The following is a 63,053-nucleotide window of genomic DNA, read 5'->3' on the forward strand; positions in this document are numbered from 1 at the left end:
GCAATTGAGAATAACAAAGGCACGATTAAACTGTGGGCCTTCAATGATATACTAAAAATGATAAATAATTATAGCAACGGTAATTCTAAATCATAATTTAGATTCAGTATCTCAGTTTAGAATACCTCGTATTATAAAATTAAACATTAGAACTCCAGATTCACAAATTAATATGGACTACAAACTTTAGCAACAGAGTATGAAACTTAATGTACAGTAATTTGAAACACAGAAACCAGTACACAAGTCAAATGAGAATCTATTGAACAACGTAGGGACATCATCCCAGGAAGCAAATTTGGAAAAACATAAAATGAATCTCTTAATGACTTGGTCAGATATTTCTTTTTATTGTCCTAATCAAGGTGCCACAATTCAGTAAAAATTTAGCCAAGATTATGCAGAATATGTATAAAGTAAAACGGCATCACACAATCCAATCTTACCAACAAGAATTGTCTGAATTGATTCACGAATGAAAATTTAGCCAAGGTAGCTAAGAAGAAATTGTTCTGGCTCAAGCAAGACTGATTTATACATAGAAAAGATGTCATGTCTTCTACAATTCACCATGTAATGAATATTCTAGTGTTCTTCTACCAAAGCTTCCACATGGCTGCAGTCACTTCTCCTCTGCACCATCTGTGATAGTGCACAGAAGAAAATAAGTGGTGGGAAAAGAGAAGTTTCTTCCATACGGCCAGGTCAGATATTCTTATTGTGAGTCTCTGTAGTAAAGCTTATGACTAGGTGGGAGAAGTGAAGGATGGGGAGATGATTTACAACTTGAATTTTCTTCAACTGCAGCACTGCTAAGGAGAGAAGTGTCATAAATTATACTAATTATTTATCTCCATGACATTTACTAACAACACAAATAACATTCAAAAAATCAAATATATATGAGGATATGAATCAATAAAGAAGGATTTCAGCATCAACTTAATCTAGAGTTCAGGATCCCAAAACACTGTAAACACATTCATCATAAGCTCTATTGGGGTAAAAATCTTTGAGATTCAATTTGATGATCTTGTACAAAGACTTTTACCAACTCAAGCTGAAAGTTAAATGCCAAGCATTCAAATTAATTAATGTAATTGGACAGCTACACAAGCAACCAAGCTAAGAAGCAAGATAAAGGTATTTGGAAAATATAATAGTTTCATGGGAAGAAAAGCAAAATGACTGCATAATTAAGCACTTTTTTGTAATTGGTTGTAAAAAATGAAATGCATAAGTCTGTGAAAGCCATCAATTCCAAACTATTGCATAGCACATCACCTGCAAGCAAAAGTACGGATGCCATTGTGCACTAAGTATTCACCAGATGTCCTCTCAATCTCTGGAGGAGAAACAAGATAGTGGCTTGGAAGCTTTAATTCACCATCATACTGAAGCATTCCAGCATAATGAATCTTTGGGAACTGTACACGATCAAATTTGTCAAAATTCTCATACTCTAGAGCTTTAGCAATCATAACCATACGATCTGCTCGGAAGTTGAATGTCATGACAGCATCACCATCCACAATAGGTCCAACCGCCTTGCCACTCTCATCAACTATAACAAAAGGGGGCAAGTACTGGTCATTGGCTTTGGGATCTTCCCTCAGCTTTTTCACTGCTTCAAGAGCACTTCGAAACTTGTATGGTGCTTCACCCAGAACCTGAGCATCCCAGCCGCGCTTAACAACCTCCCAGTCATTCTGCAAAATCATTTTATATGAAGTAAATAAAACATCCAGAAATTTCTTTAGTCACTATGCAAGTACAAAAAATTGATATCTGGCAATTAGCAGACAACCTCCATTGGCTGCTTAGCAGGTGCAGGGAAGTGGGTATTTAAAAACACTAGAAGCACTTAGGCAGCAGGTGCTATATCAAGTTTCTGAGGAGTTTACAACGCAAGTGCACTACCCTATATAGAAGTTTCTTGTCATTAAGACCAATTGCAAATGGAATCAAAATTTATACAGCCATAAGATGCCATTACAAGGTGATGTGACACAAGCAATGATTTAAATAAAGCATAGCAATTTAACATTAGAAACATATAGGACAAGAACACCATAGTTCAAACAAAGGCATTGAAGCAAAAGAAATGATTAAAAAGAATAAAAATTAGCTGGTGCGCCTTAAGCAAAAAGTAGCCACAGTTATCAACAATCAACATACTGTAGCTCCACATTGTAAATGACAAATGGACCAAAGTTCAACTCATTTGGATGCTTCCAGAACATAAAATGCATCAAACATCATTTCATTTTGAAAGCTGCTCTATTTTTGACAATTTGACTCACACATACAAAATTTCTGAAACTTCAAACTTTTCAGGCATTTTAGAAACAGATCATGATGATATCATGAATCATCATACAACAGTAGCACCAAATAATAATCTCTCTCTCTCTCTCTCTCTCTCTCTCTCTCACACACACACACACACACACTCACACTCACTCTGACTCTCTGGATGTGTGTGTATGAAGAGATCACAAGTCAAAAATGATATCAGACCTTTTTCCTTGCTACATATCCTACCACTGATGTTTTTCTTGAGACGTGAAGAATTGAAGACAAGACTGAACCAGAATTTAACAAACAATATTCTCATAACCACCAGCATATAATCATTCTAAAATAAAGAGTTTCACATATACCTCATAGCGGTCCATGGTAACATACATCCTACCCCCACCAGATGCAATTTGTGCATCAATACCTTCCTCCCATAACTTTGAAAGGTCATTCTCTAGCGTTTCTACAAAGCCTACACTGGTACCATCCAAAACGTCACGACCATCAGTAAGGATATGGACACGGATTCTTTTGGCACCATGCTCACTAGCTCCTTTAAGTAGCAACTGCAAGAAGAAAAAGTTATCAATTTTTGAAAATCATCAAAGCAGTTGTCAAACAATAACTGAGAATACCTAATATATACCTGCAGCTGATCAAGCCGTGAGTGGACACCCCCATCACTCAACAAACCAATGAGATGCAAAGTACCTTGATCAAAACATTCTTGAATGTATTTAAAGCCTTCTCCTTCATATATTTTTCCAGAGGCAAGTGCAAGATCAACTAGCTTAGCACTGTAGTTAAAAGAACATTCAACTCAGGAGTGTTGCATTTTTAAAAAAAAAATGTGTTTAAAAGAAATTCAACGGAAGCAGAATCAATGATGAAAAGCAGGAAAATGCCAGAAAAAAAAAAAATTTGACACAAACAGATGTTCAATATGACAATTCGCAGGAAGGAATATAATCCTTTTCAATTACCCAATTTGTTTTTTTTTTTAAAAAAAAACTGCTCAGTCAGATTTATCTCTTATAAATCTATGAAAAGTTCTGTCAGTACCAAGTGAGAAACACAGGTAAACACCCTTTACGAGAGAGAAATAAGAAACCAGAAAAAAAACTCAACAGACCGTTAGAAAACACTAGAGGAACATAAATTTATGAATTTAATAATAAGCATTTATGAATTTAAAAGCTGTAAAGTAGTTGACTACATCTAACTTTACCGACCACACTTTTCTTTTACATAGTGACAAAATTTAATAAGAATTCCTTTTTCTATATGTATCACTTGTTTGAGAGGGTTAAAAGACACATCTTTTTAAGTGATAAAAAACTATCAGATTTTTTATTGATATACTATTGTATTCTCGATACATTCGAACTGGTTATTTTTCAAAATATCAATGGTTCGTTCTAAGGCATGCCACAGCGATACCAACAAATAAATACAGTTAACAGGAAGAATGTATGCAATTTGAAAGTTAACTTAAAAAATTATAATCTGCTTTATAAATAATCGTGATGTTACAAATTAAAAGATGTCCACTGCATCTTAGGTACTACAAGCAGTAGAAAGAAGCAGAACCAGACACAAAGTCCACTTTATTAGAGTGCCCTCGTTTTCATATAGTTAGGTTCAAAAGAAAACATTTCAGGATTAAGTACAATAAATGCAACTAAAACAACTTAAAAAAATCCTCAAAATGAAATATAAAGGAAGTTCTGAAAATGGAGTGCATTGTGAGGTAAGCACCATACCCCTGGGCATAAATTCTCCCTGCACCTAGTGCATTGTGACCAACCTCACTGTTACCCATGTCATCATCCGTAGGCAGTCCCACTGCTGTGCCATGAGCCTTTAACAATCTCCATCTCTCTGGAGCACCCTACAAAAAGGTGGATTATGTTTATAATACTATCTTATCCATAGGCAAATGCCGAATGATTTTAGTTGTATCCTCTAGCAGCAGAAACGTGAATGGCAATTTAACTTGCACCCAAGCATTTTTGTTTTGTCAGATAATTGAGTCACTTAATTAATCAGCAGGAAAAAAAAAAATCTGAGTACATAATTGAATGACCAGTAAGGATTGATGCTACAACCACATCAAGAGAGGGATTTTCTCACAATAACACCACCTTTATCTAATCTTTCCCTAGCAAGTTGGTCAACTACTTCATCAGCAGCAGTATGCAAAAGAATAGAAGTAACACCACCCAAGGCACCAACATATCCTAGGTCCAGACATGAAAAGGAGAGGTTTCTGCAACCTAGGTTAACCTATTTTACCGACCAAGTTCATAAACCTCCTCAAGCCCCCTTGCACTGTCAACTCATCCTGGAGGTGTCTACATTAACAATTTGAAATTCTCCTACCACAAAAGGACCCACATCCTTCAAAGCCTTGAAGACAGCATGTCCAAAAAGCCACAAACAAAATATAAATGGCGGAGACAACGATTGATACTTGATAGCCTCTGAACCACGAGATAACTAAAGTTGCACATGTAATCTCAACTACTACACTGCTATAAAATGTAACGCAATAGACTGCAAATCCAATAAGAACATAGATTTGAGGTAACCCTTGTGTTGTATGATGAAAAGCCACATGAAAAATTGGACAAGCAGTCATAGTTTATTAAGAGTTGATTTTTTTTTTCCTTCTCTCTCTCTCTCTCTCTCTCAAACCACCAGAAAATAAAGCAAAGGTTATTCAGATGAAAAAGAAAGCCAGATAGATCAAACAGACTTGGGAGAACAGAATAAAAAATAAGGTAACCATACTAACATCAGCTGCACAAGGGCAAACGCCATCAATAATTCCATGGATGCTAACCATCTAGGCCAATAAAACCAAACAGGAGACAGACATCGGCTCAAAGAATTTATTACCTTCTTGAGCGAATCCATGGTCGGCGTCTCGGCGACATGAATGCAGTTATACTTGTCGGGGTTAGCTTCGCCCCATCCATCCAGAACCACGACGGCCACCGTCTTCCCTTTTGGAAGCTTCGGGTGGTCCGCCAATTTCCATGAGAATTCCGAGGTTCCCATCTCCTCCAAATCTCTAAAAAAACAACACTAAAATCCTTAACAAAGAAGGAAAAAGTACCACTACGCATTAAAATGGAAAGCTAAAAAAAACATAAGGACGAATTGAAAGTATAAAAAAGAAAGGAAGAAAATCTAAGAGCTTTCACATTAAAAAAAAAATGGAGGGATTAGAAAATCAAATTACAATTACGCATTCAGTGAATACAGTCTGATGTAATGGCCCGAGAAAACAGCGGGAAGAAACAAATTAAAATCGAAGGGAGATGGAATGATACCTTACGAGATTCCTTGAGTTGGATTCAGGTGAGAATAGTTTGGAAGGAGGAATAAGCGAGAAGGTCTCCACCCTCGATTCCCGAAAGCTGAAGGTATTTATTAGAGGCAGAAAAATTCGGCGGGGGATTTATGGGCCGTCGGTTTGGGAGGTGCTGTTAGTTTCAATAAAAGATGTATGGTGAAAGCGAGACGTGGCGTCTAGACGGTGCGTCTCACTCTAACACCACGACCTGCGTGGTCTCATATTATATTATTATTATTTTTATTATGCTCGATATTCGTTACAAGGTGGGACCGGTGGGTGCCTCACGAGCTTACAAGTCATGAGAATGCACTAGAGTCCGGCACGTATCCAGTGGGTGTTAATAGGCTTCTGGCTTTAGGAAAGAAGTCACGGACGTGGTGTGATTAATGGAGTATTCTTTTCCGGGTCTCATTTTGGACTCGTAGATAAATAGCTATTGCATGGTTAGTTTTTATGAAAAAAAAAAATTTTTCTTTTATTTTTTGGTTAAAATAATTCATCCATGTCCCCTGTGAATGCATCCAAAAATATCAAAAAAAAAAATACTAAAAGACTTAGGAGCCACTCCGATAGTGATCATAAGAAATCTCAATGTGCTCCGCAACATGGACTACCGTCCAATCAATTACAATATTCATCTTTCAAAAAATGTATAATTATAGCAAAATCGACATCTCCCGTGGAAGAGCATAGATAACAGCTTCCTGCACATAACTTTGAATCAGAACAGCACAACAGCTGAGTCGTCCTCGATGGTAATGTAATTCATTCTCAATATACATTGTTGCTTGTAAATCTACCAGTGTATTCCTTCATATATATTGTTGTTGCAAGTCTCCGAAAGTGAGATCAGCAATGAATCGAACTGGAGAGCTGAGAGTTACGCTGGCATGAACTACGAGCAAAATTGCAAAAAAAAAATCTCAAAACTGTGGGGTGCTCTCTGATTTAGGACCTTACAATACTTAAGTCAGCCAAAGCCTTGAGAATAGATAGTCAAAATGAAGAAATAGAAAGCAAGAAGAGAGAATTTGGGTGGAAAAAAGTGGTAAGAATTCTAATTTTCTTTAAGAAATGTGATAAGTTTTGTCTCTGTTCACTCATACTTGACTTACCTTCTGGAGAACACTTCATCCCCCTTTATATAGGGGAGCTTGCTTAGGTCATAAAGAAAAGTTGTTACGTCGTTAGAGATCTGTTATGTTGTTAAGCCGTTAGAGATCTGTTAGGCCGTTAGATTATTATAATAGAATGATCAGCCGTGCAAAGATCATAAGGCAGCTGCCCACGTGGTGATGAGCTGGGAGATAACTGGAATACAGTTACTATTGAGTTGGATGATAGCTGTCAGATAACCATTTATAGACACGGTGGTACGTCGATAACAGACCGATGTGGGATAGCTGACATCAGTAACTATCTAAATTGGACATCATGCCTTGGTGTCATAATCAGATCGGTCGACAATCGAAGTAAGATGAGGGAGATCGAAAGATAACTGAGATGAGTGTCCTACTTATTAGTAGTTCTGGACTAAGCCAACTTAGCAGATAATACTGAAGAGTCAGATCGGTCAGATGTCGATGTAACCTGAGAGTGTCATTAACTCAAATAATGATTTGCAGTCAAGTGTTCAGATGATGATGAGGTCGGACTTATAATGAGGTCGGTTTTCAGGTGAGCTCAACTGTCAGCCTGCTGATGAAATCGGTCTCCTGATGGGGTCGGCCTTTTGATGAGCTCAGTTGTCAGCCTCCTAATAAGGTCGATCTCATTAGGTCGGCCTCCCGATGAGATCGATCTCCTGGTGAAGTCAACTTTCTGATTCTTGATGAGGTTGGCTTCTTGATGAGCTCCACAGTCGAGCCTTACATCGGTATTCTTGTCAGTCCAAGAACTACTGAGTATGAGTCCCGAGGATATTAGCTGAAATAGTATGAACTCTGCAACATTTGCCCCCCACTTCTGAATCCGAAGAAGTTACTTCGAATGAAAGAAGTAATCCATGAAAAAAGTTTTCAACTTGTCCGAGCTGACGAATCCATGCTGTTTGGTTGTTCAAGTGAACCACTGCATCTTTGCACTTGAGCTCGGAGTGGGCAGGTCGGATCTCTTATATATCTGATAGGATTTCAATCTTTGGTGCCTCATTTTCTTTCCTTTTAAGGGCATATTGTCTAAGAATATGACTTAGAGCATAAATCTCCTTAAGCTAATGTTGCGAAGTCTAATATGTAAATCCAAATGCTTCACATCGAACATTCATGAAATTAAATACTAAGTTGTCATGATTTGGTTGGGATTTTAATAATCTTATCGTGGCTTTTTCCTACCTCATTTGGACAAATTTAGTCTTTTTTTATCTCATTTGATCGGAGATATTTGTTGCAGTCAAGGAGTCGGATGGCTTGGATGGTTGGATTAACTCCGCTCCTATATACATGAGGTATTGTTCACTTTGGTTCTGATCATTTTTGGGCTTTAGTAGGTCTTGATCATTTGGAGCCTTACGATTTTGCCCTTGAATATGATGAGAGAATGTTTCAATCTATATAAGCTATACTCCCTCTTGACTCACTATTGTGCAAAGTTCCAACGCATATTTGGTGAGACCCAGAGAGAGGTTGGTAGCTGAAGAAGACTCGGTGAGACTCTGGAAGAGAATGATAGCCAAGGAGGTTCGATGAGGTAGCCGAAGAGGACTCAGTGAGATTCTGAAAGAGGATGGTAGCTGAAGGGATTCGGTGAGACTCAAGCTGGGTTTAGTAGCCGAAGGTGGCTGATGTATTGACAATAATTATAGACGTCGACAAAGAGGATCGACTGATGCCTGGTTGATAAGATTAAATGGGTCTAACCACCCAGTCTGTTGATTGAGAGTGATCTAATTTGATGCGGATCAACTCAGATGTGAAGCTCCTGTGCCTAGTGGATAAAGGTTAATAAACCCCACTTCTCAATGGGCATTTGCTTTTTGAGAAGTTGGTTAGGGGCTACGATCCTAATATGTGATATCAGAGCGAGGTTGTAGGTTCGAAATCCGACAGACCCTAGAATGTTAAAAAAAAAATATCGCTGAGGAGAGGAATTGTTGTGCAAAGTTCCAGCGCACATTTGGTGAGACGCAGGGAGAGGTTGGGAGTCGAAGAGGATTTGGTGAGACTTTGGAAGAGGATGGTAGTAGAGGAGGTTCGGTGACGTAGCCGAAGAGGACTCGATGAGATTCTGAAAGAGGATGGTAGCCAAGGAGGTTCGATGAGACTCAGACTGAGGTTGGTAGCCGAAGGTGGCTGATGTATTGGTAATAATTATGGACGTCGACAAGAAGGATCGACTGGTGCCTGATTGGTAAGATTAAATGGATCTAACCGTTCAGCCTACTGATTGAGGGTGATCTAGCTTGATGTGGATCAACTCAGCTGTGAAGCTCCTATGCCTAGTGGATAAAGGCTAATAAACCATACCTCCCAATGGATATTTGCCTTTTGAAAAGTTGGTTAGGGGCTACGGTCCTAACACTCACAACCAATGTAAGACTAAGAAAGCCATCTCTGCCTTTTCGGAAGACTCTCAACTGCCCTTCGATTTCTTCTATGATCTCTTATTGCTACTCTATGGTACGTTGGAGTTGTTGTACGGCAACAGTAAGAATTTGAACTTGCTGGACTAGAAGATTAAATTATTGTAGATCTACCGCAACTGGTAGTTGAGTGACCTCCTAGGCATTTTTAAGAGAAGATGAGGCAGGTGGAGGATAAATCGGTGCTTTCTTATTCACCATTTTTCACTAAAAATTTTTAAATGCCCTTCCTCTAGCATCGATCTGTTGCTGCAAGGCTCTGGAGGTAAGATCGGCAATGAATCGAGCTGGAGAGCTGAGAATTGCACCAATGTGAACTGCAAACCGAACCTATAAAAGAAGTCCCAAATGGGGGGTGCTCTTCGATTTAAAATTCTCTGATACTTAAGTCAGTTGAAGCCTTGAGAACAGATAGTGCAAATAGAGAAGTAGAAAGCAAGAAATGAGAGTTTGAGCAAAGAAAAATGGAGAAAGCTTTAATTTTCTTTAAGAAATTGATAAAGTTTTGTCTCTGTTCACTCATATTTGATTTACCTCCTAGAGAGCACTTTGTCCCCCTTTATATAAAGGGAGCTTGCTTAGGTCTTAAATAAAGATTGTTAGACCGTTAGAGATCTGTTAGACTGTTAGACCGTTAGAGATTTGTTAGGCCATTGGAGATCTGTTAGGCCGTTAGATTGTTGCAACAGAATAGCCAACTGTGCAAAAATCGTGGGCGACTGCCCACGTGGCAAATGAGCTGGAATACAATTAAAAGACAGTTAAAGCTGAGCTGGATGACAGCTGTCAGATAACCGTCTATACTTCTAATGGCACGTTAGTAAAAGATCGATGTGGAATAACTTATATCGATAAATATCTGAACTGGATGCCACGCCTTGAGTGTCAGTAATCAGGTCGGCTAGAAACTGACGCAAGGTGATGGAGATCGGAATCAAACTGAGGTAAGTGTTCCACTCATTAGCAGTTCTGAATTAAGTCGATTTTGCAAATAATATTAGAGAGGCAGATCGGTTAGAGGCCGATGTAACTCGAGAGTATCATTAACTCAGATAATGATTTGCTGTCATGTGTCTAGATGATGATGAGGTCAAACTTATGGAGAGATCGATCTTCTGGTGAGCTTAGCTGTCAGCCTACTGATGAGGTCGGACTTATGATGAGGTCGGCCTCCTGATGAGCTCAGCTGCCAGCTTTCTGATGAGGTCCGCCTCCTGATGAGGTCGGCCTTCTAATTCTTGATGAGGTCGGCCTTCTGATGAGGTCAGCCTCCTGATGATCTTAGTCTTTCGATGGAGTTGGTTTTCTGATGAGGTCGACCTTCTGATGAGCCCCACAGTCGAGCCTTACATCGATATTCTTGTCAGTCCGAGAACTCCGAGTATAAGTCCTGAAGACATTAGCTGAGATGATATAACCCCTACAACATGATTCTACCCCTTAAGATTGGTTAGTGAGATCCAGAGCACGATTGTGAAAAAAATTTTGAGGAGCTGGTTGCTGGGAATGATGAGATTGACCCACTTGAGGGATTGCTTCTCGTTGCTGCTGCTCAATGGTACGCTGAAGCTGTTGTACTATAACAGTGAGGGCTTGAACTTACTGTACCAAGAGACTGAATTGCTAAGAATCAACAGCAACTAGCGGTTGGACGACCTCCTGAACATCTCCAGGAGAGGATGAAGCAGGTAGAGGATGAATTGGTGCTATCTTATTTATCATTTTTCACTAAAAATTTTCAGCAAGCCTTTCCTCTAGCGCTAATCTATTGCTGCAAGGCTTCAAAGGTGAGGTCAGTAATGAATTAAGTTGGAGAGCTGAGAATTGCATCGACGTGAATCGTGATATGATATCAAAAATCATACTTAGTCCGATGAGGCGGGCTAGATGAACAAGCTACTAGAGAAATTGGCATATGTTGCTGCAAGGCTCCGGAGGTGAGGACGGTGCTAAACCGAGCTGGAAAGCTGAAAGTTGAACCGATGTGAATCGCGAGCGAAACCAGCAAAAGAAGTCCCAAAACTATGGGGTGCCCTCCGATTTAGGACTCTCCGATGCTTATGTCAGCCGAAGCCTTGAAAATAGGTAGTGAAAATAGAGAAATAGAAAGCAAGAAGTGAGAGTTTGTGAGTGAAGAGAAGTAGAATAAACTCTAAATAGAGAGCATTCTGATTTTTCAATGAAAATTTTAGCAAAATTTTATCTCCGTGAGTTCAAACATAGTTTGGATTTGGCTTGGACTTTCCTTTCGGAGAACACCTTATCCCCCTTTATAGAGGGAGCTTGCTTAGGCCTTAAGAAAAGACTGTTAGGTCGTTAGAGATTTGTTAGGCCGTTAGACATCTGTTAGGCCATTGGATTGTTGTAACAGAATGACCAGTTGTGCAAAGATCATAGGGTGGCTGTCCATGCGGCAAATGAGTTGGAATATAACTGAAAGACGGTTACGACTGAGCTGGATGACAGCTGTCAGATAACAATCCATACTTCTGATGGCATATCAGTAATAGACTGATGTGGGATAGCTGACATCAATAACTATCTGAACTGGACATCATGCCTTTGGTGCCGATAATCAGATCGGCAAGAAATCGATATTAGTTCTAATTCGATTGTAGAAGATCGGCAGATAAGCGAGGTGAGTGTCCTGCTTACCAGTAGTTCTGGACAGTCGCTTAGCGGATAATACGAAAGAGTCAAGTCGACTAAAAGTTGATGTAGCCTGAGAGTATCATTAACTTAGATAATGATCTACTGCCACATGCCCAAATAATGATGATCTCAGCCTTCCGATAAGGTCTGCTTTCTGATGACCCTGGCTTTCTGATGAGATCGGCCTTCTTATGAGATCGGCCTCCTGATGAGGTCAGCCTCCTTATGAGATCGATCTTCAAGGCTCACATCGATATTCTTATCAATTCGATAGCTCCTGAGCATGAGTTTCGAGGATATTGACTAGGATGGTAAAATCCCACAACATTTGTTCCTCATTTTTGAGTCCAAAGAAATTACTTCGAATGAAAGAAGTAGTCCATGAAAAAAATTTTCAGCTTGTCCAAGGTGACGAATCCATGCTGTTTGGTTCAAGTGAACCACTGCATCTTTTCATTTGAGCTCGGAGTGGGTAGGTCGGATTTTCTGCATATCTGATAGGATTTTAATTTTTGGTATCTCATTTTGTGAGATTCAATATTTTTTGAGAAGATCCAATTTGAAGATCGGATATCTTACTTTTGATCTTGATTCTATCGGGACTCTTGGTCCAATTGGAACTTTGGATTTTTGTGAGGTCCAATCCGAAGATTGAATATCTCACTTGATCTTGATCCTATTGAGACTTTTGGTCCAATCGATACTTTGAATTTTTGTGAGGTCCAATCCAGAAATCGGATATGTCATTAGGTGCCTCACGTGAGAATGATAGTCCCTTTCTATATAAGTTAGATTATCCCTTGACTTCAGCCAATGTGGGATTAATGATGTCCTTTCTTCTACACCACAATATAACCCTCCAGTCAAAGATGAATCTGTGTACTCCATAGATCATGTCTGTGTACTCCCACAGAGTGATGTTTAGGCGAAAGGAGCCCCACAGTCCATTAAGAGTGATGCCCTCCTTTTGGTGCCAATATCGCAGTCAAGGGCTCATGACTCAGTATGTGAGATATTATCCACTTTGGCCTACAGCTTATAGTTCGAGGGTTATATAGGTCGTTTTTGAGCCTCATGATTTTATTCCTTAAAAGGCACCTCACGTGAAAAGGATGATCCATTCCTATATAAACTAGGTTCCTTTTTGACTCCAACCAACGTGAGACTAATAATGCTCTTTTTTTTACACGACAACATAGTCCTCTAATCAAAAGAGAATCTATGTACTCTACAGATCATGTCCGTGTACTCTCATAGAGTGATATTTAGGTGAAAGAAGTTCTCCAATTCATTAAAGGTGATGTCCTTCCTCTACAATATGGGCAAGCATCTTTCATCCTTGAGGACGAATTTCTAGTTGCTTGAAAAACTTTGACAGTAGCTGTCTATCCACTTTACTATTTTGAGACGAACACATCTTTTCATGTGTCCTTTGTCTAAGAAGCAAATGTTTTCTTCCTCCAAAATCCACTACTATTCATGATAGGTCCAACAAGCAACCACCAATCATGTCCTCTGAGACTTACTACTACCTTTATTTCTTCTCCTTTCCTTGCATCTTGGTTGAGAGACAAGGATGAAAGGAAAAAAAAAGAAGTTAAAAATTTTTTTATTAAAAAAATAAAAAAATAGAGAGAATATAAATCATTTTAAATCTATAATTTTTTTCTTTTCCAAATCAAATAGATTTGGAGAAAAAAAATTGAGAGTTTAATAATTTTTTTATAATTTTTATTTTATTCTTTAATAATTAAGAATAAAAGTAATATTATATTTCAACCTTACAGTTTATTTGAAGCCTCACATATGATTGAGGTTTTTGTAAATGAAAAAAAAAAAAAAAAAAGGCCGTTTGAAGCCTCCTACCCAATTGAGACTCCTATGGACGGAAAAAATTAATAAAAACATAAGGAAAGATAGAAAAAATCATTGAAAATGCAAAAAAAGATCGAAAAAATTAAAAGGTAAGATCTTTTTCCCAATCAGATTATTTTTTTTCTCATTTTCACTTCTCTTTTTTGGAGATATGAGGGGAAGAGAGCATTTGAGAAAGACGGAGGGGTTTTTTGGTTTTGGATGATGAAAAATAAAGGAAAAATAAGTAGAAAATATACAAAAAATAAAAAAATGAAAGAAAGATGGAAAAAAATCAAAAGTTGGGATTTTTTCTTATGTAGATTGTATTCTTTTCGCTTCTCTTTTTCAAAGATCTATGGAGAAGAAAAGCACTCGAGGGAGACAGAGAGGTTTCTTAGGTATAATAACAAAAAAATATTATAATATTTTTTTTCAATTAAAAAAAATTATTTTTTTTTTAAATTCAATCAAGAGGAAAGAAATATACTTCCTTTCTTTTCTTTTCTTTTCTCTCCTTACTAATATTTTTTTTTCATTTCTTTTTTTCTTCAACTCTCAACCAAGGTATCAAGGCACAATTATATACGCCCCCAGCTTTTTAAGTATCAAGGTTCTCTTTGTGGGCTACTGCATCATTCTCCTTCCTTACCTCTCGTAGATTGTATACCAATGCAGATGGTATATAAATATCGGTTTGCATGAGCATATCAGTATAGGTGACATGTCCTTAAAAACTCAACATAACTTTCATATGTCCTTTTCCTCTTACCCCAACCATTATTATATATGTCATTTTTTATTATAGATACGAATTATCATCCAACAAAATCAAAAAATAAAACATCCCTCAAATCAATAGAAGCAACCAATGCGTCAGTCCAAAATGCATCCACAGAATATTGTCGCCTCTTTGTCAGTCTCAACATCCTTTTTACCCACACCACCCACCACCGCCCCTGTACCCTTGTCCACCTTCTTCTTTTTCCGTCCACCAAGGTCTACCTTTCTACGAGCCATGAGAACACCATCTACCTCCCCTATATCCCATTCCCATCGTTTCAACTCCATCATGAATGCCATCATACTCTTTCGTAGACTCCTTGCCATCCACACTGAATCTTTAACTTCATCTCCCTTTTTTCTACTACCAGCTAGCTAGAATGTTGTCTTTGTCGTAAGGCCCACTTGAATGTTGCTGGCACCGCCTCCTCTCCTTCTCTAATGGTCTTCTCCGTCCTGTTATACTCGTCAAAGTGAGCATGATTTTTGCACCATATATCTTTCGAACTTTGTGTCAAGGGCGAGAAAATACATTGTTCGATGTATTAGGGGCGTTTTTGTTGAGAAGAGGCTAAACATGGCCAAAACGTCCAAAAAGAAAGAAGAAACTCTCAAAAAAAAAAAAATTATAAACCATGAAGTCGATTTTTATGATATCTATAAGAAAAAGGAAAAAGCTGGTGGGTTTCTACAAGCTCCTCCAATAAAAGAGCTCATAAATTATGGAAAAAAAAACATGGAGGAGGCCATGCTATTGCGGTTTTAGCTTGCCACGCGGTAAATATCTGATTTTTTTTTTTTTCAGAGTTACAAGTGCAGGTTGTTGGTTAAGATTAGGATCTCAATTTAAAAAGATTGATTAGGTAAAGTATCATCAGCGACAGTTGGAAGATTAAAATTTTTAAATTATATAAGATTTGATAATATAAAATATTTATTATTTATTGAAATCAATAATATTTATGGGATCTTGAGATAGTCATGAATTTTATGATCTTTCGTATTCTTTAGGGTCATAAAGAATATAGTCACGTGTCCTATCGGATGGTAGGTTCAAAGCATGACACCAATCAACTCTAATGAAATTTCATAGTGGATTACTACATTCAAATGGGAATGTTAGCAAAATAAATTATGATTTAAGAAAAACATTGATTGACAAGCCTAGTCCGTGCTTTGTTATTCTGTTTATATAATTTTAAAAATATTTTTTTATACACCGTTGATAGTGCAATTTTTATGCATCATTTGTGGTGGTTCGCTCATGCATGGGTCTGAAAGGAAAAAAAAAAAAAAAAAAATTTGAATGACGTGCTTCGTGCCCGTGCGTAAGTGAATCATCGCGGTGCACAAAGAATTATTCATAATTTTAATGGGCCAAGTCCAAAATAGATATTTTAGTGCACTCTATGGATCCTCCATTAAATACGATGCATTCATATTAATGACAGCTATCAGAAGAAGATGGACGTTCATCAAACAATGCATGCGGCCTGCGTCACAAGGTTCGCTCATGGGCGTATTATTTGATGAGTGCCCACACCGCAGTGCTGCGCCCTTAGAAGTCCGTGTCGTTGGTGTTAGTCATTGGCACGCATCGTGCAGCTACTGCTTCCGAAACGCACGAAGTCCGGTTCCCTACATGGGTCCTCTTGGCATCAACGCTAACCACATCCAGAAAATGGGACAAAAGCAAGGAAATAACTTACACAGCATTCTGAGATAATTTTGACCTGGACAAGTTGTTGGATATATTAAAAAGCAAAATATGAGAATATTAAATATATAATAAAGATGGAATCTTTACAGAACTCCTCCATTCGGTTTTGATGGAGCCGGACATTTAGGGCGTGTATTCATAGGCTACGAAGTAGCATTCTCTTTAAATCATTTGACAAAATTTAACTTGATCCAATTTATTGTAAATTAAGTTTGATTATCTATATAATAAATGATCAAATTAAGATTCAGATTTTTGATTGATTTAATAGATAGATCAATTTGAGTTAATACATTTTTGACCTATTCTATATTTGACCGAACCTGGTTATAGCTTAAACAGCTAAGCCTCAAAGATACCGGAACGATGAACATGAATGATAGATTTTTTTTTTTATTAGTAGTGATATATAAATATCTTTCCAATAAGACTGTAACATGATTTTGTATATAATTTTTTTTTTTAATTTCACTCGATGGCGAGAATCTTAAGAGGACATGGTAGAGAGAAGTTGAGAGAAAAGCTTTAATATGAAAATAAAAAAATATGAGAAGAATAAGAAAATGAGAGAGAGTAGGCTTTAAGGATGCAAAATGAACCGAGAAGCTTACAAGCTCAATCTCAACTTGAATCCAAACTTGACTTGATTCGATTATTACCGAACTCAAATAATTTGAATATTTTTTAAGTTGAGCTCAAATGAGAATACTTCATATAAAAACTTATGAACGTAGTTGACTTTATATATTTTTAATAATATTATAATTTGTTTACAATATATATTATTAATTTAATATTTTAAAATATAATATTATGTTATATTTGATTTTAGCTATATTTTTAAGCTATGATCAAAGCTCAAATTTGAGGTCGAATTTCAATTTGAATGTGGTTCGGTTGATATTTGAGTTGAATTGCTCTGGAGTTTTTTTTTTTTTTTTTTTTCTTTTAAATTGAGTCACGATCAAATTTGAATTGATCTTTAGTCAAGTTTAGAATCCGGATATTTTGAATCAAGTCGAAGTCGAACTCAAAGTCATGAACTATTCGGCTTGGAGTGATTGTATCCTTAGGCGTGACTGTGAAAATAGAATCATCTCTACAAAAATTGAATGTCAATAACGTCTCTCAGCTTATTCTCCAAAAACATGGAAAGATAGATAGACAGCTAACTTCCCACTAGAACAGCATCCGATTTGAAGGGACATACACACGTTCTTCCTCTAATTGGGTGTCTGAAGAACTAGCATACTGCTCATTATATTTGTCACGAATTTGGATTCAAGTGGTGACGTTTCTTTGAATTAATTCCTGCAACCAAATTTAAAATACTTTTATCGAAAGAAAAATAGTACATGGCTGTTTAAAGAGCTTCTTGATTCTGATTTTTGAGGCTGCAGTTGTCCTCATCGGATACGAATCTTCTTATATAGAGAGAGATAGAGATAGAGAGAGAGAGAGTTGGCCTTAAGAACTACCATCATCGACCCAACTTTGTTTCAACCAGGCCCGATTTTGATACGGACCTGCCCATGGCTTTATCCAATGGTGAGGGACGACGGGTGGACCAAAGTTCACCAATAGTCTTATGAGGACTGAGGAGAGAGTTGGAAGGACGAGAGGGATAGGAGAAGAAACAAGGGGGACCGAAACAACGGAAGTGGCTTGAGAGTATCGGAAATGGCTTGATGGCACCCTAGCTTGCAACCGCGTCATGACGAAATAGATGTCGCACGGAGAAAACCTCCTCATGTAGGGCATGATTCATGAGGCTATTAGATCTCCTTCAACTGCTTGTGCTCGTCTCCGTCACAAGGGGAATCTCGTGGGAACCAAGCCTTTTCTTCCATTCTTAGCTCTGTGCCGACTGCCACTGGTCTAACCATCACCAACCAGCTGCCAACAACAATCATCAGATATTTATCTCTTCCCTCAAAGTCCAAATTTTTTCGTCCCCAAATCTTTCTTACAAGCAATCATTGAGAGGTCCACCCCATTCGACCACGCAGTTTTCTCAGCAATTCACCTGTCCATGTTACACTAGACCCCAGAGGTCCCAGTCACGAATTAGACCGCGCCGGATCTTCTAAATAGACTTCAAGGGTATCAGATATGATAAATCATATCAAATTACCAACCATGAATTCTGGAGTCAGTGCTAGCTGACATTAGTTCATGAAGCACTCACGGCGTGTGGATTCAAACCATGGATCGCAAAATTTTATAGAAGACTACCATCCAAATCGTTCATTGTTAATTGAAGAGAAAAGCAGCAAAGTTTCTTTTCTTAATCAATTAACGTTACTACTTGGCCCTTTCCCTTTAATATTTATAGTTTTCGGAGAACAGATTGATAAGAAGGAAGAAAGAAAAGTGTTGAAATCCCAAAAAAAAGGAGAACACTGTTATTTACACCGTATAACTATTCATTATGTCCCTCATTAGTGCTCGGTTCATTATAAACAAAGACCTACACCACTAAAGGCACCATAGTTTCACAGTTCGTTCTGACGACACGCCCAAAGTTCTTCCTCGGCAAACCAGACAGCACCAAAGCATCAAAAAAAAGTTTCTTTTTTCCCTTTTTTTTGTCTTTTCCTTTTGTTTTCCTTCTCTGATCTCATCCCATCTCACCTAAGACCTATCTTTTTTCTTTTTCTTTTTCTTTTTGAAAACTTCATTCTACCATCTCTACAACAGCAGTAGCCACCATATAAACAGAGAGGATCAGAGCTTTAGAGACTGCTTTCAAGTTCCAATCCAGAAGCTTTTTTAGCCTCTGAGCAGTGAACCTCGAGAGCCGAACATTTGCTCGAGGAGGATTACGATGGCCATGGCGACGGAGGCGTCGAAGCCCGGCTCGACGATGAGGCGGAAGACGTCGACACCGAAGACGACGCCTCCGACGGCCTCCTTCCGCCTGATCTCCGCCAGCTGCCGCTGCCGCTCGTCGTAGACCGCGCAGCACCGCTGCGAGTAGGACCCCTCGATCTCGTAGCGGGTGCCGACGCAGCTCTTGGCGCCGCCGTGGCACGGGGTCACGTGCGCCAGAGCCTTGGAGTGGAGCAGGTTCACGTGCTTCCGCATCGAGAACCGCGGGTTCGCCGCCTCCTCGCCGTCGTAGATCAGCCAGTGATCGCCCAGGCTCAGCCTCTGCACGCGAGAACACCACCGAGTCAAGATCCAAAATAAGTCGCCGAGTTTTTTTATTACGTCTCTTTCTTCGTTTGAATCAAAACCCTGACATTTTTTCACTCATTCTCAGCCGTTTTGAATCCAATTGCAGACTTAAGAAAAATATAAATATCGGAGAAAATTTCTAGACGAAAACAAGTCTACGTTCCCCACAAATCTCCCTCCTTGTTTTTGGAAAAAAAATAGAATAATCAATAATTTGCTCAGAAATTAGAAAAATAAAGAAAATGGTTAGGAAACAGCGCTGTAAAGATAAAGAAAAAGTTGCTAAAAATAGAAACATTACGGACCAATTCGTTCGACCTTATCATTCTCTTAAATCACCGAAATCGATTTCTCATATTCAAATTAAGAAGAAAAATAAAATATATTTCTAATAAATATTCGAAAATAGAACCAGACCCATCAAGACTTCAACCATGTGAGATCTTTATTATCCTCGTTTAATGGTTTCTTCAGATCCGGAGATCGGCGACGGGATTTACCTTTCGCCGGATGGTGAGGAGCGGCTTGCCGGCGGCGTCCATGAGGACGATCTCCCCCTTATTCCCCGACGCGTAGTTATCGACTCGGAAGACGAGATTGCCCTTCGCGTCGAAGACCGTGAACCCGTTCCCGTTGAAGAGGAGCGACTTTCGCCACACCGTCAGCACCGCCGTCTCCGGCACCCCGCCGCCGCAGCATATGCCGGAGAAGTCCTCCCTGAGGGAGGCCTCGACGGAGGAGGCGTTCGGGTGTACCTTCGTCATTTCCACCGGATTTCGTTCGCCGGTCACCGGACACTGGAAGAAGAGGACGAGGACGAGAGCTTATTTTGTTTTACCGAGCTTTGGTGATGGAAGCGAGCAAGAGCTGTGCCGCTCGTATTTATACCCCAGGTGGACGAAAATGCCCTTGGAGAAGGTCAGAATTACTCTGCACGTGCACCGCAGCTGGGGGGTGGTGTCGAGAGGGGATTAAACTAATTACATTGGGAGTTTACGGGGGTTTAATAATGAGATTATTAGGTGTGGATTAGTATTTCTTTGCTTCAAAGGTAAGAGGGATTCGTGGCTCTTAGAGAGCCACGTGGCAGCTAGAAAGGGACTTATGGTGTATAATAGGGCGATGGGGATAGCCATAGGCCTTTGGGCGGCTTGGTGGGCGCGTCGTCACCATGATTACAGCTCCTATTGGAGGGCCTGGATCCATTTATAAAGACCATTAGAAGTTGGTTAAGAGTCCAAGTTAATTAAATATTGATAAGATATTGTTAAAAATTATAAAAAAATTAGGCGAGAAAGATAAGAAGTCAAAATTAATAGCTACATGCTAATGTTTGGTGATGAGATATTTTATTACTTTACTGAAACGATTGATTAGGCCTTTGGAATTTGAATTTTTTTCCTTTTTCAATATTAGCTTGATTGTATTCTAGAGTAGCTAGCTCTGCATCAGCTTTCACCCTAAGAAAGAAAAATTTAACAAAAAAGGAGCTATGTGCATCAACATGGCTGAATTATTCTAAAAAATAATAAATTGGGGGCACTTGTTGCATGTATCCAAAAATTCATTGCAAGTGATGGTTAATATTCTTAGATTTGATTTCTTTAAGTGGACCACTAGCTTGTCATTCAGCTGGAGTTTTATATGGTTGTTGCAAGGATGAATTTCTAAAGTAAAAATATAAAATGAGTTGCAAGAATCAATTCTTCACTCACAATGTTAGGGATATTTTAAAGCCAAATTTTAATTAATAATCAATATAATATAATTATATATATTTTATTTATATATTTTTTTTAAATTTTATCTGTAAAGATAAGGAATCAGTAGGGATGAAAGTGAATCAGATAATATTCGTTGAATCCATTTTCATATGTGGATATGGATAAAAATTTAGATATTCAATTAATATCAGTATCCGTATCTATATTTATTAAAAAAAATAGACATGGATATGGATAGGCAACTATCCAATCCATATCAAAATATCCAATTCTATTTATTACCTTATTTAATTTTATATAGCACCTGTGAAATTTTAAAAAATATATATAACCACGTTAATATGCTATTAATTTGATTTACCATTCATTTAGCTATATTTTTAATTATATGATTATAAAGTTTATTTGTCCAATTTATATTTATATTTATATCCATACTTTCAATATTCGACTTGTATCAATTTTTATTTAAAATAAATATAAATATAAATTTTTACGTCCGATTAATATTCGTATATGTAACTATATTTATCAAATAAAATAAATATAAATATAGATATACTAGTGTCCAATCGGTATCTAATTCAATTTGAGCCCTACGAATATGTATAAATGTGTTCACCCAAAGAGGAAAGAATATTTGTATATGATTTACTGCATTAGCTAACTCCACCCAAATATCTATAGATACACTTTGGATTCAACCCATCTGATATGGCATTACGAACTAATTGGAGCTTAACAAAGATCAGCCATGAAGACCTTCATCTCGATCAACTAGCTCCCCCCACATCGCCATTCGAGGGCATATGGAGAAATTCAAATTTTCTTTCACTCTGTGACAGCTAGCTTATAATGGTGTAGAACTGTTAATGGACCGGATCCAGATTCGAGACCCACGGATATTTACCTGACAGATCCAGGTCTAGTATTAGTATTGGACCCATTTATTCGGATCCGGATCCGATAAACCATCATGTAAACGGATAGGGTCTGGATATTCAATATCTAGACCCGACAGACTCGGGACCCGAATTATATTTATATATATATATATATTATAATTGTATGTTGTTATTATAATTATATATTGTTATGTTTTTGGATGCTTTAATTGGAGTTTTACTTGTTGAATTTGAATAATTTTTATACTTTTATTTGTATGATCATATGATTGTATAATTTTCAGATGTTTTCTTAGGTTATTGTATAATTTTTAAGTTTTTTTTTTCAGATTTTAAATATGAGTTTCGGATCCCGAAATCGGATCGAGATATCCGGTACCCATTAAGGTCCGAATCTGGTACTTCAAGACTAGACCCGTCGGATATTCGGATCCGGATCCGATACCAGTAACTAAGATCGGATCCAGATCTAGATATCTAGGTTCCGACCCGAATCCAATCCATTAACAAATCTATAATGATGGAATGGCCTAACCATGAGATCTGTATCTCATCAAATCATAACAAATTCCTAGATGTGCGAAATATTTATCACCAACCTCCCTCGGACATCCTAAGTGCAATGAACTCCGACCATCACTTCTACAAATTCTTCCCCAGAGGCCATCTAGATAGGTCTTTTTTAGTCAAACACGTCTTCCAAAGCCTAAGTTCTTGAAAGTCTTCCAATATCCTAACCAATCTCTAGAGAAATCCTCCAAGTCATTGAGTTCGTCGCTCATTATCTTGTATGTTCAAAAAACTTCTGTCAGTGGAGATCCACTCGAGAGTCTCTTGAAGTTCTGGCCAAGCAACATCTTAAAGGGACTAAAGCTCTCCTAAACTTATAGAGTTCTCTCGCTCTTCTCCCACACAAACTCCAACTTTCTACTTATTTTTTCACTATCTTCTTGATCTCTATCTTCATCTTCCTCTACTACCTCTTTTAGAACTTACTCTGTTCTACAAAGATAAACTGAGTTAAGCATTGGAAAATTCTAGTTGAAAAAATTATGATAAATAGATTTTCTCTGCATTTGGTATTTCAAAGAGCTCATAGAGATCAAAGCACTGATCTTATCCTCTTCAATGGTTCTCAGCTCTCTGACCAGCTTCCAAAGTTTCTAAGCTGCCATCCATTGTCTCTCGTTGTCAGCTCCAGATGGTCAGCTTGAGCCAAATCGATTCTTAACGGCAACACTTATCATTTCATAATAATTAAAATAAGACAATCAATTTTCGACATGAAAAAGGGATAACATTGACTCAACCATCCCTATTTGCCATTGCACATTAAAACAATTACTTAAACCCCGAACTTTCAAATTATCTCCAATTTTCATTCCTACTCACTGCACAACTACTTTTTGTGCCACTGCCAATCTAAGTTCTCGAAATTCAAGTCTAGCATTTTCAGTGTCCGTGTAATCTGTGGCCACATTATTCGGATGCGGTCGACCTCCAATGTACTGCTAAACCAAAAATCCTTTCTTGGCATGGTCTTTATTTCATTTCTACCATCCGCCGGATCATAGCCTAAAACAAAATGAGTAAGAAGGAAAAAACTTAAAATTATTTGGATATATACCTATTGGGAAAAATCGATTGGCCCTCATTTGTCGATCAATCTTCGAAACAGTCCAACCAACGTCCGACTCTGATCCACCAAATAAACGGACGACTCTAAAGCGATTACCGACTATATGTCGGCTGAGCAGGCCGATACTACTTTTAACCGACCGATCGAATCCCTTTTATCGATCCAGATCAGTAAGCGGTCGATGTTCGAACTCTACAGATAACAGACTACTTCGACCGTCGGTATTTCAGAATTACTAACCAACAACCGACTCTCGATGAACAATCGGCCGACTCATTCAAATATATCATAACCATCACGAATAGTTATTCCACTGATATCGCGGCGTAATTTATGGAGATTAATAACTCACTATGAGATTACCGTCCTATAATTCTACGCCGTTAAATGCGGGATCATATCCGGCAGTTACGATGATCTACTTTATAAAAAAGGATAAGGCAACAAATTTTGATAAGCTAATCCTTGATACGCTGAGCTCTGTTTCCGTTTTCATTCGACTGTTGTCCGGTTCTCTTCTCTGGCTTAAGCATCGGAGGATTTTCGTCGGAGATAACTTCGATTAGTATGAATTTTATTTTGCAAATATTTATTTTCGATGAACAGATGATGAGAAGATCGAGCACTCAACGGTCATGACTCTTCCAACTCTGGAAGGTAAAATGGCTATTAGTCATTGTCTGGGGAGCTTAAATAAGATGGTATTATTGCACCCAAGTTTTTGGGATGCAACATGTCGGCGATGTCCTTGCAGACAAAGAATTGGTAGCGTGAAGCAAAGGGATGCCGCTATGATGGATGCTACTCTAGTTTGGACATCGGCCGCACGCGGGTCCATGGAGAATCATATGCAATATAAAAGAAGGAAACTTTTGCAGACTTGAGAGGCTTCTCTATGGCACGCTGTCCAAGAAGTTTCACCTTGCATGAATGTGGCCTTCTGGATCCGATTTTCTCCGATTAGCAAGTAGAAACTTACATGAAGTTAAATTAAATTGGCTTTTGCTCTTGAAACTCAAACAGAGATGAATTTGGTGGGGCTAGCTTTGTTTTCAGAAATGCTAGCAATATGCTAGAAGCAGCAGATGGTGTCAGATTTTTTAAGAAGATGGTATAAATGGTTGAGTTACGTGTTATACATAAAAGATTGACATATAAGATGAGACATTTGAGGGCTACGCATATTATTCTTAAGAGGAATTCTTTAAGACCATTTCCCATCTATTGATAGAGGATTGCTGGAGAACAGCCACTACTCTATTTTCTATAAGATAATTTATATTTAAAAAAATTAATAGTACGGCTGATTGGGTGATGACATACGTAGCCAGTTACACCGAAACAATATTTTGTACTATTCTATTAGATATATTTTTTAAATTTTTATATATTTTATTTTTTAATTATCATGAATATATTTTTATTAGAATGGTATAATAAATTTTATTTATAAAAAAATATAAAGATTGAAAATTTGCTTGACAAGAGAGATGGAGAAATGACTTGCAAGTTTCCGTATGTCTTCTCTTTTGGCTACAACATCAAATTCTTTTGAGTCACGGAATAAGAAAAGGTGGAGTGATAAAATTCATTGAAGGCATGGACTAGATCCCAGGCATAGATTATTATTTTGTGGTCATTGGGGCGATTTCACCACAAATATAAATTTCACATGGGCATCTCGGGTATAAAAAGATGATGGGGTGGGAATGAGTCTTGACAATCGCTATCACCCTTGCTCTCGTCCTGGTATTTGTGGAATTTTGGACCAGCTATATGGCAGCGTGGGTTATCACTAAGGTTACGTTCGATAGCTGACCGTGGATCTAGATTATCGATAATTTAAAATTAAATTATTAAATTATTATATTTAATATATCTTTTAGATAATAATTTAGATTATCTTGACAATCTATATTACCTTTCAGAAGATAATCTAGATAGTCTTGGAAAGAAATGGCTATTCAGATTATCACTTCTTTAGCAATATTGTAAAAAAAATTTTGAATAAAATTATCTTCCAAAAAAATCACACAAAATTCTTGGCTCCTCCACCTTCGTCCTGTCCTCCCTCCCCTATAGCTCCTCCGCACTCATCTCTACCACCCCAATAGCGCCCTTCCCTGCTCCCTCCCACCCCCAGCACAATGTATCCCGGCATGCACTCCTCTGTCAGCTTGCAGCACTCGCATACCGCCATTTCCATCATCTCCATCTTCTTTTCCCTCATCACCGCCTCCCCGCTCTTCACCGTCGCTGATTTCCTTTCTGATCCCAAATCCAAAAAAGAAATTTGAGACCTGAGCTTATGAATGGGAGATCCAACTCAATGTTGTAACATTTCAATGGTCAATTTCTTTCTGATTGATGAAAGTACTTATTCATCAATTAAAAAAAAAATTAAGAAAGAAGAGCACCAAGATAAAATCATTGGAGATTTTTTGAAAACTTAATTTTACATTATCGATAATTTAATTGTCATACCAAACATGTCAATCAAGATTTCTAGTAATTTTATTGTAACATTACTTGCACATATAAAATATAGTAATTAATGTTATTGATAATTTAATGATGACAATCTATCTTAAAGACAATCCACGTTATCTTTCAAAATCATCTGACGATGCACCAAATACAACCTAAAAAATATGATACGGGTTGTATCTTCTATACGATCTTTTATCATAGCATAAACTATTGGATCATATTTTGCACAGCTTGCAAAGCATGGTATCCATCTCATGATAGACAGAAAGGAGAGGTTGGAGGGTTTTGAATGCAGTGCAAAATACAATCCAATGGTTGACATCATGAAAAAGATCAAACATTCTTTCACATGAAAGATACAACCGGAACCCTAAGAAATAGATAAAAAACCCACATCGCTTGTTTCACCCATCGTAAATCACTAGCAAAGCAACTTGCAGGTTCTAGAAAAAGGGCAGCAAACGCTTTTGATTTTTGTCTTCCTGGGTGGTGCTTTAACTTCCATTATGCGATGTCCACGCATGCCACCACACAGTATAAATATGCTCTCAATGGACTTTCCATGTAAAAAACTTTTTTTTTTACTGGATGCGTAGTATATTATTGATATTATGTATTGACTTCCAAGACAATAACTCTAAAAGGATTATTCGTTTTGTATAAAAGTCTACGCATCCTCTGTGATAAAAGAAAGTGATCCTTGTTCGATTGGATGCCAATGTGTATGTTCACAAAAAGGGCAGTTTAGTTATTTCCAAGCTCAGATTACAAAAATAAAAAAAACCTCTAATAGGCTTATTGGACTTTTGTTTCTCCAACCAAGTAAAAGATACCATAGATAATATGATTTGGGACTACTAGGACGCAATCAAGCCGAGTCGAGTTGAATAGTTAGAGGCTCGAGCTCGACTTAAAATTAGTAAGTCTTAATATCCAAGCTCGAACATAACTCGATTAAAAAAATATGCTTTGATCATAATTAAAAATTATAATTAAAATAAGATAAAATATTAAACTAATAGTATATGTATTATAAATAAATATTATATATATGCGTGTATATACACTCCATTAGACTTACGAGCTTTCGAGCCAGAGTATTTGGCTATTTAAACTTGACTTTTGAAAAATTCTTTGAGCCTTACAAGTTGCTTGTCTCATTTGCACCCATACTTAGAAGAGATGAGATTTAATATTAAGTAAAACCATCCATAATTAAGTAAATAATAAATTATCTTTCTATTTTAATAATAATTCAATGGAAAAATGGCCAAATGAAAGTGATGGAGATGACCTAGGGCACTGCTATTAATTAGCACAGATATATTAACCAAATTGTGCTTTGAACAATGCTGATACGTTGTTTACAAATAAACTCATCATTAGTCATTAATTTATATCATTGCAGATTAAGACATTTGTAAGCGTTGAAACTTTAATTCATCCAACGAAACCAACGTAGCTAAAGCATTTCTTTGGTTGTTCCACTATAATTACTATCCCCCTTTTCACAAACCACGTGGCCTCTTACAATTAATGTTTGGAAGTGGGTTATGGCAATATATAATACACAATATGATGATACCATCTACCACATATTGTATTTCTTAAGATGGTCATAGGCATGACATGTTGCCCTAGAAATCATTATAGCTAGTTTTCCTTCTTAAAATTGCATTGGACACATGCATGAGCTAAATACCTTTGGGAAACAACAAATGATTGATAACTTCAAAAAACGCATGCATATGAACATGCATGCATATGAACATGCTGCTGTTGCTGCTTCTTCTTCTCCTTCTTTTGAAAAATAGGATATGGGGAAGCTAAGGATAGAATACAACACCACATCGCTAATATCAACACCCAGCAACTTTACCTAACTGAGTTAATTAGCACCCCAAAATATAGAAATATTGATGTAACAGCATTTAACAAAGAAGCATTTGATATCATGATATGATAAGTGACACATGATAGAAGAATAAGAAGGAGAGGGAAGAGGAGGAGGGGAGAAGAAAATATAGAGAGAGGATAATTCAATATTCTATATTTTAAATCTCAACAATACAAATTATATTCTTAGTTAATATAGTAATACTGTATTACTATCTCAACGATACTATATTAACTAAGAATGTTACTATCTCAAACAACAAACAGCTATTGCAAGAACTCTAGTTCCGACCGTTCTACTATCAATAGCAATCCAAAACATGACCTAAGATTTATTTAATGGCAATGTCTTATTCAATTGAAGTAGACATAAGCCAATGACTATCCAAATTAAATTTCAGATAATATAATACTGGTAGCAGTATATGATTACTGAACAGCTCGAGAGCAAAGTGAGATTCTTACTGGAAAAACAAGATGACATGTAATTGGTCATGTCAGATCAAATCTGTGCCAGGTGGAAGCAGGGTCAGCTAGAGAAACTTTCAGTCTGTACCTGCTCACTTATAAACGGATTGATTTCGAATTTGATCCATTTTTTTATCCAAATTTAAAAATAGCCGATCCATATATACCTCCTCCTTTCATATAGCTTCGTGTGGTTGGAGGGTCCAGGTCAACCACCAGATTGAAGACCGAAGAATTGTCTATTCCTATTGATTCAATTCAAACCAGCCTATCTGGGATAACTGGACTGGAATAAAAAAAATAAGGCAAGCAATTCAATAACGCATGCAATGTTCCACAGTGGGGAATATCGGCCACGAGAATTAGATTCCAACTTTTCGGAAAGAAACAAAGGATAGAACGAGGCCAAAAAAAGCACGCCCCCTTTTATGGCACTGTCCCATTGGCTCCCCTGCTTCTGGTCGGTCCATGCGTGGCCTTCTCGCGGGGCCTCCATGCTTTGGCCTAAGCCTTCGGCTGTGGAATAAAATAGAATAGGTGTGTGCGAGAAATACTTTAAACATCTAGGGGGGTCCAAGTAAAACGTTGTTGCATTGGTGACGGGGAGTGGAGACTATTGAACATAGTTTGATGAAAAGGACTCGCACGCTGTGACCCCACTACTAATTATATTAAGAGAAAGAGAGTTCGACTTTGTTTGCTCGTGTGTGGCTTCTTCTGGGATTTAATTTTCTCTTCTCAGTCATAAATGTTATCAACTTTAATTTTCTTTTAACGATTGGATTGCTCAAACTAGTGAGTAGTGGCTGCTAAAGTTTATTTTTTAGGTATGGAACTTTTTGTTGAATGAAGAGCAGCTTCTTGTTTCTCTTGGGTGCTTCCGATGATAACATTTTAGCTCATTTTAGGGTTTTGTATGGTAATAATGATCGTGCATAAGATATATGGCACTGGTTCGTAGCCTTTGAAAGCTTATCTTGAATTTCACAGGGTATATATGGAGATTTTATTCTATGATCATGATCCAACTTTAATGTTTATCCAAAGCTGCAGCCGGTTTCTGCAAATCCTCGGCTTCATATTGTATATATGGGCTATATTTAGCTATGGTCTGGTTCTTATTAAGATAAGAGTTGTCTGTTTTATTTAGTAATACGTATACTCTATGTTTCTTAGTATAATATAACTTTTCATCATCTACAAAAAAAAAATGATGGTGCATAAACAGTCTTGACTCTAAGACTTGGTGCTTGCTAGTCATTATAATATATGTTTGCAACTATATGTTTAGTTTGTTAGGTGATAATGCAGTGCTGATAATGGGATGTAGACAGCTAATTTGGTGATAAAAATCTATATTCATTTCTTATGATGTGCTCATTGTTTATCAAGAAATTTGCATGTGTACATTACAAGGGTGATATATTTGCTGCTAATGTAACGTTGTACGTTTGGTTGGTGATACGGATGCCTATGGTCATAAAATAACATGGTTGTGCCAAGTTGATGCTTCATTGAGAGGTGCATTATCCTTCATGTATTGAAATATAATGTGCTAAGGTGCAGAGATGGTTAATATGCAATTCCAAGGCACAGCTGAGTCAAGCTTTGATGGCCATAATATTCGGTTTGTAACTAAAATTAGAATCATAACAGGAATGGCCGATTAGAGCACTTTTGGAAAATCAATTAAAGAAAAATATAGTTTTTTTTCTTTTTGAAAAAAATGGCATTTCAAAATAAAACTAGTATAATGGAATTTCAATATTAGGAGGAGAGTTGAGTTTGGATTTTACAGGGTCGGAGCATTTCCTATCCCTTCTTGAATGAAAATGGAAATTGAACTTCTCTAAACTAAATGATCAAAATGAGGATTACTTATTCTCTCTTTTCTATTCCAGAGTCTAACTCTTCCCAATCAGCATATCCATGGTGTAAAAATGGGTGAATTCTGCTTATTTCCCTATTTGTAGCTTACCCACCTGTCACATTGAGCCTTGTCTTTAGAAGAAAAAAAATTTTCAGATCCCCTCCCCTTTTTTCCTTTCCCTCACCTCTAACTTTATTCCTCTCTGCCTGCATGCTTTAGTGTTTATTTTCTGTCTGTGCCTGCAGTACCTACTTGATATCGTTATCGTTTATTAAATGAGTGCTTCTCTCCCTCTCTTCCATCAAAAAAAAGAAAGAAAAAGAAGAAGAAGACAACAATACCTAATATCTCATTAAGATCGTGCGGGGAAGAACTGTTCTGAAAAGATCAGGAAACTGTAGACCTCATCATATCCTCACTTGCACAACAACTGTTGAAGATATCTAAACACCTACTTCTAAGGCAACAGACAAACTCATTGCTAGCTCCATTCTTGAAAGGCCGAGGAAAGGAAGTCCTAGACGTCCACAATTCAACAGCCTAACCCATATCAGACAGCGGTTCCACATGGGAAGAAATCATGATTAATCCACTAGAATGGAGACCCTCCGTCCTTATCTGATGGTTGCCTCATTGCGATTTTGGATATATATCCTCTGGTTTTGGCATCGGTCACCATTTTTGATGGGGACTGGAACATGACAAACCTATGTATTGGTTGCCATGCATGCATGCATTGTTCAATGATGCATGTATTTCGATGAGAAGGGCTCTAGACAAGGATCTGTGCACGATTCTGAAGACAAAACACCTCACGAGACTGTGAATAGTAAGCAGGAGACATGCCACATGGCTCGCTAAGCGTGTCGACAAGTTATTGCATGGCATTACCTTGCTTCTAGGACACAACCACATCGGTAAAAAATCTCATAAAGTTGGCAGGAAAGATCATGCCAACAAAAAGTTCCACTGTCCTACCAAAAAAGAAAAACTAAAAGTTCCACTCATGTAGGATGAACCTACCTTATAGTAAAATTTCAATTTTCTCCATCTGTCAAGCCATTTATTTATGATTAAGAGAGTGAACCCTTTGGCATTCCAAGAGTTGGAGAACATTTTGTAACTTGACACAAAGATCAACACTTGCATTCTTCCTATATTTCTGTAGTAAAAAACAAAACTGAGATTTATATTCTTATAAAATCAGAGCCATAAGCATATACAATTACCAACCCGTTAAATTTAGATAGTAAAACATCACCCTACTTCCAACACACATCTCTATGATTATTTGCAGAAGCTATGCGGTCGGCCACCTGATTGCTTTCTCTAAAGATGTGGGTGGCTTTGAAAGCCTAGATACTGGCCCGCTTCATCTGCATAATATCCTTCAGATTATGACTAGAGCAGAACTCGTATTGAACCTTTCTTGTAATTTATGAGGTCATTGTTTAAGAATCACTTTCCAACCAAAATTGTGTAGCTTAAAATTAGAAGATAGCTGCTTCTTATCCTCGACGAAATATAAAGATTTTTTTTTATTTATTACAAATTTGATATGATACCACTGTTGCAACGAATATTTTTTTCACCCATGCTGCTACTAATTCTGCAAACGACCTTGAGCACTTATTGGTCTCACATTTAAAGTGTAAGTTGTTGGTTATAATTGGCAAGGGTTTGATTCTAGAGGGCTATCGTGGGGTATGCGTTCATGTACGAAATGTGGTCACTTTTCCATGTTGCCCCACATGGATGGAGAGGCTTTGATAACTCCAAGGCTTTATCGTGGGGAGGTTTGGGGGGGGGGGTGGAGTGGATGAGGCCGGTTGTTGCCAAGTGCCAAAAGGCAACAAGGGAAAACTTGAGAACAATGGCGTTGGAGGCCATGTGAGTATTGGAGTAAAGATGAGGTGAGGTAAGAGTGCCAAGTATGGCCCTTGGAACCTCCATGAAAGTTATTGAGGGGGTCATTTAGTCTTCTAGTGGTTGATTTCTAGTGCGAACTTCTTTTGATTTCTTGGGAGAACTTCGAAGGAGAAGTGATAAGAAGATTCCCTTTGACTAGCACCTCTCTTTTATAGGCCCGTTAATTCTCCCCTCTTCTTTTGTATTTGGAAGAGGCTGACGCTAGGAAACTTTTATAATCACTATGTGACAAAATATTGTAGCTGACGGGATGATTAGAACCACAAAGTTATTGTTGTTGTTAGCATTGTGGCGTATTCATGGTTGAACATTCTAATTTTTATTGGCAGTGAGACAAGTTGCTAATTTTTTAATGGCATCTCAATAAAAACTTCAAACATAATGTGCGCTGAACAGTAGTCTTGAAAACAGGGTGCTTTAGAAGTCGATTCTTAATATATGCGTTTTGGTTTTCTTATTCTAATCAAGGATTTTAGTTTACTGTACTGGTACAGAATTCTCCAGGAGGTTTACTTCAGGATTTTTTGTTTCTTTTTTGGTTTCCATGACAAAATTAAATCAGTCTTGAGTTAGAACAGAAGCAGATCATGCCATCTGTTTAGTTTGTTTCTACATATCTTTTTTTTAAAAAAAAATTATAATATACTTGTATCGCTCATGGTGTGGTTCATTATAATTAGGCAAAACCTAAATATTTTGTTCTCTTAATCAGTGAATAGGCAATAGGCATTAACCAAAAGAAAAGAATTTCATGTAGTGATACATTGTAACCCATCTTGTTCATGCTATTTCGGAGAATTACAGATTAGTATCGAAGAACAGCTTCTGAAGCTTTTACACAACAATACTTTACAGCGGTACTGTTCCAGCTTTGTAGATCAAAATAGAACAGTAAGGTTACCCCGCAAGTTGCATTTTATGGAGACTGAGCTTTTATTAATTTTATATACAGGAGAGACAATTATCAATGGAAAAGATTTGGTGGAGGAATTTTGCCAAAAAACATGGGGTTTATGGGGATTATGGGCTCAAGGAAGTCTCGGATGCACTAAAGTCACATAGTGTGAACTTGGAAAGACATGGAGGAAGCAATCAAACTTCCCAATCTACATTTAAGAAAAGAATGCATCTAAAGATGGAAAGGACTAAAGTAATCTGAACATAGACAACAATGCTTCAGCTTCAAAATTGCTTTATGCTTCAATATGAAAGCCACCAGATCACGGGAAATCATCTTTTGGGCTCACTACAGTCAAAAATATGGCCTATCTCTGACTATGATCTTTATTTAGCACCCTTCAGGTTGGAAAAGCCGATAGCATGTGACATTGTTTTGAACGCCATATCTAACATGGCCGACCACAGTAGGAAAAAAGACCAGCTTTGTCTAGCACAGCTCATTTCCATTTTGCAGAACTATAGATTTACCCTAAGAATGGGATTTAAGACCGCTTTTCCAAATCCATGGATGGCATTGACTTCTTGGTGGATGAACAAAGGATGACAACATATCGGGAAACAAAATCATTGGTGGGGACCACCTGAGGATTATGTGTCACTCTCTACTTTTGGATATTCCGTATCTATTGGAATTCAAAATGCAACATTATTTTTTTTTTTCTCGAGGAGAAGATATGCCTGTCTTCGGTTGCTTGTCACTTGTGTCCGCCCCACAATAAAAACAAGAATCACAGTATGATTCATGAAAGATTGGGAATATTCTTAAACAAGCTCTCAACATGATATCAGTACTCTATGGATAGGTGAAAACTTTTTCGTTGGAAACGACGATTAAAAGCGCCAGCTACTGGTTTTTAGGTTGTGTGATCTGTTTTATTGGCTACGAAGTTCGAGCCTGTGATTTTTGCAAGCATCCCTAGCTTTGCTAGACCCCACCACTTAGAGCAGATTCCTGGGTGGGTCGAGGCTGAAGACACTCTGCTAGACAAGCAATGGTTCTTTTGATCAGACTGAAAGCTTGGCTCTATTGATACTTTAAGAATTGCCACATTGCAATTAAATAATATTAGTCGACAGAAAAACTTAATTATGTTTTACAAATCAGCTTATGGATGACAGATATATGAAACACATGAAGATAATGAAGATTGAAATGTGGTACAAATGGCCAGAGGAAGGATTCTATTCCTGCAAGGAAAACGGAAAGATCTTTATGTACACTTTAGTTGCAATCATCTTAATCACAGCCAACATCCTTACACTGATAGTTTGTCATCAGCTTTATCCATTCTTTCTCATTCATTCTTGTTCGTTGATTATGTTTTACAAATCAACTTATGGAAGACAGATATGTGAAATAAATGAAGATTGAAATGTGGTAGAAATGGCAAGAGGAAGGATTCTATTCCCACAAGGAAAAAGCTTTATGTACGCTTTAGTTGCAATCATTGTAATCATGGCCAACATCTTTACACCGACAGTTTGTCCTCAGTTTTATCCATTCTTTGTCATTCATTCTTGTTAGCTGTTACAAGATAATGTTCTCACAAAGCATGATACATCCAGCATCCCATTAAGACCACCAAGTGGCTTGACTTCACCTACCCAACTCCATTTAAAAAGCATGAACCTATGACCAACATTTTCAAGTCAATAGAAGGTGCCCTACTGGAGTATGAACTGCTTGTAGAAACTTGTATTATACATACCAGGTGACTGACCTTTCTGATTTACTAGGTGGTGATGGACCGTTCCACCTCAGTCTAAACAACACCAACCAACAAAAACCATTTTACAAGATCCTTAAACAGGGGACCGTCAGGTGCCAACCCAATGAAGCCATCAGCCAACCACCAAGGTCAGTCCAGCCAGCAATGGCAGACCAATGGCTCTCCTTGATACCGACACCCCATATTGGAAGAAATTCCAAGTTGCATGCATGTTGCCCATAAGTTGATGCTGGCTTGAAGTATAGCATAGTGCTTGCTGTGCTTTTTTTGCAAGTGCTCCACCCACCATCCACAGCTTTCTCACCTCTTGAAAGACCAGTGATTAGAGTATGATGAGACCTGGCAAATTTGGAGTTTTGAACTAGTAAGTCATCAAATCTTTTCTTCTAAAATTTTGTTTCATGGATGGGGTGTATAAATTGGCATCACCATTTGGTCATAGACATGGCTTAGAAAGGTGTGGGAAATGATCGGTATCTAGTCAGGACTAGTGTGCTATCCAACCTTGGACAAATGAGAACTCTACCACAATTATGATATTGTAAAAAATATATCCAATTCCTAAGCCAGTTTAGTGTGATAGAAATAGGTAGGAGACTATGCTATCATGGCTATTTAAACAAGAATAGGAATGCAAAAAAAAGGTGCATCGTATGAGTTTTATCATGAAGAGAAAACATTGGAATAAGCAAACCTATATATAACAAACTAATATTAAGTTCAATGGTATCTCCTCTATGATCATGTGAGAAGTAAAACAATGCAAAGAAGGGGGAAAGGATATGCACTCCTACCAAACCATACGTGCAACTCCAAAGAGGGAAACCAAGGAAACTACATGAAAGGAAAAGGAGGGGGGGAAGGCAGGGTGGGGCAGTACATTCGTACTCTTTGAAATGCAGTGTCTCACCTCCCAACAAATCGACTTCTCATGTTAATAAGATAGAGCGATCATGGCCATCAATATTTCCTTTCATAAGGTCATAAATCAGCTTTTGCTCAGGACTTCTAGTTGAAGTTGGAAGCTTTGGGTTCTCCCAACAATCAGTGAGGGTGTGATCATATCCATCCATGCTACTTACTACATGCATTGCAGATGCTCAGAGCTAATTGGAATGATAAAAGCACTAAATAGTAAGATCTACCAATAAGCTGCAAATCAAATAAATTACATGAAGTGCAACTTCAGTAGGACTACTGAAGGAAGATATGCAACTGCAATACCACAAACCACCCACCCATTTACCTTTGTAATTCTATAAGGATCACTAGATAATATTAAGCCTTCAATTGGAAAATGTTATATGAAGGTTTTGACTTAGGCTTTATCATATAAATCAGGTTTTCAGGTTTCCAAATAGTGGAAGTACCTATGAACATGACTGCTGTGAGAAATGTTAGGGTAAATGTGAGGAGCAATTCAGAATTATTAAATATAGGCAGCTCTGTAGAAGAGGATTTGTGTACTTCTAAATGTACTATCAGCTGCATTTTATATTTGTCCCTCACTAATAATATAGCTTCTTTATTGTTCTGCAAGCTTTTTTTGAAACTCATGCTAAATATCTCCTCTTTCCTCCTACTTTTTCCCTCTCTCTTTAATCTTTGTTTTGCTTTCACTCAGACCTTCTGTAAGATTGGATGTCAAACATCACTTTATATTAAGAACAAAATCTATTCATGTAACTTAATTCTAGTGTAACATGTGTTCAGAATTAGGTCTAAAAGACAGCTTAAATGCCTCAAGGTGTTGGCAATACAGTAGTAAAGGGTCCAAAAATGCATTAAAATAATATTGCAAAGAACAGAATTCACATAAAAAAAATTAATTTAACACGTATGCTTTGTGCTTTACAGTCGCAATGCTTTTCTTGTTTCCCTGGAGGTATCCAAGATCACATTTTTACAATATGTTAAGGTAAAAATAATTGCTAAATATATAAAACTATTTTAAAATCTACAGGCAAATATTCATATAGGCATTACCTTCACATATATTTAAATAAATGCAAATAAAATTTGGCAAGACTGGTAAAAATCTACAGGTGAAGACAGTCACCGAGGGAATGACATGCCCTTATGGGCAGGACTTTAAACTGGAGCACGCTAGTACCACAAGTAACCATGCACGTAAAAATGTTGTTAAATTAAGCACCTATGCATATTGTCTGGCGACATCTCATACATACGTCATCGTACATCCACATTTGTCATAAAAGAATACAAGATGTTTAGCCATTAACTAGGTCAGACTTCCTCTGAAAGGAAAACACTCGTAATTAGAGAGAGAAAGAGGGTAAAAACATTGTAGTAAAAAATTTCTGCCTCACCACCATGAATCCTGATTTACTGTGCTTGTATGACTGTAGGACTTCAAGATTCTAACAGCTATAATTGAGTTTGAAATTCTAATAAGCTCAGTATAAACCTACTATGCTCACTAGAAGTTGGCTCCAGCTCTCTTGCAAAGTTTTCAAGCCTTCAAAGTTGCATTCCAGGCGATCAGCTGCTGAGATTAGCGGGGGAGCTTGCAGTTAGGGTGACAGATGTAGGGTTGGTTTTGTTTGGCTGTTTGCAAGAAAAACATAAAAATCAGGTCATGATATGATGAAACATCTGGAAACAAGCCGAAGAAAATCATTTTATTTGGAGAGGTATGATAAATCTCAAACAGCTTTCTTGAGAATACATTCTGCAAATGCTTATGAAACCTAAGAAAAAATAGGCAATTTACATCCTAGCAACATAATACCATGGCACTAGCTCAATATAATTTTGAGTGGTATCATGATATTATCATCACATCACGGCAATATCTGTGGCAGTATGCAAATCATAGATTAGTAAAGTATTTCTATCTGGTAATCCTTATAATTTTTTTCTTAGGAGTTTTAATAGAATCTTCACAAAGAAACCCCCAAACCACAAACTCAAATGAATTTCTTTTGCTGAAAAATGACCTCTTGATAACATGATTTTTCCCTGCAGACCTAAAGTTGATACCACGACAAATTAATGCCGATACACTTGCAAGATATTAAGAGAAGATGATTTCCCAAATAGAGGTGATCATTCAGATAACAGGCTCACAGCATATATATGTGCCATGTTAGGCCTATTCTCTGTCAGTTCAACTTCATTTCGAATTATATTGGGAAAAAAAAAAACCGAGTGTATGACAACTTAAAAAGCCTTTTAACAGGCATCCCACCAAAGAATGTCAAGTTTAGCATGTGTGTCTACAGGCATGCCACTTCAGCTTCAATTGATACCACAGAGAAGAGATACCCAGGACAGCATGCAATATCCTTGAATCAAAAACATTAAACTGTCTATGTTTTAGAGAATCTAACAGGAGTTGAGCAGGGACTGCTGGAGGAAGGACATGAACAGCTTCAGCAGTACCTGTTTTAGCCAACTCTGGCGCTTTCTGCGAGTGAACATTAGCTATCGATGTCACCTCAAAAACAGCATCTGATAACCCCTCACCCGACTATGTCCGGATTTCAGACCAGCTATTCCTTGTTATTAGCAATTCACGTCTAGCTGCTATATCAGCTGGAACATAAGGTAATCTCCCATGACAAGTTGCACAGGAAGGCTGAAGTTTGAGCAACAATAGCAGTCCACTTGCTTTTCCGATATATGAGGCAGCATGGTCAGCTGCAGTGGACCAAATGCCACCATTTTGAAGAGTCATACAGAATGGTTGATGTGGTGCCGTCTTCATACCTCTCCAGATCCCCTATAGTCTCCAGATGGCATTCTGTTCTCTGCTTGCATCATTTATCCTGGCCTCCATAAATCATCAGAGATCATGCTTGCTTATTTTCTGCTCCAAAATCACTGAAGCAAGGCCTCGAGCAGCTGGGTGCTCCATGAGCTTGTTGGCAAATATTTTAGCTATAGGTTCCTGCCACCAGAGAAGGCTGCCACCAGAGAAGGCGCACAAGACCTACCTTGGCAAAACAGCCTTATGCAGTGCTGAAGGAAGGTGAAGAAGGCTGCGCACTTGCTCCTTGCAATAAGAAAAGGCTGCCTGGATGCTATTGCTCAATGTAGAAGAGCCGCTCATCAGTTCCTTGGAGTGGTAACTTCTGGTCTGTCAGCCTCCAACATGAAGAACATCTCTTTATAGTACCACTAAAAGGAAAGAAGAAAGTAGTAGAGAGGGGAAAAGACCAATAACAATACAAAATATTTCAAATGCCTACACACCTGCTTTTATTATGCGAATGTTACTTATTCAATGAATTGCCAATAACCAAGATCATTTCAAAGCTAACTTCAAGCTATATGTTTATTGTTAGTTGTTTTTGTTTGGGTGTTTCAAAACACCTTAGGGTGCATTTGGTTAGCCATTAAAAAAAGTACTTTTCTGCTTTTTGATTTTTAAAAAATAAAAATCAAAAAGCAATGTTTGGTAACACTATGAAAAGCAAAAAGCAAAAATCAAAATAATTGCTTTATATGCAAAGCAAAAATTTTTTGCTTTCCAAAACTTGCTTTTTTACTTTTTTTTGCTTCCGCACATCTAAAACGCAAACCAAAAAGTAGAGGGCTTGAACCCATCTTCCTCGTTGAGCTCTTCACCTCCCCACCCCATTCTCCCTTCCTGTCTGAACCCTTCTTCCTCGTCGAGCTCTTCACCTGCGTCCCCAAACGTTACTTTTTGCTTTATAGCAACATAGTTACTAAACATACTTTTTACTTTTTTGCTTTTACTCAATATCAAAAATCAAAAAAATAAAAAATACTTTTTAAAAATCAAAAATCAAAAAATTAAAAAGTGTAACCAAATGCACCCTTAGCTTCTCTTGTTTTTTCTATCTGAAACTAGATGTTATATGCCTACACCTGTTATCGTTGGATATCTGAATGGTCGCCGCCGTTGGATTGAATGGTTACGACTTTGACCAGTTGACCAGACCTTTACCCTATGTTTGGTTAGAATCATGAGAGGGTGATGGATGAGATTGAATGGATAGATGACCTCCATCCACTGTTTGATTCAAAAAGTTACAAAGAGAATGGATAAAAAAAAGGTTGTCCATCCACCCTGGTCTACCAATCTACATCCTTCCAAATTATAAGGATGCAAAAAAGATGAATGAAGCATTGATGGATGAATTTCTGCATTGACAAAATTATCCTTCATTAATTTTTTTAACAAAACTATAATATTTCTTCACTTTTCATTCATATTATTCATATATTTTTTTTATATACTATTAATCATATACTATTAAATTTTATTATTAATTATTTTAATTTTAGTATATAATTTTGATAATTAATATTAAATATTTAGAATTATCTTCTATTTCTTTATTTTTATTTACTATTTTTTGGTTAACTATTTGTATAATATTACTTAATTATTTAAATTAAATTATAAATTAATTATTTATTTATATAATTAACGTATATAATTAATTTATAAAACTATTTATTAAATCAAATTAAAATTAAGTATTTATATAATTTTGATATAATTATAGATTATAATGATTATAAGTTTATATATTGTTTGCTTCTTTAGTATAGATAAGTGTTATAAATTGATAATAGCAATATTTTCATCAAAGAATAGCTTAATAAAAATATCACATAAATATCATCCATCCTCCTTTCATTCCTCCTATACCAAATAGAGAAGAAAATCATTTTCATCCATCCATCCATCCTTCTTTCATTAAACATATGAAAGGATGGATGGATCTTCCATCCATCATCTCCCTCTTCCATCCATCCTTCCTTTGATTCATCCTTTGTACCAAATAGAGGGTTATAGTTGGGAGCGTATCCTTATAAAAGTGCTACTATAGTTGAATCCTAGAGGATAGACATGTTGGGAGTTGGGACCTTTCATGCAGAGTCATTGATTCCAGGAAACATAAAATCTACCTTTAAAGACAATCCCATTCGCGTGCCTCCATAGCTAAGTTTTTTTAACTCAAATTATTCTTGTTTATTTATTTATTTGTGTCTGTCATAAGAATTTGCATCCATTGCTTAAATTTCCAAAATTTATCTCCGATATCCAGCGCAAAATTAGACCAATTTGGCTCGAATGTGTTTTAAAATCTAAAGGAAGGATTATCTGTTTAGTATGTTTTGGAAGCATAACATCAAACACGTGTGATGCCTTTGTCCGGGCCAGTAGGTTTCAACAGTCCATAATCAGGAGCGGGCATCTCGACCTTTTTCTCCTCTAAAAGCTCCAGACGGTACTAGTAAAAATGTACATAATAAGGCGCAAGAACGTAGATTAAAAATATTAATGCGTCAATTTTTTTAAAGGAATTTAATATTCATCTAGGTGGTGGTATGGAGAGGAGAAATACCAAACGCAGAGCATAGAGATGAATGTTTGTCGCCAACCAGACAGCACCGTTGCGTTGGGAACGCCACGAGAGAGGAGGGAGGGGCGTGCGAGGAGAGAGCCAGGCGAGCGAGGTGGAGCCGTTTAGGTCCTACAGCAAGTGTGTACTTCGTTTCTCACACTGGGTCCGCCCGCGATAAAGTTTTCGTGTGTCCATTTAAATGTATGATCACCATAAGACATTCCGAGTCCATTATGTATGATATCCATGTCCGAAGCATTAACTTAGTTTACTGCTTACCAAAGGGCCTAAATTACATCCGAAGATAAGAAGTGCTTTTGGTGAGAGTGTACATGCTTTATTTCTTCTAAATCAGAGAATTCTGATATATTCAATATATTGGACAATGATCATAATGGGATGAGCTCCACATGGTATCATGAAACCATTATAATAAGATAGTTTTATTGGGAATTTGTAAGGCTCCCAACTTGATTTCAAGGATTTGGATCTTTTAGAAGAGCTTGGAATCCAAGTACTCAGCTTACTGAAATATAATTATTATCAGATCATATATTGTTTCTTCAATTATTTATAGATTAGAAAATAGCAGAGGTGGTTGTTTGAAACTCTCTAGCTTGATCCTTAGGTATTTAGAAGTTCATAAATTAGGACTTGGGGATCCATGTGAAGCACTAAATGACTGTAGAACCATATTGCATGTTTGACTACATGAATTTCTACTTCCATATCAAGAAACACACTATTCTTCTTTTTCATATTAAAAAAATAAAAAATAATAGGAAGTTCGTTTATAGACTTCTGATTGCATACCAATTTTTTATTGTCAAAAACAAAAAAAAAAAAAAAACTCATCCCATTTTTGGAGCTTGTTTATATTAGAAGCATCTTATAGCATAGGAGTGACATACACTTTAGCACAACTAAGCTTGAAAACAGCTAAAAGTAAGTACAATTTCTTTTCCACTTTAAATTTTTGTACTAAAAATTTTGAGCTCTTTTTGTATAACTTGATATTTATTTTACAATAGTTCGGGCTAATGTTATATCAACTTGCATATGAGTGGTTGGGCTAAATCTGGCCTTCCTGTCATGTCGTACAAATTTCTCTCTTGGAGTTAGTTTTGATGAAGAGCTGAAAGCCAATAGAATAAAAGTATGCTCTGAGGTACCTGTTGAGTGTGTTAAGTGCACCAAAAAAATTTCTAAGACCCACCAAATCTGACTTGCATCATAGGATCAAAAAGTGCTTTCTTTGAGATTTGTGCAGATGGTTGAATGATAGAGTTCATATCACTTTAAGATTTGTCTGGTGAGTGATCCAATGCTGCTTTGTGTGAAGCAAGCTTAAACCTTCTCTTGTGCAAAAGATACAACCCAGTGCCACTAGTGTCTGTGCAACAATTCACAAGTTTCAAACATCTATTTTCACTCCATGATTAGAGAACTTTCATAGCATTTCCCGAATAAAAATTACTAGACTTTTTGCGTTGGTTGCCTAGTTCACCATCGATGCCGATAAAACCTCAAGTATAAATAACTTCATAAACACGCAAGTTTGCTGAATATTTCATACATAACCATTCAACAAAGCTAGAAATAATTGTCATTAGAGGCTAAAAAAATCCAAATACAGCATCAAATACGGTATATTCGGAATCAACCTAACAAGCCACACGCACGCGAAACAACAAATTAACAAGCCACATCCCCAGGCCCCAAAACACACACGCACGCTTCCCCGAAGAAAAAAATTTCCGTCATTCATATATACATGGAAATCTCCATTTCCAACCACTTGCTCACCAAAGGAATCCAATGTAAAATTTCGACCCTACGCTCAAAACTATACCAATCCTACTGTTACACCGAGACACCTGATCAAACCTGGATATCATATTCCAAGTGGGCCTCTGTCAACCTCCATCTTAGAAGTCGATCCAAACAACGCCAGCCACCACTCTCCCCTGGCGGAGATAGCATCTGGTTAGGCACAGGAGGTGCAGTTGCAGGACTTGGGCACGAAGGCGCAGACACCGTATGGTTGTTGGGGAGGTCGCAGTCGATGCCGAAGCAGCATGGCATCGACGAGCAGTTGCTCGGGTCGCTGGCCGCGCAGCACCGGCACTGGAGGCACAGCTGGAACGGCGCTAGAACACGGCGGGCCACGTCGGTGTGGTTGAAGGGCTGGAACCTGACCACGTCGATGGGAACAAAACCGGCGGTCGCCCCAGGAATCTCTGCATGCACGTGGTTGATCTACAATCAGCGAATTGGGGAGCAGATACGGAGCTCACAGAATTGGATGGCTTACCATTGACAAGGAGGAGGAAGAGAAGAAGGACCAGTGTGGTATTTGATATATAGCGAGCTTGGCCATGTGTGTGAGATGCTGCCGGAAGGGATGGTAAGAAGGATGGGAGGTGGGGTTTATGGCTGGCTTGGTTGTGTTGGATGCAAGGATGGTGAGGAGTCTTCTCTGGCTCTGGCTGGTAGTCATATGGAAAGATTCTTATGAAGGAATTCAGGATGGTTCCTTTGATTCCCATCTCAGGCATAAAAGTATTGCTAAAATTATCACCGCAGGTTTGTCTATAGATCACACGTCAATATTGAATGATGCTTGATCCAACCACCACCACTCATGATTCATCTGTTTAATAAGGGTTGGGATTAAGTAGTTGCATGTTCTGTGACAAGTACTTGTCAACCATTTTAGTTAGCATGTAACTGGAAAAAGCCTGTGCTGGCCACTGGGTCCATATTAGTCGACGTTCGCCTTTGAATTGTTTGGTTGAAGTCTGGACCAAAGTATCTTGTGATTCAATTGGTTATTAGATACATCCATGATTTAGATTAATTCTAATTCTCACTCGTTCGTTCATGATACGAGGAAAAGGGGGAAAAATAATAAATCCATATATTTAAACTAACTTTTACATTAATGTGTTTGTTTAATAGAAAAGTAGTTGGTGATTTACGGGATAATTGCGGGTTAAGCATCTTAAGTCTTCGGTCTAATTAATTTCTTTGGTCCCTTGTCAAGAGAAGCGATGTCCTAATCCGGACAGCCACGTTTGACAATGAAGTGCTTGCCATCAAATAGTTTGGGGATGAAAGTAGACAACTCAAGGCAGTTTGGAAACGAAAGCAACGGCAGAGATGATGGGGGCTGCGCCCCGCGGATAAGAAAGAATATTACGTTGTTCTTTTTCTGCATGCCGTATGAATTGGCTGTTCTGTCTCTAAAATACTTGTGGGGTTGTCAACTTGATTTAGGCCGGCTAGTTGTTAATTAATTAAGGTTCTACATTAGATGATGGCACTTAGCAATTATATTAAAATCGGATGGATAGAGTTGGATATAGCTCAGGTTGAATACTTTGTTGACCCAAATTTGATATAGATCAAAATAGATTAAACAGGTTGGGTATCTAAATTTGAACCTGGTCCAATTGATAAACATAATATACGGGTTGACCTATTTATGATTCAGACATATTTATGCCAAACCAAACATGCTTAAGTAGAATTAGGTTGATAGATTGAATCATATATGACTCGACTTAGTACGATCTATATTATATTTTTTCACTGAAAAAAATGTTGTTCGTGTTTATTTGAATCTTTATGGTCTTCTGTGTGGCTTGGCGATGACAAGCAGGTTTATGGTAATTGATAAGTGCGAGCATGGCCACATGGATTACGTTGCATGTCTACCTTTTGAAGGTTGCAACAGGGTTTCGGTCCCAAATGTTAGGTGCACCCTCCACATGTACCACTTTGTCTATAGATGGCATCTTATTTTGGTGCCATCTTCTCCTTGGGCACTTTGCTGCGAGGCCATTAGTAGGAGATGAGTTAATTTCACGTTTGAAGAGCAATAGTGGATCATGTACGTGTGCATGCACTACAGGAAAAATGATCATTAACGACGCTATTAATGTTATTTTACGACGCTTTAAAACGTTGCTATTTAGCTTTACGACGCTTTTCGAAGCGTTGGCAAAGCGTCGCCTATGTAAGAGTGGAGATGAAAAGCGCCGACGTTTTTTAAAAGCGTCGTAAAATTTAACATTAACGGCGCTTATAAGCGTCGTTAAACTTGTCTTAACGACGTTTATAAGCGTCGTTAAATATATTTCTAACAACGCTTTAAAGCGTCGCAAAATGCAATTTTAACGACGCTTTTTAGCGTCGTTAATGACTCCGCGTCATCCACTCTACCAAGACGCTTTTCGAAGCGTCGGCTTTTTTGTCTTTAACGACGCTTATAAGCGTCGTTAAAATAATTTTAACGACGCTTATAAGCATCGTTAAAGTTTTAAGAGAAAAAAAAAATACAGGTATTATCTACAAAAAAAAAAAGAATACATACATTCCTATACGAAATTATATCAATTATTCGAACATAAACCTGTACAATCACCACATTCACACCTGTACAATCACCACCATTCACACCAAAAGCAAACTTAAATAGAAAATTTAACCAAACCAAAAGATAATATTTTATATAAATAAAAATAAAGTACTAATCGTCCATTACAATCAAGAGTAATATAAATAAATATAAAAATATAATAAAAATAAAATAATATCAATCTGCAGGCGGATGGTCGTCGTTGTCTCCACGTGACGTGCCGCTATCTCGACGGGTGCCTGATGTGCCAAGAGCCTATAAGAAACATATCAAAAGCATGATTTGCATATCTATAAATAAAAATATATAAATTATTAAATTAATATAAAAATATATATTTAATATTATGTGTTTACCTGAGATGAACCATACATCTCTAATAAAGATGTAAGACGATCAATCTGTCCCCTCATGGCCTGCATCTCGGCACGGCTCTGTCGCATCTCCTCCATCTCAGCGGCACGACTCTGTCTAATCTCCTGTATCTCCGCCTCGAGTCTGCGAACACGTGAATCCTGAGCATCTGCTGCAGCATGCTGCGTATATCTACTAACCTCAGATAACTGAGTGGGGGTGACTCCTACTCCATAACCCCTCACTCGGCCGTAGCGCTCTGGTCCCATCAACTCTGTGAACACCTCGGCCTCGATACGGCTCTGCTGCGTAGATGCTGCGGACTCGTCGTCACGCTCCGCAATGAGAGATGTAGCCCTCTCCTGTATTTTTTTTGAAAACAAGAGTTATACATTAATAGCTAACAAAATTAAATTTAAATCATTGCAAAAAATATAATATTAATAATGCCGTACATATAAATCTCTCGACTCATCTCGAACAAAAGTACCATCCTGATGAGTATGAGTCATCCGGTAAAACTCCACTTGTCCGGGTTCCCTCCCATGCTCATCCTCCTACACAAATAATTTTAATTTTAAGCAAACAGTTATAATAATTTAAAAAAATATATGAGTATCATGATACAGACATGGTCCACGATACATAATGATATTAGTTATATAAATATTTCAACATAAAAATTAAAAGTTAATTATGAAAGTTTAAAGAACATACAAACTCCTGTCGGAGTCGTGCATAACTCTTCGACCCCGATGTATGAGGAACAGACTGAGCTGCTCGTGCAGCTCTACCAATAGCAGAATAAGTCTGTAAAATAAAGTAAAGAACTTGTTATATATATAATATATAATAAAAATCAATATTTTTATAAAATATTTAGAAAAAAAAGATAATAAACAGATAATATACCTGTGCCCTCTCGGAGAACCAATAATGAACCAACTCCATCCACTGATGAGGGGGTACATCAGGAGGACAATTTCTAGCAACCTCCTCCTCTGTCATACCCTGTCTCATATAGTCCTTCTTCAATTGTGCTCTATATTCTTTCCATTTGCAGTTGAGAGACTTCATTACAAAATCATGAGTGGATGGAGGGAGAACAAACTTGCTCTATAAAAAAAAAAGTTAAATGAAATAAATTATATAAATGATTAACAATTAATATACAGTATGAACATCAATTCATTACCTCTATAACTCGGAGGAGCTCAACTTTGTACGTTGGAAGCAAGTCATTCTATTTTGCATAGCCCAACGGACATAGCTGAGGCCTCCGAGCAACAGTCCCCAAAAATGAAGTCAATAAGCAGGCAGCTTTCTTAATTGGCTGACCTAGCTGATTGCACTCCACAACAATCCTCTCGCCCTCACGCATCTGTCACACATCTCGTACTACTGTGGATCCGCGTCTGGGGCGTACTCTCCCGGATCTGTCTGCAAAAAATACATAAAAGTAACTATATCATAAATATACATAAAATGAAATAAAAAAAAATTACATGAAAGACAATATATACCCTGCACGTGTATCTCATCATCTAGCTGATGAACAGGAGGATCGTGCTGTGCTGATGATGAAGGACAGGGCTCAGAATGCTGTGCAGCTGAACTGGCCTCAGGCTGCTGTGCTGAAGAAGACGTACCGGCCTCTGTCTGTGAAAACTGAAACTGCACACCAGCATATCGTCCCCTGCGACGCATGATGTCACCTAGCATTTATATAAATAAAAGGTAGAATCAGTTAATATATGGAGTAAAATAACACAATAATTAATGCAAAATATATACACAATAAATAATTATTACCAGTAACAATCAAGCAGTATTATTTTCTTCGAATTCTGTTCTAACCAACGTCGTCGTAGCATTTAAATCATCAGCTGGCACAAAATTGTAGGGCATACATTGTGTATAAGTGTCATCGTCATCATCCTCCACTTGGTTTCCCATATCATATAAGTCTCTAGGTTTTGTTTTGATGACAGTAAACCAATCTTTATCTTTTGCGTCTTGTACATAAAATACTTGACGAGCTTGAGATGAAAAAATGAATGGGTCATCCTTCAATAACACACCAGTGTGTATCAACCTTGAAAAATTTACAAGTGTAAATCTATTTGCATCTTATTTCAAACCCCTTGGTGAGTTTATGTCTATCTAATCACATCTAAACAGTACTACTTTAAATTTTCCATAATAATCCAACTCATAGATATCTTTAAGTGCACCATAATAGGATTTTCCATCCGCTTCCACCATAACACCGCTATTCTGTATTTTTCTAAATTTTTTCCTTTTCTAGTATGAAATTTAAAGCCATTAATTATGAAACCGTTATATCTATTCACAATCTTGTTAGGTCCTCGAGCAAGAGCTATTAGTTCATCTGAATTATTTGTCTCCATCATCTTTGATACCTAACAAAAAATGATATGACGAAGTGCAGTTGAGTTATCTGATATTAAATATGTATCAAAAATTAATATATCCCATAATTAAATATAAATCACACCTGATTCGAAAGCCACATAGAGAATAACTCGACCAACCATCGCTGTTCAATCCTTGCATTAGGACGAATGTTATGATTGGCTCGTCTCTGATAAATTAAAAATTCACTGCATAAAATATAAATATATCATTTAGAACATTATATCTAATATAAAATTTAAATTTTGATGTTATTTCTTAAATATACTAACCTGCGATGGTCAGATATTATGTCACTATGAAATAACACATAACGATGTGCTTGTGCTAAGGATTTTTGATCAAGTATAATACTTTCAGCTCTTCCCAAGAATTTTCCAGCAGTTAAGAACTTATACAGTTCTGCATTCTCCACAAAGTCATTATGCTGTCGAGGTCGACTAAAAATAGTCTCTACACCTTGAAGATATCTTGAACAAAACGTCAAACATTCATCCGTAATATATGCTTCAGCAATCGAGCCTTCGGGATAGGCTCTATTTCGCACATAATCTTTAAGACGCACAAGATACCTTCAAGAATTAAATATTTATTAAAATATCAGTATGCTGTTGTTTCTAATAAAATTATCAAAAGATTTAAGGTTTGTAATAATACCTCTCAATAGGATACATCCATCTATAATGTACCGGTCCACCAACTTTAACTTCTGAAGCTAGGTGAATGAGCAGATGTACCATAATAGTGAAAAATTCAGGAGGAAAAATCTTTTCCATCTGGCATAGTGTAATTGCAATATCGGATTCTAACTGATCAAGTTCCCGAGGATCAATAACTTTGGAACATAATGCCTTAAAGAATGACGATAATCGAAGTACAATTGTAACAACTTATTTCGGCAATGACGATCTTAAAGCTATTGGAAAAATATCTTGCATCAATATGTGACCATCATGACTTTTAAGATTTGAAAGTTTTCGATCCTTTAGATGCACACATCGTGAAATATTTGATGCATATCCATCGGGTACTTTGATACTTTTCAAAACTCCCAAAAAATTATCCTTTTCTCGAGCAGACATTGTGTAACATGCAGGAGGCACATAAATTCTATCATTAGCAAGCATTTTAGGATGAAGTTCCTGTCGGATACCCATTTCTTTTAAATCAAGATGTGCCTTCATGTTATCTTTGCTCTTTCCATCAAGGTTTAAAAATGTTCCAAATAAATTATCACAAACATTCTTCTCTATATGCATGACATCAAGATTGTGCCGAATAAGATTATGTTTCCAATAAGGTAAGTCAAAAAAGATACTTCGTTTTTTCCATAAATATTTACTTGGCTGTTGTGTAGATGCTATCTGTGTGTCTTCCTCATTTTCATCCTCGAAATAATTGTCTGGATCTTGAAACACCTCTGCATCTATAGTACTGATACTGACTTCCTTTGGTAACCCTTCGTGCACTGAGCTTTCAACATCATCCCTTCCTCTTTTTTTAGAGGACTTTGAGTGCTTACCATAGCTGTAATTCATGCCATCCATTTGTCTATGAACATCAGTTCCAGAAGGTGGAATAGGGGCACATCCCAATTCTATAGTACCATCAAACAAATCTTTCTGAAATCAAAACGGATGATTTGCTTCCAACCATCGACGATGTCCCATGTAACAAAATTTACCTCCATATTTTAACCAAATTGAATGTGTTGAATCTCCACAACAAGGACATGCGACCCGTCCCTTTGTACTCCAGCCAGATAAATTGGCATATGCTGGAAAATCATTAATAGTCCATAACAAAGCTGCCCGTAGTTTAAATGTTTGGCCGTTGGAAGCATCAAATGCATCAACACCCTCCCACAACTGTTTCAATTCCTCTATCAAAGGCTGTAGAAAAATATCAATATCATTGCCTGGACCCTTATCTCCTGGAATAACCATTGACAAGATAAGTGATGATTGTTTCATGCACATCCACGGTGGCAAATTGTAAGGTATCAAAACGACTGGCCAAGTGCTGTAGGTAGAACTCAGGGTCCGAAATGGATTGAAGCCATCAGAAGCTAAGCCAAACCTAACACTGCGAACATCAGAGGCAAAATCAGGATGCCTATCATCAAATGCTTTCCATTGAAGACTATCTGCTGGATGTCTCAACATTCCATCCTTTGTACGTCCTTCATGATGCCATCTCATTGATGAAGCTGTTTTTGATGATGCATAAATCCTTTTCAATCTAGGTATAAGAGGAAAGTAACGCAATACCTTGGCCGGTTTCTTTTTACTCCGCGTTGCATCCAATTCATTCAGTACATCATCTCGATCTTCTTTTTGTGTTATCCATCTTGAAGATCCACATACATTGCATGACTCTTGATTAGCGTTTTCACCCCGATATAATATACAATCTTTCGGACAACTATGAATCTTTTCGTATCTAAGATCCAATTCCTTTACTACTTTCTTGGCTTCATAATACGATGGTGGTAAACGAGTGCTTTCTGGAAATGCATCCTTTAATAACTTGAGCAGCATGGTAAAACTCTTTCCAGACCATCCATTCAAATATTTTATATGAAATAAATGTACAAAAAAAGAAATCTTAGAAAATTTTGTACAACCCGGATATAATTCTTCGTCTGCATCTTTCATTAAGGTGTGATAACGAGCTGTCTCATCATTAGATGTATGTATGGGCTCCTCAACATGCATACGTTCCGTATGCGTATATCCATCAAACATCCCAACTGTTTCTTGTATACTACTGGATTCTCCTAAATTTTGAACATCAAATCCAAAAGCATCTGTGATCAAATCCCTTATATCATCATCTCTTGCAGAATTGTCTTCTAGGCTAGTGGATCCAAAATGAGTCAGGGGTTGGTTACATGATGATGGCAACATAGATTCTCCATGAAAAATCCAGTCGGTATAACCTCTTAAAAAACCATTCCATACCAAATATTCTTCAACATTTTGTGGATCTAAAGAAGAACTATTTACACATTTCGACATGGACATAAAATCTTTCCATTCAAACTACTTTTCTCCATACCAAATTTAATGAAGTCATGAACTCCATCTAAATATTCTTTACTATTCCTTGGTTTATTTATCCAACTTTTATCCATTGTAGGATAAAAATGATCGAACTTGCAATTTATCTAAAAATAAAAAAAATTATACAATCTATATTAATGCAATGAGTAAAAAATATCAGTCATTTCATAAAATTCAAAAAAATAACAGCTAGATAAAGTTTACATAGTAAATGCTTGCTATCATCAACTAATAGGTAAAGAAAGTCCTATCCCATTCAGAAAATGTATTAATTCTATAGGTCAATTACAAAATCAAATGATATGCAACAAGAGCCGAAAAAAATTTCGGCAGCATTTCCCCTTAGTTCTTCCGTATAGGAAGAACAAAAGAAAAATACCATCCGAAATGTATTCCGAACCCTCAGCATACCATTTGATTATGGTAATGACCTATAGAATTACTCACATTTTCCAAACTGTCCATACTGGACAATCAATTGATCAATGTACATAATTCTTTTACCCGTACAAAAATAAATAAATGTACGGATACAATAGAATATGTACATTAATCAAAAGACGGGTCTATGTTTCTATGCAATGCAATTTTTTTTAAAATTAATTCATAATTAACATTGCCTGACATCTTTCATCACATCCCTCTAATGAGCTGGCAACTTTATCACCTGTTATCTAACTTTGTATTTAATGTTGCTTGAAAGTTATGCTAAGGAAGCAAGAACTATGAATCTTGTCATGTATTCTAGAGCTAGTCTACTTCAAGTCTTGTCATGAGGCAGATCATAGCCATATCCACAGAGACTAAGAGAGAAAAAAGAAGTATAATACCTGATATTAACTTGGGGAGTAATGGACAAAGAAACTTGGCCCAGCTTAATCCAGATGCTTAGTCTTCATCAGCCACAAAGATAAGGATAATGTAGGCCACACGATATCAGAGTCCAGCCACATAACAAGCGCCACATGTCAGATAAGCAATCAATCAGGATTCATAAAACTATGAAATTATCCATTCCTCAACCATGTATCACAACCTTAATTAATTGTACTATATATTTTCGGGTGAAACTCATAGAGAGATACTAAGAGGGTGTGGTTGTAAATTGATCTAGCTCTATATCATTTATTTTATATAGTTGAAGATATTATCAATAATTATGTTGTTGATTATAATTATTTATGGTTATACATTTTTTTGAAGAATATGTTACAATAAATTTTGAAGAATATGTTACACATTGGAATGTTTATTTCATTAGTTGTCATTTAACTATATATATATATATATATATGACTGAAACATAGATGTGTCCAGAACTTTAATGAATAAGCTCAGTATATAGTTACAGAATAATTCCATTGTTGGCAGACAAGATATCTACATGTATCATGCATGTAGTTTATTTAAAATAAGACTGAGACCCCATGAACCAAGGATTGGAAAAAATGTAACGTTTTTTTTTTTTTCAAGTTTTTGAAAAATGTTTATTGTCTTTCATCTTTTCAGTTAAAACTTAATGCAAGGAGTGTAACTTTAATTTAGAGAAGATGGCATTTATAATCATAGGCAATTGGCTAAAGAAATCAATTTGTGGTTCATCGGCGAAAGGTAAAAAGTAATTGTGGCCCAAATTTCCCTAGAACTAGAAGCATGCATTTGTTTTGGGTCTATGTATCTTGTAACGACTTATAAATCATAGTAAAATATTTGCATGAACAGAATAAGTACTGCATGCATTAAGGATGTTTTTTTCTTTAAGATTAGGATGTTTACAGTATTTTTTTTTTTCCTGAGAAGATAAAACATCTACATTCTAACCTTTTTTGCTGCCAACCATAGCCAAATGGGTTACAACACCCATTCAAATGACACCTAGGACATTCCGTAAGCATGCCCTGTGCTAGCAAAAGTTCAATATCACTAGACAACATACGTTTTATGTAAGGAAATATTACATGTTTATTCTCAGATAGCGAATAAGTACAATTAATTGGACCTTTTCCATACCGAATGTCTTTTCATTAAAATAATTTCTTCGGCAAGATCTCTCATAATCCTTGTTTCGCTAGGCTAACCATGTGTTATACCCATTTCTCTTCACCATAATAGATACAAGACAATAAATTGAGAATTTCTTTAATGAAGCATGAAATTAAAAACGGAAATGAACAGGAAACATGGCCTCCACCACTGAGCAATGCCCCTCATCCTCTCTTTTCCCCTCTTTTCTCCCTTCAAGTTCACCGTTCCCCCTTGGCTCCTCTTCTTTCCAAGGCCTCAAACCACCAGCGCCGATTGAGAAAATTCACTGGGAATCAATCCGAAGAGAGTCTTATTCCACTTCCCCTGTTTTCCAATTTCTTTTTCCCCTTCTTCCAGCCACAGGTGTCACCACCCCCTAACGCAGAACCTTGGACCGAACTCCTTAGGCCTCTCCATGATCCTGCTGATGAAGCCATGGCCGCTGGCCAAATCAAAGCAAAAGCCCCTATTCCCTTATTTTTTTTGTACTTTTTCCTCTATTTTCTCGGCATTTTTCCTTTATTTTCTCACTAGTTGGTCACCACCGCCGGCTGTTCACAACCTTCGATCCTCGACCATGCCCATAAATGCTTGAACACAACAGATGATATGAACCAAAACAAGACAATCGCTGGCAACAAACATCATAAGACCACTGCCACAACCCATCGCACAGGAAAAAATTGAACTTACGTCGAAAAAAATAATTATCAATAACATATCTTACTTTTGTGCCTGCGAAGATGGCCGCCGGGAGGGGGGAGGAGAGGAGGGCCGGTGGGGAGGGGAAGATGGCTTGGACCGTGCGGGTGGGCGTCGACGGACGCGGCAGCAGAGGGGAACGGCGGACGGTGGTGAGGTGTGGACGGCGTGTGCGCGTGGACGGTGGGTGCGGTGCCGGCGGCGGAGATGGGCCGGGGTCGGCGGAGAGGAATGGGTGGAAACTGAAGGGGCGGCGGTAGATAAATTAGGGCACGCGCGGAGGTATAAAGGAACCTAACCACGCTTTTTAGCGTCGTTAAATAATGACGTAAAAAAGCGTCGGTATTGTTTTTATTTCACGACGCTTTTGCTAAAAGCGTCGGCGTTGACAGTTTCAAATTTTACGATGCTTTTAAGCGTCGTTAAAAAACGACGCTTTTTAAAAACGTCGGCAGGTCTGCGCAACCTGCCGACGCTTTCCAAAAGCGTCGGCAAAAAAAGATCGGTAATTCACTGTTTTCTTGTAGTGATGGATTTTGAGGAACACGTCTAAAAGAAAATGCTGTCCAACAAAATAAGTGGACGAGATGGAATTATTCTGTCGAGATGGATCATTTGCCAGTAAAGCCCGATACTTGTCGGGGATTTCTTTTCTGGCCTGCAACGAAGGTTTTAGATGGGGCCGGTTTGTGTGCAAGTTTGATTGGGTGAATGATTCAAGAATCAATTTTCTTTACAAAAGGTAACAAAGTAGATTTTGCATCTTGACTCCACCAACTATGCTTTCTTCCTTTTTTTTTTCCCAGCATGGATGCAAAATACACAAAAAAAGAAGCAAAAAAAAAGAGTAAGAGTAAAGGGGACAGCCCTTCAACATCCATACCCTCCCGGCTCATCTATTTGCATTTTCAGTTCTTTCATCCTGCCTTCTCTGGTTGAAGTCTGCATCCACACTGTGAGCTGCTGTCATAATATCTTGAAATCACAACCATCTTAGATGGCCAAAAAAAAAATCTGAGTGCTCCTCTTGAACAATCTAACCTTAAAATTCTTATTTTGGATAACGTACATAATTTTCCTGAATCAATCACAAGCGTTAGACATGTTATTAGTGCTTGAGATAGCAGTTGTCCATTTAAATTTGTCTCGAAATAATCAGATGCACTGCAAATGCCAAGTAGCATTTCATCAGATGACATAACTTGTACATTTCATGTGGAGATTATGAATTACCGGCATCAGCCACGAGTAATGCATATATTCTTTACTAAAAAATGATTAATATTAATATAAAGATTTTGATTCATTAATTTTATTATTGATATCCATAAATGCTCTAATTAATTGATCTACTTCCTTTGTTAAACACATGACGGGTGGATCCTACATACCACAGACACATTGTCCAAAAAATTTAAGCTATTAAGAGGGAGGATCAGCTTAGGCTAATAAATTCATGTAGCATCTTTTTTTTATTGATCAATACTGGACTATGATAATCTTTCTCATTTGTGACGCATTTGTCACGATTGGCTCTCACTCAAGGGAGGGATGCTTGTCTATGATTTGGATCCCCCTCGACTCTAGTATTCTAACCGGGTGAGAAATTTATATGACTAATAAAGCTTGTGGCACCCGATGAATCTAATTTTCATATTATTTGTCACGGACTCATGGTCCAAACGTTTAAACTGTTAGAAGGAGGATCGGCCAAATCTATTAAACCCACGTGGCACTCTTTTTGTTGGTCAGTATGGAACGATGATATGGCCAAGCTTGATGGTGCCGGCTTGTAACCCAAGCAGGGCAGGAAGGTGATGGCAACTGTGCATCCGACCCGATGAGCATCTCTTTCATAAAAGATTCCATCAGAAAAAGAAAAGAAAAACGAAAAAAAAGGAAAAAGAAGGGGAGAGAAGGCGCAAAAAAGCAAAAAAGAAAAAGACATTGGACGCTAAGCCATCCCATGAGCCATGAATAAAAACATGGGATGGGCCCATACAACATCTCAAAATGATGAACCAAAGCCGAAGTTTCGGTGCGGTGTCGAAGTACCGGAGTTCTCGTTACAACATTAGCAATATTGTTCCTTGTCTTGAGCAAGTTTCATGCCCAATAGTTCACGGCTTGTCGCAGTCGATCCTTATGTTTCACCGCAAGCTTATTGAAGACCGATGAAAATTTTTACTTGGATGCACTAAGAGCACCGCATGCACTGCATATCCGTATCTGTTGGGATAAATCAATCGATCTTCGATTTCGACTCTACATCAACTGCATGTACACATTATGCCGACTCACAATCGACTAACCGACCGACAGTCGGTTATTATCAACCAACAACAGAACTCAGTTAATCTCTGACCCAAGACCATCGGCATATCAGAATTAGAGTTACCGATCGATACTCATTCGGATCTTCAAAACTACCGATTTTTCATTATTACCGACATATAGTCGGTCTATCTTCACAACACACCTAACCGTTATAAACGGTTATCGACTACGTGTCACGGTCATTAATGGGCATAAACAACCCATTAACTCCATAATTATGGCCCAATAATTTAGCGTCATAAAAAACGGGACCACATGCTCGACAGTTACATCAGAATCATTTATAAAAGGAAGATAAATGAATAGCATGAGTAAGGCAATTCTGGGCTAAGACTCTATCACTCTAAACTTTTTTTATCTGCTGTTCACCAACTCTCTTCTAACTTAAGCATCGGAGGGTCTCCATCGAACACAAGTCCAGTAGGTGAGGACTTTATCTTGCAGGTGCTCTTCATCGATGACAAACGATAGGGGATTGATCGCAATAATGTCTAAAGTTCACAAGATCACCACAATGATAAATTGGCTGGTTGGACTAAAGTTGACTATCAGATATCCGTGTTAAAAATATGATGCCCCTGCTTCATGCATGCACATATCATAGATAACTGAAATTTAGAAAAAAAAAAAATCTTTCTATATCAGATTATTCTACATTGTTTATTTAGAATCATGCAATACCCAATTCTATCCTTCTATTTCAATACCAAGGGATTAGACAAAGAGAATGATGTCAAAAGCTATTATCCAAAAATATCATAAATTATCATTTTTATTAGGCAACATTTTAAATTTTGAATATAGGAGAGATGCTAGGATCTATTTCTATCTTTGTATGATCATGATCATTTGCTTTTTCTTTCTATCTTTATATGATTACGATTTTAAATCTCTTATGTATTTTTTATTATAAATATATATGATCTGCTCATCATATTGTGTGAGAAAAAGTTTCCATAATATTTCTTTTCAAAATCATTCTCTTATATTCAAATTTTTACGTGGTATCAGAGCAAATCGATCCATCCTCTTTCGATTAGTTCTCTCACGATAAGATATTGCCGGATTTTCTTTCTACTACCACCACATATGGCAAGATTCTTTTATCAGTGTTATTACCTTCTCGGCAAGTGATTGCCGGACTATTGCTTATCTCATCATTGGTCATATCCAGAGAGACTGAGATCGATCCCATCTAGATTCCATAGGTCGTAAAGCTCAATGCGGCTTATGACCCATCTTCCCCGTATTACAACTCATCTTCTAATAACACAGGCCATGCCATTGTTTTTTCCCTTCTCATCGAAGTCCACTATCCCAACTGGCGTAAGGTAATGCACACAGCCCTACGTGCTAAGTGGAAGCTTGTTTTCGTAGATGGCTCACTCCAACTACCAGCAGATAGATTATCCGACCAATTTCTATAAGATACTTGCAACTCAATGGTCATGCCCTGGATCCTCAGTTCCATTTCCACAGAGATCTATAACAGCATCTCCTTCATAGATAACACTCGGGCCACCTAGCTCGATCTTGAAGAAAGGTACTTCCAAAGCAACACCCCCTGCATTCATGAATTGAAGACTCGAATTTGGAGATTTCGGCAAAACGATGATATGTCAATCGCTTTCTACTATGCATGACTTTACACTTTATGGGAAGAACTTACCATCTACTCGAGAGTACCCACGTGCTCATGTGAAGTAGCAGAAACACTTTAGACCGAGAGAGAAGAGTACCGTCTGCATTAGTTTTTATATTGGCTTAGAAACTCATACGACTCCCTTCGTGACCAGCTACTCAACATGAAGCCCCTCTCGACCATGAATAAGGCATATCCACTTCTTATTCATGGTGAGAAGCAACGAGCCATTGCGGGAGTTCGTGTTCTACAATCAGAGGTGGCTGCATTGGTTGCTCTCTCTACTGATGGACAGGCTCGTGACAAGAATAAGAAGTGTGTATGTTGTGATTATTATAAGAAAATAAGTCACATGCATGACCATTATTTTTAGTTGCATGGATATCCATCCAGTTGGCAACCCAAGGGCTACACGAGAGCCAAGGCGACTAGAGAGGAGGAGCAAAGGCGAATTTCGTCGCTCAATAGTCCGTAACAATAGCTGCTCAGTCAGCTATCTACTGTAGAACAGTCAGCTAAAACTGGGCTCTCCACTGTCGGGCCTCAATTACGTGCAATATTAGCATCTTCTTTTCCTTTCTTGGCCAAGATAAAACTAATAGCTCTATAAATTTGCCAGTAAGGCTTCCATTAACCCCTCTTTTAATCATACTTGGATTCTCGATAGTGGTACCTCAAATCACTTAACTTTTCGGAGATCCGCTTTACATAATATTCGACCTCTTTATGAGCCTTTGCCTATCACTTTGCCTAATGGAACAAACTTACCCATTAAATTTTTTAGAGATATTTGTTTGATCAATAACATCACCTTATAACAAATGCTATATGCACTCAGTTTCACTTACAATCTTATTTCCGTTAGCAAGTTAGTACACGACCATAATTGTGTTGACTCATTTTTCTCTTCATTTTGTGTCTTACAGGACCTTGCTACGAGGAAGCTGATTGATCTCCATGAATTCTGGAATAGTCTATGCTACTTCAAGGGATCGATAATAAAGTTTGTCTCTGTCAATAAAGTTGTTGCCTCTCTTGATGTTTGGCACGCACGGTTAGGATATTATTCCTATAAGAATTTAAAATTAATACTTTTTTTTGTCAATAAATATTTTGATTCTTTAAATAATTATTGTGTATTTATCATCGTGCCAAGCAAATGTGCAAATCCTTTTCTCTCAGTAGTAATAAATCTTCAATTCTTTTATTTTTAATTTATGTTGATATTTGGAGACCGTACCATACTCCATCACACACAGGAGCATACTTCTTTCTTATTATAGTTGATGATTGCACATGTGCCATATGGATTTATTTATTGTAAAAAAAATCTGATGCTTATCAATACTTTGTTAATTCTTATGTTTTAAATTTTAATCAATTTGATGGTGTTATTAAGTAAGTCCATAGTAATAATGCTAAAAAATTCATAACTGGTTCGTTAAATCATTTTTCTTAGAACACAGGATCATTTCTCAAACCTCTTACATAGAAATCCTGCAACAAAATGAAGTCATTTAGTGTAAATATTGACGCCTCCTAATGTTGCATGTGCTCTTTGATTTCAAACAAAATTACCTATGACTTTATGGGGTGAATGTGTTTTAACTGCCACTTATTTAATCAATTTAACTCGATCTTCTAAGCTTAATAAGAAAAGTCCCTATGAACTTCTTTTTCATTAAACACCATCCTACGGTCATTTACGAATATTCGGTAGTCTTTGCTACGTGCATAAAAGTAGTCATGATAAGTTTGACCGGTGCTCCCATGCATATGTTTTTGTTGGATGCCTTCTTGGTCAAAAAGGATATCATATTTTTGATCTTCAAATCCGAAATTTTTTTTCTTCCTATGATGTTATTTTTCATGAAAATACTTTTTTCTTTTCATAAATACTAGCCTGATCAGCTTTTCCAATTGAATTGTGATGATCTTCTTTGGAGCCAAAACATGGTTCTAAATGAATGGGGCCTCACTAAGTCCAACCCAATCTTGGTTTCAATAAACCCGTCCCACTTACCTGAGCTAGCCCTCTTTCGGCCCAATCCAGTCCGGTACAAGCTGGTCCATCTAGCTTATTAGAGTTGACTTTTTTTTCAGCCCAACTCAACATTGGCTCAACCTACCATAGCTCCATCATATCTTACCCAACCTGCTCCAACGATGGACTGAACGAATCTGAACTTGACCCAGTCTGAGATCGAGCCTACTGTTCTCTCGCTCACCTAGCCTGCCCCTCCATGCTCCTAATTGTCGACCATGTTGCAAATGTAGACAACCTTTATGACTAACAGATTATATTATCGATGCTTCTGTCATGGCTAAATCACCAAAATCCTCGACCAACTCGATAACTTCGGATAAAGCCTATCTTATTTCTCACTATACATCAAATTCCATATTTAATTATGCATACCGAGTCTTTCTTTTAGCTATAACCACTCACAATGAACCCAATACCTATTTTCAAGCTGTGCGAAATCCGAATTAGAGAACCACTATGGAGGCTGAACTTGCAGCTCTTGAGCATAACAGAACTTGATCTCTGGTACATCTCCCATCTGATAAGAAACCCATTGGCTCTCATTGAGTTTATAAAATCAAATATAAAGCTGATGATTCAATCGAGCAATATAAAGCTCATCCTGTGGCTAAAGGTTGTACGTAGATAGAGGGACTTGATTATAATAAAATTTTTACTTCAGTTGCCAAATTAACAACAGTTCAGTATCTCTTAGCAGTTGTCTTGGCCAAGAATTGACAATTATGCTAGTTAGATATTAACAATACCTTTCTTAATGGTGATTTATATGAGGAGGTCTACGTGACTCCCCTTGGATTTTTATCTCTAGGCAATGTCCGAGTATGTCGACTTCATAAATCTCTTTATAGCCTTAAATAAACCTTTAGGCAATGGTTTGAAAAATTCTCAAATGCCCTACTTCGGTATGGGTGCATCCGATCTGAGGCCGACCACTCTCTATTTACAAAGCAAGATAGAAATTTTTTTTCTAGCCATTGTTATTTATGTCAACGATGTAATTATTGCTAGTGATGACTCTCTTCGCTACCAAGCCTTGAAGTATTTCCTACAAATTAAGCCATTTTCACGTGAAAGACTTAGGTGCTTTGAAATATTTTTTGGGGTTGGAGGTTGCTCGATCTTCTTCTGAGATATTTGTTGTCCAACAGAAATACACACTTGATATTCTTTAGGAGAGTGGTATGTTGGAAACTAAACCAACTGATTTTTCAATGTAACAACAATTACAGCTCTCGGTAGATGATAGCTACCTCTTGATGATCCAAGTCAATATCGGCAATTATTGGAGCGTCTCATTTATTCGACGATTAGTATGCCGGATATTGTCTACTTTGTCCATATCTTGACACAATTCATGCAATCTCCCTGCCTACCTCATTTTGACGCTGTTCACCACATTCTTCGCTATTTGAAGGGTTCTCTTAGACAAGGCTTATGATTTTCAAAAAAGAATTCTTTACAGCTATATACATTTTGTAACATAGATTGGGCAGGATGTCTTATGACCAGGCGTTCTAATATGGATTTTTTTTTCTCTTTAATAGATGCACCTATCTCCTGGTGTGTTAAAAAGTAGACCACTATTTTTCATTCTTCTGCAAAGGCTATAGAAGTCGAGTATCGTTCCATGACTCACACTATTAGTGAGCTATTTTGACTTCGTACTCTTCTCTCGAATCTTAGCATCTCTCAAAATAATCTTATGCTACTATATTGTGACAATCAAGACACTTTACATATTGCTGCCAATCCTATATTTCACGAATGCTTGAAACATATCAAAATTAATTGTCATTCTGTCCACAATCATCTCCAAGCCAATGATATTGCCATCCGATATGTCTCATCCAAATGGTACTTTCATGACATCTTGCGTAAGTTGGACGTTCGTAATTAATCTTCATGCTCCAACTTGAGAGGGAATATTAGGCAACATTTTGAATTTTGAATTTTGCATATAGGAGAGATCCTACGATCCATTTCTATCTTTGTATGATCATGATCATTTATTATTTCTTTCTATCTTTGTATGATTACGATTATAAATCTCTTATACATTTTTAATTATAAATATGGATGATCTCCCTATCCTATCGTGTGAGAAAAGTTTTCATAATATTTCTCTTGAAAATCTTTCTTTTATATTCCAATTTTTACAGTTTTGCTCATGGTGTTTATTACAAATTTTCTGTAATGATATTTAATAGATATCATTACAATGGCTGTCATGTTATCATTTACTTAGGGTGGAGGTGGAGAGATCATTGCATTTAGTTTTATCACGACGATCCTACATGGTAGCAATTCTAAATCACCTCTACTCCTTGAATTACTATCCAATTTAGTGATGAAATCTCCATTATTGAAGTTGAGAATCCAAGATCATCCTAAGATAGTGATGTTGAGCTAAAATTTGAGAACAAAAATATCTCTTAGTTTAATGAAAAAAATGGGCACATAAATATATTATTTATATCATATCAATATTACATATATAAAACTGTATTATATCGATATTATATATTGTGTTTATGCTATATATTATGTTATAATATTTTATTATTCATATTATTATCCAACGCTTAATATCTACATAATGAAATTATTTAATACATTAACTATATTTGCTT

General features: G+C 37.2%; 3 protein-coding genes, 1 long non-coding RNA gene and 1 pseudogene across 6 annotated transcripts in view; all 5 read right to left on the minus strand.

The window, feature by feature from the left end:
• Window positions 1-5,779, minus strand: part of LOC105044879 (2,3-bisphosphoglycerate-independent phosphoglycerate mutase) — a 10,308-nt gene extending 4,529 nt beyond the window's left edge. For both annotated transcript variants that reach the window (XM_073257489.1, XM_073257488.1), the window contains exons 1-6: window positions 5,640-5,779; window positions 5,203-5,377; window positions 4,065-4,192; window positions 2,948-3,098; window positions 2,664-2,867; window positions 1,285-1,709 (exon numbers count right to left, since the gene is read on the minus strand). In XM_073257489.1, the coding sequence (XP_073113590.1) occupies window positions 1,285-1,709; window positions 2,664-2,867; window positions 2,948-3,098; window positions 4,065-4,192; window positions 5,203-5,364 (1,070 nt within the window). In that variant the 5' untranslated portion in view covers window positions 5,365-5,377; window positions 5,640-5,779. The remainder of the gene's footprint in view (window positions 1-1,284; window positions 1,710-2,663; window positions 2,868-2,947; window positions 3,099-4,064; window positions 4,193-5,202; window positions 5,378-5,639) is intronic.
• A 12,825-nt stretch (window positions 5,780-18,604) lies between these two features.
• On the minus strand, window positions 18,605-20,280 carry LOC105044880 (protein LURP-one-related 8). Of its 2 annotated transcripts, none has more exons than XM_010922945.3 (2): window positions 19,935-20,280; window positions 18,605-19,407 (listed from the first exon to the last, which is right to left on the minus strand). In XM_010922945.3, the coding sequence occupies exons 1-2, from the start codon at window positions 20,196-20,198 to the stop codon at window positions 19,027-19,029; spliced, it is 645 nt and encodes a 214-aa protein (XP_010921247.1). In that variant the 5' UTR covers window positions 20,199-20,280; the 3' UTR covers window positions 18,605-19,026. The 2 variants fall into 2 exon arrangements, with proteins under 2 accessions (XP_010921247.1, XP_010921246.1); XM_010922944.4 differs by having other exon boundaries at window positions 18,605-19,494.
• A 14,461-nt stretch (window positions 20,281-34,741) lies between these two features.
• Window positions 34,742-41,846, minus strand: LOC105044882 (uncharacterized). The gene is made up of 4 exons (XR_012141370.1): window positions 41,393-41,846; window positions 38,451-39,188; window positions 37,478-37,613; window positions 34,742-35,384 (listed from the first exon to the last, which is right to left on the minus strand). It is a non-coding gene; the product is annotated as an uncharacterized lncRNA (long non-coding RNA).
• Window positions 41,847-42,975: 1,129 nt separating this feature from the next.
• Window positions 42,976-43,965, minus strand: LOC105044883 (uncharacterized; annotated as a pseudogene).
• Window positions 43,966-46,159: 2,194 nt separating this feature from the next.
• Window positions 46,160-47,274, minus strand: LOC140857927 (uncharacterized). Its single transcript, XM_073257339.1, has 4 exons — window positions 47,082-47,274; window positions 46,887-46,979; window positions 46,625-46,726; window positions 46,160-46,531 (listed from the first exon to the last, which is right to left on the minus strand). Exons 1-4 carry the CDS (start codon window positions 47,244-47,246, stop codon window positions 46,160-46,162), a joined length of 732 nt encoding a protein of 243 aa, XP_073113440.1. The 5' UTR covers window positions 47,247-47,274.
• Window positions 47,275-63,053: the final 15,779 nt, after the last annotated feature.

Source organism: Elaeis guineensis, chromosome 5 (assembly GCF_000442705.2).
Source record: "Elaeis guineensis isolate ETL-2024a chromosome 5, EG11, whole genome shotgun sequence".
NCBI lineage: Eukaryota > Viridiplantae > Streptophyta > Magnoliopsida > Arecales > Arecaceae > Elaeis > Elaeis guineensis.

Coding starts and splice junctions, on each gene's coding strand:
- LOC105044880 (XM_010922944.4), bottom strand. CDS start 20,198: ATGACGAAGGTACACCCGAACGCCTCCTCCGTCGAGGCCTCCCTCAGG. Junction 19,495..19,934: donor TCCTCACCATCCGGCGAAAG/GTAAATCCCGTC, acceptor AAAAAATGTCAG/GGTTTTGATTCAAACGAAGA.
- LOC140857927 (XM_073257339.1), bottom strand. CDS start 47,246: ATGAAGTCTCTCAACTGCAAATGGAAAGAATATAGAGCACAATTGAAG. Junction 46,980..47,081: donor GGTTCTCCGAGAGGGCACAG/GTATATTATCTG, acceptor TTTATTTTACAG/ACTTATTCTGCTATTGGTAG. Junction 46,532..46,624: donor ATGAGTCGAGAGATTTATAT/GTACGGCATTAT, acceptor AAAAAAATACAG/GAGAGGGCTACATCTCTCAT.